Here is a 63,113-nt window from a genome sequence, read left to right as displayed (position 1 = left end):
TGTAATCAATTCTCTCTTCTTCCGTTTCCCCTGTGTTATGATGAATATTCTGGTAGGCATTTGACAGCGTTCATGGAAGTGGTGAATCGTAATAATATATCCACTGAAGTGATTTTTGCAAGTGAAATTCTTCATAAATGCATAATAATAAGCAGAGATGAAGATGAAAGCGACGTTTGCATCCCTTGCAATATAAGAATTGAAAAAGATTGATATTCATGCTGTGTGTTAACATGATGAAGCATCCTATATTGCAGGGCAAAATAAAATTTCTTTTCTTTGCGACGTTCAGGCCCAATAAAAGTGGGCCTGAAAGACGCGGGCCTGAATTACCGGGCCTGAACGTCGTACACCCAATTTTTTATTGTTCAGTTTAGTTCATGAAAATAACGTTTACATATGTTTAATTCTATAGTGCATGATTTATTCTAAAGTTATTGCGTACTATTTTTTCAACGCGCAATAAATTGTATTTAAGTATATGTATTGCATACTGAAATTCATGATAGCATGATAAAATCAAGTTAAGATATGATAAAAACATTTAAACACACAATTAATCGTGTTAGTATGCAGTTTACTGTTTAAACACACAAAAAATTGTATTTAAGTAAGTCTATTGCATACTGCAGTTCATTATAGCATGATAAAATCTTATTAACATATGATTAAAAATGTTAACACCCAATTTATAATCGTGTTAGTAGGCAATTTATTGTAAACTTAGACAATTAATTGCCTCGGATTTTGTGTTGGGAGGGAACACCTCTTTTTGGGTAGTCTTCGTTTGTATGTTCTGAACGGAGACACTTTATGTACCTTTGGTCTTTTTATACTTCGTCAATCGTTCTTCGGCAGTTCCTACCCTAAATTGATGTGTGTTGTAATTTGCTTCTTCACACGTAAAGTACGGCAGTTATTCTCTGCTAAATTACTCTGTTTGCTTCTCGTTAAATTTTCCTTTTGTGTACCATATATTGGTCGCGCTATTTCTTCAGCTTCAGATATTCTTATTCTTTCAGAATTGTTGTCAATATTAGTTTTAGTCAAAGTATTTTACTTTCTTCGCATACTGATCTCCACCTTATTGTTATATGTTTTGGCAATGATTGTAATAAGGGGTTTATCGTTTCTTCTTTAATTTTTTCTTGTTTCAATCCCAGGTTATTCAGACATATCATTGACTAGGGATTTTGTCATGCATATATACCATAACCATACGTTCCTATGGTTTTTCTCTCATTTTTTTTAAACTTTTTTTCCTGTTTTTACATGGTTTCGTTTAGCTCTGCTTTTTTAGTGCCTTCTTAGCTTTATGTTTGAGTTTTTTGCTTGTTCACTTCGCGTTACTAAATTCATGGCTTCCCAATCGATGCTACCATATACTGATCCGTCCGATCCATCATCGTTCTCTCTGACTAAGTCTTCCATCCCTTGATTGTTGTTTCTTTCTTGGTTTTTTCACCATTTTCTTTGTTTAAAATTTTCTTCTTTGACTTGTGTTTTTAGCCGGGTAGGAGTCTGCCGGATTGGTTCTCCTTATGGGAGTCCAATGTTCTTTTTTTGCTTTTTTCGATATTTTCTAGCTTTTTTCCTCCGTACTGTGTGGGACTTGTACGCGTAATGACGGTAATGTACATAAAGTCGTGGCTGCAAGTTTCTACACGTGTAGTTCAGAAACCCGCCTTTTAATGTGTATTGGCGGATGACGTCAACCTATGATAGAGGCTGAGATACCTTATTTGTTAAATTTCTTCTTTTCTTATCCCTAACTAATACACCCCTCTTTACTCAACTAACCCTTAACATCACTTACTATTTTACCGCTGTTTACAGCGATGCGGCTGGCGGTTACGCAACTCTTTCACCTAACGCTAAATGAATAGAAAATAAGGTTGATAGACAAATTGTATTGACCATCAGTATTTTGTCATATCACCGTTTAATTCTAGAACTACCACCAATAGGCCTGATTATTGGCCATTAATTCTCAAATGATATTGACCCAGGCAAACACTTCGCCGTCGTTGTTCGCCTTCATTTGACCCATTTTGCGGACCATGTATCCCCAAAAATTCTCAATCGGATTAAAATCCGGACTATACGCCGACCACAAAGAGTTTTGATCGGATATTGTATGAGAGCTTCTCCTCTTAGCCAGTCTTGAACAATTCCTGCGTTATGACTAGGGCACCTTAATTAACAAAAATTAATGGGTGAATTATCTTGAATTACTAATGGGACTTTAATACCCGCCATGCTGGAAGAAACGGAATTATTGGGTAACTCCATTGGCTACTTCCGGCAGCGGAAAGTTTTCTTCCGCAAACGGCCGCATTTTTGTTCTCAAGATGTCAAGATATTGGTGGATTTTCAGTTTTTCAACAATACTATGCAGAACTCGCGGGCCGTCGTACGTCACGCACTCCCATACGTTCAGTGACGTATGGCACACTAGTTGCGAGCGAGATTGGCGAAATCGTTCCGGGTTCTGTCCGTACGTCTAACGTATCACGGAGGACGCCCAGAAGAGAGGAAGGTTTTTTCATCCGACCTGATTATTTTGTGCCAAAAATCAGGATTGTAGTGAATGTGTTCTCTTGCAAATCTTATTCGATTGGCGCAATGCATTTCTTTTAGAAAATTCTTGACAATCCTCGCTCGTAGACCAGCCTCTAATAAACGGCTTCTCGCCGTTCGCAAGGCAATATTTACCGCCTTTGCTGTTTCCCTGATTTCTTCCGCCAAATCAAATGGACTCAGTATGGCTTGTGCGATAGATTACGTTAGAATGACGACTATTAATAAAATTTTAAAAAAATCATTATTAACAGCTGCAATATTTCTTTGGTCGCAGTCTTCGTCTGTTTCACGTGGCCTACTTCTTCGTCTTCTTACTTTTAAACCTTCATATCCTTCATCTTGGAATCTCTTTGTTTTTAAATCCATTTGTAAACTGTCACTTTTGTTCGACGGAGGATTCGGGAGATTTTGGTTACATTGTAACTACTTAAATGATAACCTAAAAGAATCCCTTTTTAGGATTCAGTCAAACGAGGGGACTGAACGTTAATATCCATATTCAAGCGAGTCCAATGAACCTTAAAACTGATTCTCTATTGTTTTAACAGCCACGCCATTGCTTAGAGGGTAACGTAACCGTCTGCCGCGTCGCGGTAAATGGCGGTAAAATAGTTATTGATGTTAAAGGGTAGAATTAAGTATAAAGAGGCGTGTTTTAGTTAGGGATAAGAAAAGAAGAAATCTAACAAATTAGGTATCTCAGCCTCTATCATAGGTTGACACAATCCGCTAATACACATTAAAAAGGCGGGTTTTAGAGCTACACTGCAGCTGAAACTTGCAGCCACGACTGTATATCAATTTTTTTCTACCAACTAGTTTTGAATTTGCTTTGTTCAATTCTTTACTCGTAGTAAAAAATACACAATGAGATTTGCAATACTTTTATTTAACAAGCAATCCACCACTCAAGTGCACCAAATCCATGGACCCCACTTTTTTTCCCATTCCGCTATGGGACCTAAAAATCTGAAATAATTCAGGCATATCCAGTTTTTTAACATTTCATGCCAGTTTTTGGTGGACTGGCAGTTTGAGTCAGATGGACTGTAGCCTTTCTTGTGCATTTCTGCTGCATTCTGGACGACACGCTCACAGCCATCCTTCTCGTTTTGCTATTTTCTATGCAGCATGAAAGTGAATAGATATCCCAGCAAATGATGCTTGCTCCTGTTACTGATGGGCAAAGAAGCCTTAACATGATGCCACATGCATGGTGCAATAAAAGCGAATCAATTATACCATCAGAATTTAAAGAAATGATGCCGTGATAAATACCTTCAACGTTATTAGTATGTGCCCCGGTGATAGGATCTTTGTAAAATTGGTCGTGATCGACCGTCATGTGGCTGTAGTCATTGTAGTTTCTGGTTAATAAACGTAAGTGGAGAGGAAAATGTACAATTGTAATGTTAGCAAAGTAGGTGATTTGGAGCAATCAAACTTACTGAATGTTGTGGTACGATTTCCAACAATCAGAATAAATAATTGTTCCAGGCAGAATCCACTGCTTTATTAGAGCTAGTAGAGAGGCTCTGATCGATCGGGAACAACGTCAAGAAAACATCTGCCTGTCTCTCTCTCGAAACCTCCGGAAATCCATGATCCGTCAACATATTTGCTTCCACCCCATCCGTTTAGGGAGATATAGTGGCGATTTCCTCCATTCTCTGAAAGCCTTCCGGGCTTTTTTCACCAGCTGCCAGTTGGGCATGATTTGTTCCACAAAGGGCGGGCTGGGTTTTTTGTCCCGTTCGTGTTCTGTTACGGGTTGGTGTGAGTGAGTTGCTTGACTCTCGATGCACTCCGAGAAAGTAGCGATTGCGTCCTCCGGGTCTGGGATGTTTGTAAAGTTGCGTTGGTTTAGGGATTCTTCGATGTTCAGTTGGCTTTTATTGAAAAAAAAGCTGTTCCGTGCATATTAACTGTGAATTGAATAAATTCGAAAATACAAACAAAAAACAAAGTTAATATTCGAAATCTCAAGTTTAAAATGCTTTTTAGTCCTCCTTCTTTATAGCCTTTTCCAAAGGAGTTGACAAATGATTGCCCATTGATTTGTATGGGTCAATATACTGGGCAACCGTTGGGTAGCCATCAATGGTTACGTCTGACCACATTTCAGCCAGAGATTAACCTGCGAATTTAAAATTCTCCCTCTCATGGGCATCATTGACGGTAATACCCTGGTCGTTGAGGTAGGATGCGAATCAGTCGTGTGGGAGAACTAAATCAGAGTTCGTTGCTTAAAGGCGCCATATTTCTATCAACTCTATTAAGAGCGCTCCTCCCTTGTGCATTATTAAAAAGGTGTCAAAGAAGATTATAATTCTAGCTTAAAATACCATTGGTTGAAATAAAAAATGTGCCGAGATCAAGACCCATCGACTGTAAAAATGAAAATGGGTTTCGCTGCGTTATCCACTCCAAACTTCAACATATCCCGGAATTCATCCACCTCAAATAAATGCTCAAAATCCATAGCATGGGCGTAGGCTGTTGATGGCGAATGCTTGCTGAAACGTATTTCTAGGTACGTAGGGCCGGAATAACCACCAGCTTCGGCTCTTCCGATTCCATCCGGTTGAATCAAGACTCCAGCAACAACCGATGGGATCAGCTTTTGACGGGAAGCAACTACCCAGTCATGATTGACAAGGCTTATTTTATACTCTACGTGCAAGAGAAGTGGGGATTGCTTGTTGGCTGCTGCTAAACCGATGGACACACGTACCTTGTTGTTTTGGCTCAATTCACAGGCATATTTTGTGCCAATCAATGAGGCCAGCTCCTCCAAACGATGAATAGTAGCACAACAGAAAGCCGTATCAACGTGCTTGGCATGATGTCATTCTGAGCCCTGATAAGCCTTATCAAAACGGTAACGACGTGTCTCTTCCCTATAAAAATTCTCATTGAAATCAGACGAAAAAATAAAAAAAAAATAGTTTACAAACCTTCTTTGCTGCGGCTTCTCTTTTGAGTTATTCAAAGATATAGAGCCCTTCGTTTTATACTGTATCCTTCTTGATTTAAAGCAGCAGTAAGTTCGTCTAGCATTTTAACACTGCGATACACATCGCTTCTTCTTTTGTCGTGAGCAGCTGACCCATGAATTGCTATTTGGACTATGGTCTCTAGTAACTTGGGCTGTTATTTTTCGATTTTTGGGTTGCCCGGTTAACCACGAATCTTTAATTGCGATTTTAGCGATGGATTTTTTTGTAATTTGGCTTCTAAAGCAATCTGTTTTGCATCTCTTGACTTTTTATGTTTAGCAGAGTCATTCTTCTTCCTTTTCATCGTGTTCTCTTGCTCTTCTTCCTCTTTTTTTTGGTCTTCAACTCCTTCTTTTGGTGGTCAGTCAACATGCCACCATCCCTTATTTATGCAAGGACCCTTGTCAATTGCAACTGTCAACAAATCCTTTCCAGTCTGAAATTTCATACAAAAATTCCAAAGAAGGTTATCTTGATTTTCCTTAATCTACCCATTATGTCATTGAATAATGAAGCAATTAAAATATGAAGTCTCACACGTTTTAAAAAATCTGCCCACTCGAGATCACTTTTAATACATCATTTACTGAATTCCCCTTTGACTTTTTCAAGATGGTGATGACCTGGTGCAGTCCTTAAGTTTTCCTGATAACTGGATTGGCCCGATGACTTTAGCGCCACTGTAACCTAAACCTTTAAAAAATGGCCATTATGACATGACAATGTTTATGTCATCAATATAAACGAAGGTGGCGTGTTAAACCCACACATATCCAGCTGCTGTCAATGCTGCAAACACAATTGCTCTGGAAGTTTTGTAGCTAGTAATGTGAGAAATTTTAGCCCGTACGAGCATATGAGGATACTTTAACAACTTTACCAAATATGATGGTGATACCTACAACAATACGATACTGGTTTCATTTGTTCAGGTGATTTCTCCTAAGGATCCTGATATTGCAATACAGTATAGGCTCAAAACTGACTATAGATCTTGTGCTAGAATTCGATGGTGCCATAAAAACATCACAGATAACCAGACAATACCTGTCCCATAAATTATCAATAATGTTATAAAATTATTAAATACAGGTAGTAAATCGTTTAAATCATCTATTAACGGAAAAATAATTTACCCGATTAGTAGAAGAAGACGCTGAAAATTTAGCAGAATTAAGTAATAATAGAATGAAAGCTAATGTACCATTACAGATTTTTGAGTTACAACTGTAACACTACATTGAAACTTATGTAAATTCCTTCTATTAATGCTACCGACGACTGGACTGAGAACGTGAAATTAATTTTTTTTTTGTAAAATAAAACAAAACACTAAACAATTTCCTTTCTATTTTCCTCTAATAATTAATTGTATGTCGGTAAGATTGTCTTGAATTCACTCAGACCCTTAGTGGCATTCTGCTACCAAAAAAATTGAACTGGGGGGGGGGGGGGGCTTTTTTAACAATTCGGTGGTCACAGAATTTTCCCTGATTCTGTTCTTACGTCGAGATTTCCAAACGACGAAGCTGACACCAAGAATTTCTTCCTTAATTCGTTCAATCCACGTCTTATAAAACTGATGATTCCGATAGTTACATTATTTTAATTATTCTGTTCATTATTTAAGAATCCCAGTTCTTTTCAGATGCGTGGATCCACGCATAATAACATGCTAGACCAAGTAAAGCTACTTTAAGATATTAGAAAAAGTGCCCATTAACAGTTTGTTTTCTTATCATTTGTATTAGACATTCATGAAATGGGATTGTAAATGGCTAGTTGCTAGTGAAATGTGCATGGCATGGCTAGTGAAATGGGAGAAGAGTTGACCTGCATCAATGGTTTAAGTCAAATAAGTCAGCGATTTAGTTACCAATTATATGAACACAGTCTGCCTTACTATTAAAAGTTAGTTTAAATTTATTCACATTAATTATGCCAGGAGAAACAGCTAAATTTTCTTAGAAGAATTTTTAGATGAAATATACACTTTTGGATGTAAAGATGAAGTAACCTTAGGTTATGACTGCGAAGAAGGAAGTGAATGTTAACCTGGCTTTGTCAAATTGCTCGGCAAAGCCACGTTAATATCGACGGAAGATTCGCACTCTGCTGCTTTACTAGAAGACGGACATTGTTTTGTGGGCATATCCCGCGAAATGTACATTCCCTTCAAGCCATTTTTAATGTTCCTACTTCTAAATTGTTGTGTTTATGACAGGATTCTCACGGGCTTATGCGGCTGAAGTTACCTAGCTGCTGGTTGCCTGGTTCATAGAAGTAACCATCATCTATTCTGGATGGCATCTCCATGACACAAATCGTTTCTGGTGCCGACGATCTAGCAGTTGGGTTGCGTTGCTGAAGTGTTCTCCAATCAAGGAGGTAGGAAAGGAAAAGTTACCTAAATATACCTAATAAGATGGTCGCGTTGGGGTAGGGCAAAGGGCGTATTGTCATCGACAATGTTTTGGACATGATCTAATGCCACATTTGCTCGTGCGGAAGACAGTTGCCTCATTGATGTCTTCGATCCGAACAACTGCAATCAACTTGGTACTCAGCAAAAAAAACTTTATCCTTCTTTGGGTTATGAGTGGTTTTGGTTGTGAATGATAATCTCCCCTATCCCTTACAAAAAGTAGAATTACCAAGCAAAGGCGCTCGTTTCCAACCTGAATTTTCCAGGAAAAATCGTTTACTGAGCATTTTAGTGGCCAGCATCACACACTTTCGTTAGATGACATGGTAAAGAGCAACTTAACTGAGTTTTATTTGAACCCTATAACCTTATTTAATTTTTTTTTACACTACAGGTATACACTATTGTCTTGGCAGAAAGGAATACGTGCGATAGGGTAAAGGTGCTGATGTGATCATCACGCCATTCCCTGTTCAGAACATAAATGTGTGAAAGTGACAGCTGGTGAATCTGTGTACTTTGCTTTCATAGCTGAATCTGGTAAGGTAAACTTTTTTAACATTTCTTTCTTGACATTAATGACCCGTGGTCTGAATTTTGGTATTGTGTTTTTGGAAAAGCATTTTCCTGGGGTATGGGCACAAATAGCCAGCTCGGTCTTGGTCTTGAAGATGATGTGTTGGAACCGACAATTATAAATGGGGGGTGGGGGACAAACAATTCAACATGAGTAGCAGTTTGAGTCTCGCGATACGGCGTAGTCCTTACTCCCCTCATCTCTAATTTATTTCGAGTAATGTTACCTTTTTCCAGTTCCCTCTAACAACAATTTTTCAATGGAAATGCTCTCTCAGGGAAATATTTTGGCGAGGGAGTGTAATTTAATTGATTGTTATTTGAATTAAAGTCTATACCAACTAATCTATCCTTTTTTTTATTTAATTAGATTCCCCAGAGAAGATAGCGTCAGTGACTGAATATACCTCTCCGTCATTTGACTCAGCAACTACTGGTGGACTGGAATATCACTTGTATTGGCTACGCAAATTTGGATTTGCTACTCTGCCAGTTGGCTCGGCTACTCTTCCTCTTGGCCGGGCTAGTTTCGCCACTCGGCTCAACTGTCATCTATGTTGCTTTGTCGTGTTGCTGGGGCAAAGTGCCATTCGGATTGGATCGTTGGCTCTGTTATTCTTCCACTTTTCACTCTGCTTCTTGGCCATTTTCTCGGTTACTCCATTATTCGTTTCCAGATTGTGTCCGTCATTCCGCACCGCCACATTGTTCCGCCACTCTTCTTCCCCTCTTATACTCTTTAGCGAAATTTTAAAATTCTTTTTATCTTTTATTGAATTGTATTGTTCTTATTATGGAATATACAATCTTTTATTCAAAAATCAATATTTTTTCCAATTTCCATTGACTTCTTTTACTAAAGAAAGTCGATTGTCCATCTATTTGCATAGACATTGCCCATAAGTTGGCCGCCGGCTGAGGTTATCCCAGATGTCACAAACTGTATCCCATAGTTTATAACCGTTGGAAACTTGCTGGGCGTCTAGCACCATCTCACCATTTCGGCCCAAACGTTTTCAATGGGTTTGAGGTCCGCTCTTTTTGGGGTCCATGAAAGCAATTCAAATTCTTTACTTTTATCTTCAAATCTATCCTGGACCCGATAGCTTTTGTTGATTGAAAACCAATCTTGGAAAAAAGGGATTAGGTTTTCTTCTGTTGCTCCAAATCGTGATTCGATGAAGAAATCCGGTTCCTTTGACAGAAATCCAGTCTCATACAAGGATGGACTTTCAACCACTTTTCTTCATGGGGAAAGTGTGGCCAGGATCGAACCTAGTTCCATTTGTGCAATAAACGAAGGAACGGATACATTATTGAGATCTATAAAAATCGGAAAAGGCTCTATTAAAGCAATTTGCAAAACGTACCCGAAAGATTTTTCGTCGATAAAAATAACGAAGTTCCCCCAGACTTGACTTCGATGGCCATATGCATCCGCGAAAGCTAACCTTGCTTGCTTTTGGACTTTAGCATGATTCCTTCAACGACGGGGACTCTCCTATGTATTCCCCTTTGATGTAATGTTGGGGAAAACCCTGAGCCTGAAATTAACAGTTCACATTTATCTACAATGAAATAACAAAAAATAATTAATTTTAAGTGTGGAATAAAAAAAATTATGTGTTTAAGTTCTTGTAATGTTGTGATGGGTATTGCACAGACTACTTGGAGTGTAACCTATAGCGTCTTGAGCCGCTGTCGTTTTTCAGGGCCTTCTGGATCCTACTTTTCGCCGAACATCATCAAAGTTTTCCCTGTAGTTTCTTGTCCATTTCAACACAATATTTCTGTGGAAACCAATATCAAGTGCAATTTCTCTTGTTTGAACATTTCGCTGATAAGCGCAATGATCAAAGCCTTTTGCCCTAACAAAAATTTGCCATCAGGGGGACGTTGGAACATGATTCCGCTTTCAGCTCCGAAATAATTCTTAAAACATTAATGTTCCCTCTTTTAATAAGGGGTAGCATTATGAAAGTTACATATCCCCACCGTAATAAATGAATTTTTTCTGTTACAAAATACGTTGGCCTTGGTTTTTTTCAGGAATCATAGAAAATGAGACGGGCCTTAGCTATTTTGTCATCTGCACAAAAACCTGTACCTTACCTTTCCCCCGTGTTGACCGTGGAAATTAGTGTGTCCCATTTTCACATTTGATTTTTATTTTATTTTTATGGCGTTGATCCCTGGGGTGGATAGCACTCTTTTAAATAGATTGCCAAAAAATAAAAATAAAATATTTGAACACCCAACCATTAAAAAATTTGCGTTTTTCTCCGTTTTTTTTTGTACTTTTTAACGATAACTCAGGAACCCATTACGTAAATGTAGCGGCGTTTGGCACAAAGAAAGATATATATTTCGGATAACATGCATACAAAATTTTAAAAATATATTGATGTTTCTTCCAGTTTCTTCCTACCTAAAGTCAGTCAATCTCTCAACCGTCTTACCACCTGAAAGGTAAAATTGTAAAAGATTTCTTCTCAAGTCTCTACATATAATACATTTTCCAAGTGACAAACACTATACAAAGTTCCTATTTCTTATTATTATTATCAAAATAAGTAGCCGAGCTAAATTGGTGGATCGCTGTAGCCGGGTAGGGGCGGATCGAAATAAGCTGTCATTGACGCTGTCTTTGTTGGAAAAAACCTGTATGAATTTGAATTATGGGCTAATCAGTTGGTGTCTTCAAATAAAATAAAAGGATATTACAGTAAGTGTCTACAAACTGTCTCTGAAAGACACCGATTGGCAACGATAATTTCGTATGGTCGATTTTCCTAGCAACACGAAACAGATCGTAACACAGATCGCAATGGAGCCGAGTTGTGGAATAACTTAGCTCAGAAGAAGAGTAGCCAAGTTAAGTGGCCGGGTAGTAGCCTGGTAAATTGGAAAAGTAGTCCAGCAAAATAAGCGGAGAATTAGTTGGTATAGACTCTTCTTCATATAAGACTTAATGAAACTATACTCTGTAGCTAAAACATACGCTGTAAGAGCGTTGCCATTGATACATTGTTATTTGAGGAAACCGTGATTCCTTGCTTTACTGGTATCTCATTTCGCTAGCCATGTCATGCCCAGCCTGACAACGGGGGAAAGTATAACAGCAATTTTTGTCGAAAGTGGCTCTCCACACAAAAAGTAATTCAACACCGAACGTCCGCAACACATACACCACAGAAAAACGGGGTTCCTGAACGTGACTAGAGAACGACGTTCGAGGGCGCCCGAACTGAGTTACACGCCAAAAATATACCACTTAATCTGTGGGCGGCAGCAATCAACTACACAGTCTACACCCTCAACCACTACACCACGATACTACTGCAACACCATATTAAATTTGGCATGACAAGAAGCCAGATGTATCTCACTCCGCTTTTTTTGGTACCCGAACATTTGCGCATGTCCCAGACGCCTTGAACCTAAAGCAGTAGAAGGCCCATTTTCATTGGCTATTGTGAACAGATTAAGGCATACGTCATCAATATTCCAAAGGAACAGCGAAACATAATCAGTCGAGACGTATAATTTTTTAGCGAAAGCAGCAATACGGAACCAGAAACCGTAATTGAAGCAAGGAATGATTGCAAGGATATGCAGTCTAACTCTCCCACTCCTACGAATCTAATTCTGGATCCTGCAACTAGACAATCAGCAATCCAATTGTGTACCTCAAATAAGGAGATCAAAAAGAGACATGGTCCCGAAAATGGTACGTGATAGTAGTGGCAAATTGGTTATGGTTGAATGGGAAGATGCTCTTGTTGCTGTTGCCAGAGCACTTCAGTCTGCCAAGGAAATAGAATTGGCTGCCATTGTTGGTGGATTTGCGGATGCCGAAGTAAGTCTCTTGATACAGGCTACTCATATAGTAATCTAAATTAATAATATTTTTTTCACATCCAGGCCCTTGTTGCTCTTAAATACATGCTAAATCAACTTGGTTCCGAATCCCTCTGCACCGAAGAAGTATTTCCAATGGATGGCGCTGGAACTGATCTACGAAACGGAGGTATTTACGATTCAATATTTTCGTGAGCTTGCTTAACAAGCAATCCACCACTCAAGCGCACCAAATCCATGGACCCCCCCCCCCCCTTTTTTTCCCATTCTGCTATGGGAGTTAAAAATCTGGAAAAAAAATTGAAAGCTTCGCTTTCCTGGCCTTCACTTTAGACCGGGGGACATACTGTGATGGGGCCCTTTCATATAGTCTAGTGGCCAGCAATATGAAGCCCGAGGTGCAGAGAACTCGTATGCTTCGGCTGTCATCCGCCAGGAACGCGAGGGAGAGTGATAAAAAATGGCGACTAGGCTGGGTGGGAAACTTGACAAAATTACACTTTACTAGATTGGGAATAACTCAGCCAATCTAATCCAGAATGTAAATTCCTTTTGGATTGGTATTGAGGGATGGCCGAGCAAACTTTTGTAAGAATTTGTTTTTTTTTTAAAGGTAGCATTTACCCAAAAAGCGATGCCAAAGACACCCCAAAATTGTTAAAATTTGAAAAAACTCAAACTTTAACATAAAATATCTCCCGAACGGCAGGGAATATTTAAATTCTGCAAAAACAGGTAAATCCGGAGTAGAAAACTGGATATGCCTGAATTTGTTCCGATTTTTAGGTCCCATAGCGGAATGGGAAAAAAGGTGGGGTCCATGGATTTGGTGCGCTTGAGAAGTGGATTGCTTGTTAATAATTAGTTTTAACAGAATCTGGGAGACTCGATGAAAGTACTCCAGGATTTGGCAGAGGGTCGTCACGCCTTTTCCAAGGTCTTGAATGGTGCTAAACGTCCCATAATCGTAGTCGGTTCGGGAGCTCTGCAGAGAGACGATGGTGCAACTGTTTTACAATTGACTCAAAGAATAGCCCAGAAATATGCCCGTGTGGCCGCTAACGTTGGTCACGACTGGCGCGTGCTTAACGTCCTCCAACGTGTTGTATCCCAAGTTGTCGCTTTAGATTTGGGCTACAAAGCCGGTATCGAAGCTATTCGCGCGAATCCGCCAAAGATTATTTTCCTACTGGGAGCTGATGAAGGCGTCATTAGTCGTGAGGACTTGCCCAAGGATTGCTTTGTTATTTATCAAGGTAAATTTAATTCAAGTTGCTTTATAATGCAGGCCGATAACCCTATTCTTTTATAGGACATCATGGTGATCGTGGGGCTTCAATGGCTGATGCTGTGCTCCCTGGAGCTGCCTATACAGAGAAACAGGCCACTTACATCAACATGGAGGGTAGAGCGCAACAGATGTACACGGCGATAACACCCCCTGGCCTGGCAATAGAAGATTTGAAGATTCTGCGTGCATTAAGCGAGGTAATGGGAAATTAAAATTTTAAAAAGCTTTATTATTACAGTACTTACCCGAAGTTTGGGAACGCGCGCGCGAGAGAGAGAGAACCTTATGGAGTTTTGCTTTTTTTCTCGGTGATCCGAAAAATCCAATTTTTGTCGGATCGCGACGAATTTTTTTTTGGCCGTAGCCATTATGGGTAGCATTAAGCTGATTTTTTTCAGATTTTTCCTATCAAGGGGAGGGTAGGTTTAAAATGGATCCCTAAGTTTGGGAACACTCTATAGTGCTCCATGCAAAGTAGGGTACTTTGAAGGAGGATAACTAGAGAACGAGTTAAGTTAGGAAGACGCGGAAAACTCTGAAATGAAGAGCTTTGCAAGCTAAACAACATTCTTCATTTTTAGATTTTTTGCGTCATACTGAACTTCGCATTTGAGATTGAGAAGCATCATGTTGAGTAGGAAACAATACACGATGTTAAATATATAGACCACTTACGGACGTTGTCAGAGCTATAGAATAATGGTAGCGCCAGTGCGCCACTGCCATGTTAACTCCTCCTATCGGAAAATGTCTCTGGGGCTGAAGCCAAGTTGGCGAATCGATAGTGAAAATCGGAGCTAAGATATCGATCTCGCCCCTTGACACGCCACTTTTCCCTCCATTCCACAGCACCCCTATTCCCTTCTTCCCCACACACCCACCTTGGCGCTTATAGCTAAAAGGCAGGGTAAAAGGCCCTCCTTGAAAAGGCAGGGAAGCAAGCAGGCTTCAATTCCAGAGAAAAAAGGAATGGAAGGGCTCGCCATATGAGTGGCGCTACCAGTATTCTATAGCTCTGCCTAATTAGCCAAAAAAAAGTCTTGGTTATTGCGCACCACCGCACGTGCAGGTATGTACAATTACGCAATTTGTTCTACGTCATTTCGACTTAAGACCAACTAGATTTTTCTAAATGGAAATGGGGCGGAGGAATCAGAATTTTTCGTGAAATATTTCACCAGCAACTTTCATCCGTTGCACAAAGATCGTATATGGAAATAAAATAACCATCATCTATCTACTAGGTCTATATTTGATTTATTGGATCACGGGCAGCATTTTTCCCCATCAGTATTTGGCGGGAAAACTCAAAAACCCAAACTGGAATCAATCCCAAATATTCCGGTCACGGAATTGGCACCGCATTCACGCACCGGCATTCGAGCTAATCGAACCGTTTGATATCGCGCGATTTGAATAATAACAGAAAATCAGAGAAAATCACATTGTTTGCTATTGTGTCGTTTAGGGATTATAGAAAGCGTCAAAAATTTTCGAGAACAGAAAATATCAGCTGTTTAGAATATTCGTAGGCATATCTGGAATAACAAGCGCGCTTCCACGTATTTAAAAGGCAACAACTCAAAAGAATTCCACACTGGTGAATGCCTCGTAAATCAGCGATGATGTAATGATTTCTCATTATATTTTCTATTCAGACGCATAACCTGTAGCCTACATGTTGTATACCAAGGTGTTTTCGAGTGCTAAATAATAATAGCGTCACATATTTGAATACATTTCTGATGGGAGCTGATAGACGAAAGAGAAAGAAACACACCCGAGATGGCGCAGTGTCAAGAAAATTCTGTTTTTTTTTTCTTCTTAAAAAAAATATCCAGCACGAATAAAACTATTTCTAAATAAATACATGCGTGTTGCAGCTGATTCGCTTGTCATTTCAAATCTACAAGGACTTAACAAAGAGAAAGACGAAGAAAAAGGCCAGGTCTATGATTAGGAACGCACTTTGTACGCACTCGTAGCTCACAGCACCATCAACAAAAAGGAAGATTTCAACTTTTGTTTTTTTGTTTATAGACTCGTCGTTTCATAAAAATTCAATTTCCCACGGGGAGAGAGAGAGATGGTACCACACGTACAGTTTACTGGCACATCCTCCCGTCGATCTTTCATCGTTACTCACGTTTCATTATTCGTCGTTTGTGCTAGTGCTACGGTGTGCTGAGAGAGGCGCTCGGCGTGCTGAACGAGTGAAGACGCTGTACGGTCGGCGGCCGGTCCCACGCTGGCAACACACACGCGCAGCAGAAAAGAAGAGCCAAAAACACAACCGGATGATTAGTCGACAAACTAAGGTGCAGCTCATAAAATTCCGGCGCATTTGTATATGTTAGGTATGCACCTGTCAGTAAATATGCAGCACGCATGGAACATGGCGCGTACTTTTTTCTTCAAAAAAGTTCACCAGCGCAGTCTCTCTCACTCATCATTAACAGATAAAAAAGGAAGAAAAAAAATGTTCTCCTCTATTTTTATCTTTTGCCGTTTGATTTTTTATTCAACCCGGCACATTTCAAAGTAAGTCCCGGACTCCTCCCAAAAGTGATTAATAATCCATTGATAGAGAGAATGTGTGGACTGGTGGAGGCGATTAAGTTGATGACGCTCGATTGAATTGCTAATGATTCGAAGCCAGCACATCACATCAATACATAATTATAGATTTTCTCGCTGGGTTATTCCGCAGCAGCAGTCGTGTCTTTTTTTTCTTGAAAACAAAAAATGAATATTGCATAATATGGCGATGACCATTTGCTCGAGGGAAAAGCTTTCACGTTCGATGGCTCGGAGTAATTATAAGTCTTGTGCTGGATGGCTTGAGCGTCATTTCTTTTTATGCCTCCGCCTGTTCATAAAAATCAGCATTAGGCATATAGACAGTGTCTTTTAAGATTATTCAACGGCGTTCATGTCCGTCCATCCGTTCAGCCCATCCATCCTCTCAACGACTCCGCTCAATTCCATCCACTCACGCGAGTGCCATTCGACTATTCAACAACTCGAATAGTCTCCTGATGGCTATAGCTGCTGCAGCAGCAGCAGAGAGCGGGGGGAAATAACATTCAACGGCTTTCTAAATGTTGAATCTGTGATTGATGTCGACTTTAACCAAGTACGAAAGTAGCCAATAAAGTTGTGCTGCCAAGGTGGCCGGTATATACTACCAGCCCACCAAGCCCCTTCTTGGCTCCCATAAAAACGAATCAAAGAAAAGCGGAAAGAATTCGTTTTTTTGTTGTTTTTTTTTTTTTCAAAACGTTTAAACATGAACTCAACTCTTTTTTATTTATTTATTAAAGAAAAAGTCGACTGTTATATACTGGACTGGGTAGTTGATATCTTCCCAAGGTTGGTTGATTTAATTACATGCTAGGAAACGGTCGTAATTCATGTAAAGAATGACTTGCGAGAAGTAAACAATCGCCCAAAAAAGGGACCATCACCAGTCCAAACATTTTTTTATACTTGGTTGAATTATTTTCTCTGGGTTTGTTATACATTACTACACGCAGCGCAAGGTGATTTCTGATCTTCTTTAATTATTATTAGAGTCGTGATGGAACTTTTATTTAGGAGGCCAACATTTTCGATTTGAAAGGGAAATATATTAGTTGACTGTAATATCTTCAATAATTCGTTATTAGATGGCGCCGAGAAAAGAGTTAGCAGCTCAACTCTCTCTCTCCGATTTCATTCCCCGTTTGTTTGTATTTGGTCTGCCGTCGTCACGGTCACGCGTGTACCGAAAAAAAACGAACCAACGAACGAACGAAATTCTTCTTCGGGTTCAATTCCGCACGGGTTATTATATAGCCAGGCCATCAGCGGCCAGCCAGCAACAGCAGCAGCAGTCGGCCGTAAATCTTTATTTGTGTCCCGTTTGGTTCTATCGTGACACAGAGTCTATACGTCCGTTCGTTTACGGTTTTCAGTCAACAATTTTTTTTTCTTTCTTTCTTTCGTCGAGCTCTCGTTTGTTGCCGATGATCACGATGGGGCCGATTTATATACACACGAACTGCGGGACTATTAACTGCCCTTTTTCCTTGGCTTATTACTGCGCATCTGTCCGTGAAGGATAAAATGCTTCACTAGAATTATAAATTTTTTCAAAATATACTTTCGAAATATCGCATTGTGCCCAGACGGCGTAATGCAGCCAAATAGCTGCGGGTTAAATCAAATTTGGACTTTTTTATGGCCGTCTTCGGAGAAGGAGGATATGAGATGCGGGTCAGAACTCAATACATATATATAACCAGAGCTCCTAATTAGAACAAGCTAAAGCAATTTAAAAATGGCTGGAAAATCATTTGAAATTTGAAAAACAAAATAAAATAAAAATCTTCCTCCATTAATTTATATTTTCCCTAAGAAGTGGAACAGGGATGAAGGGCGACAGCTGCAGCGAGTGAAACCTGTCAGGCCAATTTGGTAAAGACTCGTCGCCCGGCCCTGGTGTTGATTTACTGATGTTCCATTTTTTTTTTCCCGTCTCGTCATTTTCTCTTTTTTTTCCAGTTTTATTTTTTTCCAGCGCGGATTTAAATATAGTATGTATAACTAAACGCGCTTAAAATTCCTTTTATTTTTCTCGCCGTGTGGTTTTTCTTGTTTGTTTTAAAATATATATATAAGCCGGAGAAAGAAGGAGAAAAAAAAAGAAATCCGGCAGTTTATATGGACGGACTGCGTCGAGTGTTTTACGAGCCACTCGACTCTCCGCCGACGTACAAGTTTCCTCTTCATCAAAAAACAAACTCACAGCCGGAAATTTGGCTTTTTTAAAAATAACAATTTTCACACACACAGTCCGTGTGCTGCGAGATGCGCTGCTACCGCATTTTCGAACGATACAAAAAGTCTCTTGTTTGCGTGCTGTGCTGTTCTTTGTATTTCGAAATGTTTTTTCAAAGAGGGGGGGGGGGGAGGAGATGATGAAATGACACATTTTCCAAAGAAATAATAATCAAAAAGGGTTTTTTTTGTTTGTTAGCCGAATAAGGAAGGAGCTACAAGGGAAACAAGTGATTTTTCCATTTTTCTTTACGTTGTGTTGGGTTGTTTGCCTAATAGTTTTGTCAATAAAATTAAAAGAACAAGATTTCCAAAAAAATTGAAAACAATCAAATTAATCACAATCCGTCGTTGCCGAGGACAATTCTATGTTATGTAACAAAAGAGGGGGAGAGACAGAAGAGAGGCGAAGAAAAAAGGAAGTGCAATTGAATTGCTACAAAAGCTGAAGAATAAAATTTTTGAGAGAAGAATTTTTTTTTTTCAATTTTTTTTCCAATTAATTCAAATTTGGCAGCGTCTAGAGGGTTGGGAAACAAAAAAAAATGGAGGGGGAATTCTTCTCTCAACAAATTTTTTTATTTCGAAAAGAATTCGAAAAACAAGGGGAAAAAGTTGAAAATTTGTTTTAATTGTTTTTATGTGCGCGAATTTTTGCGGACGGACTTTGCGGCTTCCTCTGCGGCCGTTGCGGCGGCCTGCTCTCGCCGCAGTTTGACCCAGTCTTTGAACATGTTGATGCCGCCTTGATTGCACTCGTTGTAGTAGGGCAATTCCGTCTTGAGCTTGGTGACCCAGCGGAAGATGTTCTCGTACGATTTGTAGGACCACTCGACACCTTCCAGGTGAGTGACGGTGGCCAGGAGGGCCAGATCGGCGATCGTCAGATTATCACCGGCCACGTACTCCTCGATCTCCAGGTACTGGTCCAGGTAATCCAGGCTGGATTTCAGCTGATTGGCTTTCTGCGGGTCGCCCGACGAGCCCATGTAGAGGATCGGTTGCTAATAGAATGATTTCGCAAACAAACAAATCAACCGTGAGATTTAAAACAAAACAAAAAAAAACGAGAAATTCGAGATTTATCGATCAAGATGCTATTTCGCAGAGGACAACACATACGCGGAAATGGGTTTTTCAATCTACATATGGGAGAGACGCCCTGTAGCGGTGGCTAAAAGGAGAGTTGACCATATAAAGTCAGAGTTGACGATGACCCAAACATCGCCGGTTATAGCTCCCCCCCTCACAGCAGGAGGAAAAATCTACAAAATAAATCCAAAACTATGTTCCCGCCCGATTGGAATCTATACGCCGGCCTGTCCGCAACAACCAAAAGCCCGCGCGAAAAGAAGTGCCAATTTCCGTCACGGTGTACTACATCCGAGGTGATAAATAAATAAGAAAGAAGAAAAGGAAAAAAAGAAGAACTGGCCAGAAAGAAAATAACAACCAACTACTTTGCTACTAGATGATTTACGCGGTAATCTGGCCAGATCAGATTATGCAAAACGAGTTCTTGCGGATTATATATCGCTGGGCGGCAACGCCAGCCAACGATGGACCAACCGCGAGCTATAAAAGCACAGGAAAATCGGGACAGCTGGATCTACACGAAAAGATAGTATGTTGTACACCGTCTAAATAGATTGCCAATAATGTTGTACATATCCCACCCAGGGAAAAAAAAAATAATTGCGTTTCATTCTTGGGGGGGGGATTGATCGAAGTGAAACATTTTTATTCGCCGGTGGCTATAGACAAATAAATAATTTTTATTTTTTTTTATTTTTTAAATAAACGGCTGATGTGTGGGGGAAATGAGGTATAACCTTTTGGTAGTTCAGGGCGTAGTTAAGTGATGGATGACGATGAATTGGTCATCGCATCGACTTCCATTTACGGCATAGAAATAACTTTTTTTTCTTTTTTTCCATCAGCTCATCAAACATCTGGGAATGACGACAGCCACAACTATAAAACGCTCCCAGATATGATGTTGTATAGCCTCCGTCTATTTGCTATTTGAAATTCCCTCCACCCATCACCCCTCCATATAAAAAAAGGTAACACGAGCACATTTTTGGGTTGGTTTCGGGACTCCCGCCGGCTGGTAGTTTTGTGGCCCACCCTGTGTCGATCCCCTCCCAAAAACAGAGAAATGAAACAGCTCCAAATATTATGCCGATTTGTTTCGTTTTTTTTATTTTTTATTTTTTTGTTTTTTCGTTCATTCATTTTCGTAATTCCCGCCCTCAGCGCGTGGAACATCCATTAAGGCGGACGTCAAAACACACTCCCGCAAGGATATCAACGTATAGCCGCCGGGCTCGGATTGACCGATTGACGTGTCTTTCCTTTATAGAGTTTGTTTTTGTTGTTTAATTGTAAAAATCTGGTTATTTATTTAAAATAGATGTATAACTTGGGTGGCGCCCACTGAACGACTCTGCAACGGGCGACGGACACAAGAGAGAAGATATATATTTAAATATGCAATAGACCCGTTATTGTATTTGATCGAATAAAATAATGTACTCACAAAATAGTCGACCATGGACTTGTAGAGAGTTCCGATATCAAAGTAGAGCATTCGGTCAACGAGGGCCCTCTTCTGCGGTTCCGTCGGGTACAGCTGGTCGTCCTTGCCGTATTTGTTCACCAGGTAACCCAAAATGGCGCGACTAAAGAATTTTTTTTAAATATCCAAACCAACAAAAAATAAGAAAACAATCAGTTCCCTTGTTCTAGAAATAATTGAATATAATTCGTCGAGTCTTATTTCTCGTTTTTGTCTTTAACGTGTAACAATGCCATAAAAGAATTGAGCTGTGTGCGCATACCTGTAATCAAACGGTTAGACAGTATACTTTAAACAAAAATGCGCTGGGAGAATATTTGGTTTGTTTGACGGACTGACGAGAGCTATAGCTGCTATATAGGCTGATAATAACGATGCACACACGCCATACACACATACACATATCTGTCTAAGTATAGAGTAGTAGCTGCTACCATGTAATTTCAAATGTTTATTTCCTAAAACCTCAAAAATGAAAATGAAAAAAAAAAAATGTTTTTGCTTCTTCTTCTTTTGCCCTATACAAATAAGAACGAGTTGAGAAGTCTGCCCTCCGGCTCTACAAGAGAAAATCTGGAAGCTGTGCTGCTGTTGTATATATATATAAAAGATCCTCTATCTCTCTCTTTTTTTTTCTTCTTCTTGTCTTCCCCAGGTATGTAATAATAATAATAATCTCCATTTGAAATGACTCCAGGTTGAATTTTTTTTTCTTTTCTTTTCTTCACGAAAAATTATGCACCTGCCATAAATTCTCACGTTGGATTTTTTCGAGGTTACATATATTTACGAAAGCAAAAAGGGGATCGGCCCGAATGTGTGTACCGTTTTCATATTCACCTGATTCGGGTGGAATATATCAACAACTTCCTGGACTTGTACATATATACATACATGTCTGTACATATCGTTGCTCTGTTGCCTTCTGTGTGCACATGCGTACGTCGTAGAAAACAATAAAAAACAAAAAGGGAAAATCTAATCCAAGAAAAGTCTCGTGCCATGAGAGACGAGATGATGCTGAAATTTTCAACCAGAGATAGGTAGAAATAATCAAAAAGAAGAGCGATCGATCCTCCCACCGGAATGAATAAGTAGTCGCATAATTTCAAATGACGTTTTTCTTTCTTTTGTGATGGGATGATGATGATGATGGGGAGCGGGGGGGGGGGGGGGGGAGAAACAGAAAATTCCTCCTTCAACTGCGGCAAGACGAATTGAAAACACAATTTCTCTCGTGCACGTTGGGGAGGGGTTTGACGCCAAATAAAACACACAAATAGACGTCACACACACACGTTATTTTCTTGATCGTACGTGCCGAATGAAAAACAATGGCCGCCTTGTGTGTTTCTTCGGATATTTTCCTCGTCAGAGTTTTCTTCAGACGTGCAAAGGAGGGACCCCCCTTGGAATAATTTTTCTTCTTCTTTTTTCTTTCTTTTTACACGTCACGATCTTTATGTAAATTAACCTCTCGGGAATCATCATCCATTCCAAAGAGCCGGGAAGATAACGTTGCTGTAGGTAAAAATTCACGATTGTCTTTTGTTTTTATGTAATACACACACACACACATACACCAGACCAGATGGTCCTCCACTGTTACGCCAATGAAAATTCTTTTCTAGACATTTCTGTTTCTTTTTTTTTTTGTCCTGGTCACACGGAATTATGAAAATTTGTTTTGTTTTTTTCGGGAGTCCCGAAAATGAGCCTGAAGCTATTCTGTACAATACACGTCATCGTGAGTAATTTTCAGCGAATTTTTCACCGTTAAAAAATAATTTACTGTTAAAATATAAAAAGAAAGAAAAGAAAAAAAGGACAGCATCGCCTTGATAGTTTTTATGTTTTCATAACACAAGTCATAACGGCGTGCGGATACTGTCCCAACAAACATCAGCGACTAAAGTGTCGGCAATTGTTGGCCTGCGTGTGTGTTGTGCGTGTGTCACACAACATCGGAGTAAATATAAACTTTTTTTTTTATCTGATGATGTTTTTTTATTCTCCACGTAATATTTTCCGCCGGCACGCGGTATACATATAGTAATATAATATATATATATACTAAATCTATACGCGCGTGTTTAACGAGTGAGAGTTTCGAATGGCTTTTTGAGTCGACGTGTAATCTGGCGGTTGATTTAAAAAGAAACGGAATTTCCGTCGAGGGAATTTTATTTTAAAAAGGGGGGGATTTAAAAAAAATGATTTTAATGCTATCAAATAAAAAAAGAGCTAATGCCTTGCGGCTGTTGTAACTCGAGAACTGCTGTTGCTGGAACGGCGGAAAGAAAAAAAAAAGAATTTAACTTTTTTTTTATTGGCTGGATTTGTGTGTAAGTTTTTTGAAAAATATAGGCACAACCTTTTTTTCTTTTTTTTAAAGCTCAGACGGTACATAATAGCTCCTTAGAAAACTATACATGGACTTGGCCATGTTTCGCCAAAAGAAAGGGAAAAAAAATAAATTCTCAAATATCAGAAATTCTACAGTGGGCCCCGGCCAAATGTGGGAGTATAATATCCATACAATATATCGAGAGGCAGAAACACATAAAAGGAGCTGTGGTGCGCGTTGGTGGCTATACGTAATACAATGTCATCATTTTTGTTTTTTATCAAAAAAAAAAAAAAAGAAAGAAAGAAAATCTCGACTGGTTTTTTTTTCTATTTTTTCACCTCCCTCCCTCCATTGAACCGACTGTTATACGATTACACTCACGAACGGCTCATTGTCGTACCTCCTCCCGGACTAGGTTGCTGGAAATATAAAACATCTTTTTTTTTTGTTCGGGGCCACCCTAATAGAGACACGCCTATATGGAGAGGGAGGAAAAAAACATGGGCTCTGGTGAGCTGAGAGATTGTAGCTAATCATTTCTATTAAATGAAAAAGTAGAAAACCAGCAATGCGATAAGAGGATTGAGTATATTGCACACGAGCAAGTTCCGCAAACGCCCATAACAGGATAGAGCAGAGACCTGGCAGTTCCCGAAGAAGAAGAAAAAAAAAGATTTTCTCGACGCGATAAGGCGCCGAAAAAGAGAAGAAAAAAAACAAGAAGAGGATTTCATATTTTTATAGAGAGATGAGGATGGCGATGACGCCATGTTGAAGACATTAACAAGAGAGTCTTGAAAGGCTCTTCTCTACAGAGTCGAACTAAAAGAAAAGGAACTTTTTTCCGAACTAAAAATGACGTCAGATTCTTCTTCTCCAGGACAGCGCACAACATTCCGAGAAACAACCCAACAAAATCGTACACGCAGTTTTTGTCGTTTTTGTTCCAAGTGTTTTCTTGTTCTTTTCTTCGACAGATTTGAATGCGCCCCCTCGAGGGCCCAGACATTTTCCCGTCCGCAGTAACAGCGGCGGCCAAATTGTGTGTGTGTTATGCACAACAACAAGACTCTTTTTTTTTTTCGACGTCATAATAATACAATAAAAACTTGCACGAAATTCTTTTGGGGTTTTTTTGTTTCTCTTACCTTTCCCAGAGGATGAATCCGTCATCGTTGATGGTCGGCACCGTGTGTTGCGGGTTCAACTGCAGAAAGAAAAAAAGAAAAAAAAAGGCAGAAATTTATGAATGGCCAAATTCCGATTTTGGAATTTTGGAATTTTTTTGGGAAGCAAGAAAACCGCAGGGCAACTTTTTCCGATCATCTTTTTTTTCTTTTGTTTTTTCGTCCTGGTATTTTTATCGATCGGCAACATCCACATGCACAAATCGGGGGTGTAGTATGCCATACCGTACATGGGAGGGCTATCTCTATTATTTATAGATATTCCCGAGCGAAATGGTCTCAAACCGCAATAGGTAGCGGGCGGCCAATAATCTAATCAAAGGGGGGGAAAATAGCTGCGGCGAAATTGGTTGCGGGCACTCACTTTGACGAACCACGGCTGAGTGTGTTCGGCTTTCTTGTACATGTCGATGTGGCGCATGTCGACGTCGATGCCGAGCTCTTTGATGCACATCCAAACGGCCCGACACGGCGGCGAGGCCGCCATGTAAATGAACTCGACGCTGCACGAAGAGAAGCTCATCTTCTTCCTCGAGTCCATGATGGCGATTTTTTTAAGAAAATTTTCCTTTTTCTTTTCTGATCCTGTTGATTCAAATCAAAGGTGACGTCATTTATTATTTCATACAATACATAGGGGAACACATGTATGTAGGCTTTCGGGACACGTTAGTACACGTCACTCTATATATAGTGTATAATATTCATGGGCGCAAAAAAGAAATCAAGTTGCGTGATTGCGTTATTTCTTATTTTTTTTTTAAATCTGCTGATTTATTGCGTCTTTTTCCCTTTTTCGTCCGGGTGACTTCTCAAGGCTTCTGTAACGCAGCACCGCCCAATATGTGTGTTTGCTAGCTGCGTGCATATGTATACTGTAGAAACTGCCATGCACGAAAATATATAATATAAATATAGTGCGCATATTAGCCCTCGGGCGGCGAGTTCTGAGCCCATATTTTATCTAATGAACCCGAGTCTTAAGTAGTGAAATAAACTAGAGACGTGAATACACATTTTTTTTCTTCTTCTTCTTCTTTTCGAGTTGTGTGTTATTTTTTTGGCAGAAAATATATGAAAATATATAAGAAGCACAGCCAGAGCAGCCCCTGAGGTACTTTCTCGAGCTGCAGCAAACAAGAGTATCTTTAGTTTAGAAGACGAGAGAGTCGCGCTCTCTGGCTGCACACCATTTTCTACACCTAACAGTTAGACATGCACACACACACTGCGTGGCCATATAAGGCGCTGGGGACCTCTCTCTCCCTTTAATAAAAGAATCGACCAAAAGAAAAAAAAGAAAAAAAAGAAATTTTGTTTTTATATTCACAGATATAAAAAGCTCTACCTTTATATATATATATATATCTATATAGTATTTTCTTTCTTCTTTAATTCCAAGCAGCAGGTTAGACTCTCTTTGTGGTCTCTATATATACTTCAAACATTTAGTACTGCTGCCCTGCCCTTATTTCTTTCCTCCCTTCAAAATAAAATTTTTTGGTGGAAAATTCTTTTTTTGTAATTCCCGCCGATTGAATGGTATCCCGACATTTCGATCGGATCGTGATGACGGCATTTTCTTTCTTTTTTCTCCTTCCAGATTTTTTGGTTTTCTTGGTTTGTTATCGCTTGTCTGTCGCGCCCGGTTTATTTTTTTTTATCTTTTCACTTGTAAATGGACCTTTTTACGCCACGTTAAGGAAAGAAGAAACACCACAGCAGACAGAGCCAGCAGGTCATATAATAATAGAGTGTGTCTGCAAATGAATTCGAAAAGAGATTAGCCGTGCTTCTCTCTCTCTCTCTCTTTAAAAAAGACCCGGAGGAATATAATATCATCTAGACTAGAAGAAGAAGAAGAAAGTTGTATTCTATAGTTGTTATTTTTGTCGATGTTATCCGATGGAAATCGACCACAAGACGAGCCATCGAACAAGCTCCGGAATCTTTTTCGATTCTTTTTGTGGCATATCAAACGGTCGAGACAACTTTTTTCTTTTCCGTTCGAGATTGTTATAGTTATTACAGTTGAGGAGCAGCAGCAGCTAGCGCAGCTGTTTTGGTTCGGCTGCTGCCAGCAGCCAACTCGATCGCCATCATCTCTCAGAGAGTCAAAACATGGCGAGAGAGTCTGACTGGTTGTGTCTATACACGTACAACGTTTTTGACGACGAGCTGGGCGTGACACGGTCGTCAAAATCTCCTTTTTCTACTGGCCGTCTGACTTCTTTTTCTATCTTCTTCTTCTTCTTCTATTTTCTCTCTATAAGGCCAAGACCTCCTTTATTATTATTTGGAGATGCTCTTCCACGTACCTCGTCCGTCGAAGAGCAACAATAACAACAACAACAACAACAACCGCTGGATATAGAATAACACGCCCGATGGAGAGACGAAGAACCCCGACAAAACCAACAAACAGAACAATCTGCAATAAAAATTCGTTATCATAAAAAAAGGAGAAGCTAGCTTGTCTGCTGCTGCTGCAATGGCATTGGTCGATCGAAATGAGTTCGCCATCTTATTCCTAACACATACTTGACATCTACCGGTTTAAATGTATGCGAGGGACCTGCTGCTGGAAGAAGAAGCAATATAGTCACCTGTCAATTGATAATTCTCAACTTGCCAGTCAAGTTTTTTACTTATTCCGTCTCACCTTCTCTCCCGGCCACTCGAAAGAGACGAGAGAAAGAGAGAGAAAAAAACCACTTTAGAAATCTCAATGTGTGATGGCCAAGTGGCATTCACATGCCTGTACGATTTCCTTATACATCCCAATTTTTTGTTGTTGTCCATTTGAATAATTCATGTGTACACTATTCTTTTCTTTAACCTCAAAACGGTTATTTTGCATTCTCCGAGCTGTCGGTTTTAAATCCAAAGAGATTTTTGGCTGATTTATCAACTTTTTTTTTTATTGATTCGTTTCTTTATTCTTATATTTGATCAACGGATGACGCAGCTAAAAAAATAAAATAAGTTCCCCAGCTCTTTTTGTTTGTTCGCAAATATATCCAGTCGAGTGGCTCCAGCAGCACCTTTCGACACACGTTGAAAATTAATTTAAGAATTTTTTTTTTTGTTTCTCACCGACAGTGTGTGGAAATTTCTTTCTGTTTTTTTGCACTTGGGCGTTGTTGACAACACGTACGCCGATTGGTGAAAAAAAAAAGAAGAAAAGAAAAACTCGATAGACGAAATGACGCATACGTTAACGGGTTACCTTTAAGTTATTCCCAAGTATAGAGAACGAACGAACCAACAGGTGCGTGAAATCCTGCTTCAACCCTCCCGAATTTTGTAACGCTGTGCTAACTAGTTTTTTTTTCTTCTTTCCTTCTCTCTCTCTCTCTCTATTTCCCCTATTTGTACACACACGCAACTAACTCGTCGCTTTTTTCTACCAAAGGTCGCATCCCAAAAAACAAAAAACAAAAAAATTATCGGAGTCGAACTTTTTTCGGCCATGAATAAAAAGTAGGCGGATGTACTGTGTGTGTGTGTGTGTGTGTGTATGTATACCCACACGATTATAATTCGGGACTATGCGCAAAAAGCTCAAACTCTCTGACCCATACCATATTAATGAGCGAATCCGCTTCGCCGTCTCACTCTCACGATGATGCAACAGCACCGACAATAGCACACACACGGCGTACACGGTCAGATTTCTAGTCTCAAACATTTTTTTTTTTTGTCTGGGGGGTCGTTGATATTATTTGAAAAAAAAAACCGCACGCAAATATGTCCGGTGCATGTGTGAGCGCAGTTCTAACATATTATGCAAGATATAATAAGATTTGAATATTATAAATATGGCGCTCAAAAGGGGATTGTTACACAAATGCCAAAAAAAGAAATTCAGATATTCCAAAAGGGAAAAAGAAGAAAAAGAAAAAATGTGGATCAACAATGGAAGAAGAGTGGAGAAGAGAGAAAAACAACAACTCTTTGGGATGGGCGTCGACCGCTCTAGAGATTTCGACGGGATAAAAAGGGAAAAATAGAAACCACTCAGCATCGACGAACATCTATCTGATAATATGTTGGAAAAGGCAAAGCAGACGCCTGTTTTTATATAGATTTATATACATATCTGAGGAGGAGAGGAGAGAAGAAGAATAGAAGAAGAAAAAATGGCAATTAAACTGCTGCCTGGTCTCTATTGAGATGGAGAAAAGAGCAACCAAACTCCGAAATTGGACGAGAAAATCTTTTTCTCTCTGCTCAGCTGATGGCTTGTGGTTTCTCGTTCGTTCCACACACACACGGGGCTGTTGTTGTTGTTGCGTAAAACTGACAGGTCTCGTGTCATAAATTTACGCCCGCCCTTTTTTTTCGAATGACCGAAACGAAACCGAAGAGGAGAGAGGAAAAGATTTCCATACATTTTCTTTTTTTTTCTTAAGGGGAAACAAATAATAAAGAAAAAAAGGGCCGAATTTTTTTTATGTCGTTGATAATTCGCATCAATGGCGATCTAAATATATCCGGCGCCGTGGATTATGGTCGAATTTTATTTCTTTTATTTTTTTCTACGCCGGCCATTTATTACGTATCCGTTTGATTTACGAACGGACCCTGAAACGGGTTACGATCGAATCACTGAACTTGTATCTGATTAAACAAAAAAGTGGGAATATTATATCTATAGCTTCTATATTATATCACGAAATGAAATGGGGGGCGAGAAAAAGGCAACTGCTGCTGCTGCCGGGAAACGTTTAATATTTAGGAATATTTACATTTACAAGAGATGCAACGTCACGCGCGTCTGCTCAGAGCCAGCCCTGCCCGCCTCTTTAGATTTTTCTCTTCCACGGACTCTCGTTATTATATTATATTGCTGGCCCGGCTTATTTATTTCACTTGAAATTTTCGGAAGAAATCGAGCCGAGGGATTGGATCAACTGCACTCGATGACTTATCGCTTTCTCTGTTGACTGCGCTCGTTTCAAAAAGAAAAGAAAAAGAAGAAAAAGGAAATTGGCTAATAGTCGATAAGGCGACAGAGAGAGAGACATTTGTCGTCCAAATTAGATAGTTCTTCTTCTTCTTCTTCTCCACGCCGAAAATGAAGCAATTATACCGAAGTTTTACGGGGCCTTTTTTACAGGTTCTCCGCTCTGCGTGATACTCTCGACAGGACAAATACGGTCGACTCGTATTGAAACAAATTCCAAAGATCTATGCGGTTGAAAAAGGAGGACGGACGGTCAAAGGTGAAAGTTCTCTCTCTCTCTTTCTCACTCTCTCCAACAAATTTTCAAATTGTTTTTGGTTGTTACAAAACAGCCGAGCCGGATCTCTCTCTCTCTCTCATTTGCCATATGGAAAAGACATTCGTATGGAAAACTGGGGAAAAAGAAAGAAAAAAAAAAGGGGAGCCCCTCTACATGTTACAAAGCTGGGCAGCAAGAGACGGCCAGCTCCGAAAGTCGTGTGTTCCATACGATGTATAGGCCTCCCTCCATACACTCACGCCGTTTGTGTGTGTGTGTGTGTTCTCTATTTCATTTCGCCTCGCATTTTTCGAGATTATCGTCCACGGGCACACACCATAAAAGGCTGAAAAGAACCGATGTGTGTGTCTGTGTACAACAACAACAACAACAACAACAAGAAAAAAGAAAAGAACGAGAGAGAGAGAGAAGAGAGAAGAAAAACATGGAAATATTTGAGAGAGAGACTTACAGGTGGTTGAGCTGGTCGTCGACGGCGTTGCTATGAATACCTTTCAGAAATGTTTTCCCAATGGGAACCTGCTGGTTATATTTCGTTGTTGTTGTTAGAGGGAGGGCAGCGGTGGCCAAAAGAAAAGAAACAGGAAATCAAAAATATATAAACTTCGGTCGAAAAAATTTCAAAATGTGCACAGAAACGTTTTTTCTTTCTTCTCGGTGATTTTTTTCCTGGTCGTAGAAAACCACAAATTTTATTCAAACTGCAAATAAAATTTGTCTCAACGATTTACTATTTTTCGGATTTAGATTCCCAACTATACGGAATCGAATTCAAAGTTTGAATTTTTGACGGGAAAAAAAAAATGTTTTGTTCGTTCTGTCCGGGATCGAACCGTTGGCTACGAAGTGATCCGACCGACTGGTGCGGTCTCGGCTGGCGTTCGGTCCTTTTTGTTACGACGAGATTTCGTGTCTGTGTGTGGGGGGTGGGGGGGGGGGTGGGGGGGGGTGGGTGGGGTGGGTGGGAGTTAGGGAGGGGATAAGGAGGGGAGGGGGAAAAAGGCCAAGAAGAAGAAGAAGAAGAAGTAGAAGGAGGAACTCAAAATAACAAGAAATAGAAAAAGAAAAAAAAAAACTTTTGAGCTGCCAGCTGATCTCGAAAAATGATACAACCAGAAAAACTGAAAAACTGAAAAAGAGAAAGAAGAAATGAAAAATATTTTGGTTGTATTTCTGTGACGTCGGCTCCTTCACTTCACAATGACACACTCTTCGATTTAAAAAAAATCGACCCTCTTGTGTACGTATTCCGGATAGAGCTGGGCATATAGACACACGACAACAGTGTGTGTGTGTTGCCCGCGCTATTATCATTCAAATGTCACGCGTCTAACGCGAAAGTTCTTTTTTACGACGCTTATAAAAATGACACGCGTCTCTCTTATGTTCCATTTTGTAGACGTACTCCTTCACTTGTGTGCGGAACACGGACAAAGATAAATCATTTCCACGTACTCTTTCCTTCAGCAATATTTAAATCTCGCGCCTTCAAAATGTGAACAACTTCCATCAGTTGTTGCAGTGTCTACCGAGAAATCGCCATTTTCTACGATGACTTTGAGGAAATGAAATAATCCAAAAAATAAATAAAATAAAAAAGAAGAAGGTGGGCGGGAATCCAATTTTGAAGATACGAAACGTGTCCTTATAACCTCCCGACACACACAACAGCCGGGGATGATATCTACGATATACAGCTGTGTGTAATAGTGAATGTGTCTGTGTGTGTGTGTGTAATGGCGGCGGCACGCGGCCGCGGTCGTGAAATCGTGCCCAGGTGGTGAACGTGTCACACACCCGTCCATCACCGCACGAAACGGCCGACACACAACGCAGCAGCACACTGCCGTCGCGTGCTGCCCATAACGCCACGTCCCGGAACTATATCGCCCTATCTCTTTTTCCCTCACGGCCTTTTTACCTTTTTACTTTCTTTAAAAAATTGGGAAATTTGTTGAATTTTGTTCCAAATAGAATTTCTTAGATAAAGGAAAGATGTCCAAAGGTTCCATTTATCTTCGCTCGACACCGACCTTTTAATGATGCCATCCAGAAAAGCATTCGAATGTTACGTGAATAGTAAATTGAGATAAAACAGAAAACAAAAAAGAAATTTGTTACACAATTTTGGAAGGTCTATCAGAAAAAAATGTTTCAGTTTCCTTTTTCTTTTTTTTCTTTTCATTTATTTTAAAAAGGAATTTTTATCTCGGTCTGGAAAACGTCACGAAACTCACCGCCCCGTGATGAATCATCCGGACGTATGGTGGCGGGCTATCATTTCGATATCTTCATAATACGCAAGAGCATTTCGAGCTGCTGCTGCTGCTGATGTCGAGCTCGTCAAGCGGAACAATTAAGCGATGACTTGATTGCCCTGTGCTCTCTCATACATGTACGCGTCGACAGACGGCAGACTCTGTACCTCAACCGATGATGTCATGTGACGTGTGGAATGATCTATCGTCAAACACCCGTCCTACTACTCCTTTTTTGTGATGTGATTTCCCCACGTCACATTCCGCTTGTTTTTCTCGATTTCATGCTCGGCCAGCGTTCACATTTCCAGAAACGACTTCTGGATATTACTCTATATATATAGTATACCACTTGCCCGTGTGTTGCATTTTATTTGGCGCTTGTTTGAGGATTTTGAAAATTGTGGGTTTCCTCTTGGAAGATTTTCGAGTCGACTGGATTTTAGGGACATCATATCAACGGACGGCGAGAAAAAATGATTCGAAACTGATGAGGAAAAATTGTCCTGAAATAGAAAGATCGCGCTCGGACGATGGCCGCCCGCCCGCAAACTGTCACGCTTATAAACGAACGCATATCCCGAGAGTCAGACTAATATGCGGCGGCTCGTTTATTTCTTTGCTGGGCACCTTTTTTTCTCTTTTTTTTTTATTTTTTCTTTTTTTTTTGGCGAGAGACTCACGCGGTCGGAGCGCTAAACGCGTGGGAAAAATACACACGGCCATCCTTTTATGGACTAATCTCAGCGCAGCCACGGCTGGAGGCTTTTTTCTTTTCTCTATTGAGCTCTTCGTGGAAAGGCTCGTTCACGGTTAGGCCATCAATACTTATATACCTTCGGCGCGGGCAAATGATGCAAAACGGGGTGGAATTTTTCCGGTGCTCGTTTCCCAACAGCTTCTTCTTCTCCTTCCTTCCCACATTCCCCAAAGCCAACCGAACACGACGAATCACAGGAACATCTTTCAACACAAATTCAAGACATCGTTCAAGAGGGCCGTTCGTGAGTAGTCAAATTGTCACGATTTTTTTATTTTTCTCTTTTTTTCTGATGGGCTCAATTCTTTATTTTATTTTTTTCCTGCTTCTGGTTGCGTTTGTTCTGCTGTAACCATCGGTGTTGTATGCGGTTGTATGCCGCCGCTCGAAAAAAATACAAGATTATCCAAACAGCCCAGAACAAAGAGCGACTTATTCACACTCGATGGAGAAGCTGTGCTGTGAGTTAGTATTTATGTAAAAGGGTTAATTCGTACGAGAGCTGAACAGCGCTCCCGGCCGTTCGTTGTTGTTGTTGTTGTGCAACGGGAGAACGTTACAAAGACATTCATCAAACGAGAATGAAGAAGGTGACGTGGAAACGAAAGAGAAAAAGGCTGTCGTGTTTTTCTTTTTACGAGGCCGGAGGGAGTATGTAGTTCGTTATATTTTTCATGAATCCAATATTTGGTCTTTGGTGTGTGTGTTTTTCGATTAATATTTGAGACGTATTTGTATACGTAAATTGCATTAACAGACATTACCATAAATGGTGGCCCCTTTCGGGAATGACAGTATAGACTTAGGGTATAGACCCTACTTTTAAAATTAGAAGTTGCATATTACTTACAATACTTTTAAAGATGGAAGATGCATTATACATTATTAATTATTACTTAAGTAAAAGCTCCATTCGAATACTGTGGCGGTCACCTACGTCACTTACACGCATATTTTCACCTCAGCGTCCATGCAAATGAATTGGCATAAATTGAATAAGGTATACATTTGATTATAACTAACTTATTGACGCTATTGATTTAAATAAAACATATATTTCGTAAACGCATTTTATATTTTATTTTATTTTTTGAAAATTTCTGGTTTTGAATTTTGTTGCTTTCTTTCACCGCTAGGTGTCCGGATCCGATTCTGTAAATTGTACCGCGCGCCTGGCGTCGCCATGATGGCACGCCAAAAGGGTCAAAAAAAAAAATGTAAAAAAAATAAAGCTTTGCCGCAACGCCATCTAGCGGTCAAATATAGTCGGTCAAATATATTTGGCAGTGTTCTTTTCCCTACTTTGACAACATAAATTCTATAGCTAATCATACGATATTTATTTCTATTGATTTCCAATTTCATCTCCTTTAAAAATTACGATTCAACCACCTACCGACGAATAAGCGAAGAAAATTTCCGCGTACTGCGGCAAGAAAAGGGAATTTTTAAATGTAGTTCTATATTTGACCGCTAGATGGCGTTGTGGCGAATTTTTTTTCCCCTTGGCTCCGCTGAGAGTAGGTCGCAGGTTTTCGCTCTCTCGCCCACTCTTGTCAGAAGTCGCTTGCCATTGCGGCATGTAGACATTGGGACTAATAACCACAAGGACTAATCGAATGCGTCACTAGAACGCGACACTAGAACGCCCTTCCACCACTAGAACGTCCATATTTTAGCCACGACATTAGAACGGAAAAACCTCTAAATTCCGCTGCGACACTATAACGTCCACATTTAAGTAACGACAATAGGACGGAAAACCTCTAAATTTCTCTGCGACAGTAGAACGTTTTTTGCGACATTAGAACTTTCATATTTCACCAACGACTCTAGGACGGGAAAACATGTATTCTTATTGCGACACTAGAACGGCTACAAAAGAATCTTCCGCAGGGAATGATTCTTTACCGCTAGATGGATTTGGAATGCGTCACTAGAACGCCTGCCCTACACTAGAACGTCCATATTTAAGCGATGCAACTAGAACGGGAAAAACTATAACGACACTAGAACGGCTAATAATAAAATCTGCGGTGGGCTTTCATTCTTCACCGCTAGATGTAGGAGATGTATAAAGATTCCGTTTAGGTTGCGCGAATTTTAAAATGAATTGAATGCTACATCTGCATACAACAAGGGTATAATTATGAGAGTTGCAGCCATTACTTGAGACCACCTATCAAATGCGGGAGGCCCGTCAAAGAAGACCACGTCTTCAGTTCGCAGATAACATGTTAACTAGTTGGAACGGTGAGTCCTCTTTTTTTTGGCTTTCGCATCTGATGATGCCCATTGACAGTTATTTGCATTTTCATTTATAGTCGAAATGTCGAAATGCCCAGCTCGCCCAGCTCCGAATTGAGAGATTACCCGGGAGGAATTACAAAATCTTTTAGGTAAATAAATAATGTAGGCTCCTAGGTAGTGTTTAGTGTCACCTTACCAATCCTATTACGAAGTTAAGAAGAATAAACCTACAACAGGCATTAGCCAATAGTTACGTGGCGCTAAATTGATAGACGACTAATTAAGTAGTAAGCGTTGGATGGTTCCAATAAATTTGTTGTTGCGGATGTTGAAAGTCAGCTCCATTCGTAACAAAATAAGCCCCGTAAAGTTCACGACGCTGGAAAGATTGCGATTCCGAAAGATTAGCCTGTGCCAATTAATGACGATAGTTCAGTATGGCTAGACTAGAAGACAGCTTGTCTGAGTCAGATAGCGCTTAATAATTTAAACTTGAGAGAATAACGTGATATGCATCCTCACATTTCTTGGTGCCCATCATCATGCGTCGGTAAACTAAGCTACTCTGTTATTTACTTGGTCTAAAAAGTAGAAAATTGATCGTTCCAATAGACTGGAGTAGCATTTTTTGCATTTTTTGTGTAAGTTCTGGCTGTCACGAACGTAGAAAGCAAATAAGGGTGACATCTAAATAACGTTTATGAGTTCAAAAGTTTAGATTGTAAAGTTAATCACAAACACAAGTCGTGTTTTAAGTAAATAACGACACGCGCGATTGCACTTGATAAAAGACTTCTGTTAATTCTGTTCATATTACAGAACTGATCTGGCAAGGGACGAATGGCCATCGTAATATATCTGGCTATCAGGGCTCAGATTCAATAACGAAGCGTGAGGTTGAGCAATCGATGAAGACCTCCTTGTTCCCGTTCCAGACGGCCCAGTCACCTGAATACCAGGATTTAATTTCTTCATTCTCGATTCGTATCTAGATTGTTTTTCAAGGAGCTGGATTAAAAGAAATTTCAAAAGTGTAACTTTTTAATACATTTATTCAACTGTTCTTGTTGAACACTCAAAATGCCTAGCTAACCTAGCAGTGCAATATCCTTAATCTGACATCCAAACAAATGTGAAATATACTTTTTCGTAATGAATTGATTTCGCAAACATTATTTATTTACCTAAAAGATTTTGTAATTCCTCCCGGGTAATCTGCATAACCATTTTACTTCACTTATATAGCTGAAAACAGGGCTGGATCACCGCGGTGAACTTTCTACCACGGTACTACCGTGCGGTAGTACCGCACGACTTTACTCTACCACACTACCGCGTTAGTTTCCAAATTACCGTGCGGTAGCGGTAGTTTTCCACGCCATCTAGCGCTGATTTTGTAAAACACAATAGAAAAACAATGATGGCGCTCTAATTTTACTTGAGCAATTCATCAGGCCTCTGTTGGATCACCAATCTTTCACGTTTTTAGTCCAAACAATAATAGTTATCCATTCTTAAACTTTCTAATTGACATTTGCGAATGAAATTTCATAACATTGTAGGTGAACTTGAATTAAATATGAGCGGCGTATAAGCGCCTAGCGCCTTGAGTGAGAAGAACGCTTGTTTTCAAGAAGCACGCGCACGCGTTCACGGCTTCTGAAATAAAACGTCGCACTTCCGTACTCCGCATGGTTGGAACGTTTGTTCTGCCTTACTGGAAATATCTATTGTACCAGTGAGCAGTTTCCTGAATGATTTTTTATTTTAAACCGTTTCGTTAAATAAAATCAAAAATTAACTCTACTTTATTTAATTACAAGAATTAAATCATGCAAGGATGTTTCATTTAATTCGTGATTTAAACGGTTTAAAACACAGTGAATCACGGATAAACAATAAAATTGTAACAAGACGAGAAAATCACACAAATGAGAATCTTTTTGCCAAGATAAATTAAAAAAATATTAATTTTAAAATAAAAAAAATATTTGATTGAATTTTTTGATTGATAGTTTGATACAATACTTCAAAACAATTATTTCTGATTGTTATTCATAAATCAAAATAAATCTTGATTATCACTAAGAAATGGGTTTTTAGATCCAAATTAAAAAGAAAATTTTTAATGAAAGTATATCAACTCTTCTATATTCCGCTTGAAATGAATTTGAAACATTTCAACATTTTCATTTGCAAAAGATTTAATACTACCGCAGTACGACTACCGCTACCGCGGTAGAACCATACCGCGATAAACTTTTCTTTTTTAGTTACCGCTACCGCGGAAGCGGTAGTTTTTTTAGACTACCGGGCCCTGCCCTGGCTGAAAAAGACAATTTGTACGACAAGCAAGACACGTATGAAATGTGAAACAATCACCAATAAAGGTGTTACAGATTACTCAGATAGTGATTACAAAGAGTGAATTGTGTGAAGAGCGCTAAATTTGCACGTAGTTGTTTTATTGGCCGCTAGATGGCGCTAGTTGATTTTTTTTTTTTTTTACATTTTTGTTTTGTGTCGGTTTCGGCTTGCCATACCATGGCACGCCAAAAGGGTCACAAAAAACATGTAAAAAAAAAAGTTTCGCCGCAACGCCATCTAGCGGTCAAATATAGTCGGTCAAATATATTTGGCAGTGTTCTTTTCCCTGCTTTGACAAGCAAAATTCTATAGCTAATCATACGATATTTATTTCTATTGATTTCCAATTTCATCTCCTTTAAAAATTACGATTCAACCACCTACCGACGAATAAGCGAAGAAAATTTCCGCGTACTGCGGCAAGAAAAGGGAATTTTTAAATGTAGTTCTATATTTGACCGCTAGATGGCGTTGTGGCGAATTTTTTTTCCCCTTGGCTCCGCCGAGAGTAGGTCGCAGCTCCGCTCTCTCGCCTTGTCAGAAGTCGCCTGCCCGCATCACGGCAGGTTGCACTGCTCTCTCTCTCAGTTTCTCTCTCCCTCTTAATGATTTACTCCTGTTACTACTTTTTCAAACTGTATTCTCTCTTCAATACAAGATAGAAACAGAGTCGTTATTTCTCGACATTTTGGTTAAAAAATATGCGTCCATATTTAGAGGCGAATTTCAGCATGTAGTAAACGGTCACTTTTTCATCATAGGCTTTCAAAAACACAAATTTTCCGTTAACGTTCTCTGTTGTCTTCGACAATAGAATAATAAAAATAAGAAAACTTCGACAAAAGAAAACTTAAGTAAAACCAAAGTTCTACTTTAGAATTAGATTACAGCGGAATTTTAAAAGCTTTACTTACCGCTGTCGCTGTCGTTCTAATATTCTTTTTGTTGCGACATTACGTTTGACTAACTCATTATATTTTGTGTTAAATTCTGCAGCAGGAATTCTATTTTCGACATATAGAGTTTGAGCAAACTCTACGAATGCCAAATTTCTTGCTTCCTTTTTCGTTTCTGCCAGTTTGTCGACGCATGTCTTATCTGAAATATTAAAAGAAAATTAAATTTTTTTTTTATATTTAAACATTTTCTTACTTTGCCCATATATTGGGTACTGCAGTGTGCAGCGGTATCGTCTAGGTGTACCAGTTTGCAGGAATACAAAATTTCCGACGCCGAGATGGTGTTCGACACTATTACGTGCGTTATGGACATTGTAATGTCCCCATCTCCCTGTTGATTTTTTTTTTCGATTTCGACCGATTAACATCACGGGAATCAACGTAATGCTCCGGATAGGACAGTACAATGAAAAACTTCCTCTCTTCGAAGTTTTTGAGTAGCCCGCATTGTAACATTTAGGGCAAATTTTTTTTGAACCAAAAAGAATACTGGTTCCTAAGCCACATTCCTTGTTCTGGCAGTTTATGCCTTTTGGCTGGATAAAAAAATCCTTTCTGATAAACCCGTCATTAAATTGAGCAACATGAAAGCCTGAAGGGATGTCGATTACGACATGGTCGACTGTATTCTTAAATACATGTCTTTTTCTCATCACTCCGGAAAAAGTTGATTGCTTTTCACGACGCAAAATGTTTTGCATTTTTTTTTGAATTTGTTCAATCTTCAACGGACATCCTTAGGACATCTAAAGTACCATACAAAAATATAATTGAACGAAACATTTTGTTTTTTTTTGTCGGTTTCGGCGTGCCATACGCCGAGAGTAGGTACTCTTTTTTAATTATGTGATTAAATAGAATGCGTCTGCTCCAATGTCGGAGATTACCGGTATTAAATCCACGCCATCCTGGAAAACGAGAAGTTGTTAATTTTAATACAACAAGAAATTATTTAAACAGACAACAATAGACTTACTGGCGCTGGCTCTCTGATCCGTCAATTTTGGCCTTTTTGGCCAAGGGCTCCAGCTCTGTTGGAAATGGTTGTTGTCTTCGTTCTTCAAACAGGGCAGCAATCCTTGGATCATTCCCCAGAACACGAGATTCTGTACTTTCGAGGCTGTAAACAATAGAATAATAAAAATTATATTACTTCGACAAAAGTTCTACATTGAAAAAAGTTCTATATTTACCAAAGTTCTACTTTTACCAAAGTTCTACTTCGATAAAAGTTCTACTTCAATAAAAGTTCTACATTGATAAAAGTTCTACTTTTACCAAAATTCTACTTTAGAATTATATTAAAAAAGCTTTACTTACTCCTCTCTTCGTCGTTCCAATTTTTTTTGTGTTGCCCCATCAAGTCTGATCAACTCATGATATTCGTCCGTTAGTCTGTGTAACTCGTCTTCTAGTTTTTTTTCTTCCATTTTTAACGATTTTTAATGGATGGTAATCAACAGAAGAAAGGTGCAATGATAGAGCCGGGAGAGGGGAAACGCCAAACGGACACAACAATCGACAAGAAAATTGGAACTTGGATTTACGAAAAACAATTACGGTCATGCAACCTGTAGACTTGACTATGCTGTTTGCTGAACCAGATCTACGTCGTCTGCACCGTCTGCACTTACCGATGCAAGATTACCGACAGCATGAAATTTCTCGACTCACGGCTGACAATTTGGATCTCCAGGAAAATAATGATTTGCTATCCGAACAACTCAAAAAGTACAGATCGCAGATGAAATTGGCGAAAAAGGTGAAGCAGGAGGGTGTACTTGCCGAAAATCAGGAAGCCAGCCCTGAAGTGCATGAAACAGTTCATTCGAGTCGTAGGAACGAAAGAAGCGAATCACCACTGCCGGTTGTTCGTAAAAAGGAAACGATTACCTTGGGATGTTTGATTTTAACATGGACGACGAAGAGCAGATCGCCAGGAATCTCGTCTATGGTGAATTCTGATGGTGTTGTGACGAACAAAGTAACTTGATAACAATTTCTTTGGTGTGAATTTCTAGAATTCAAACCAAGCGTTGCGTCAACTCTGTTACCCGGTCTTCCGGCATACATCATTTTTATGTGTGTCCCACACGCAGATTACATCAACAGCGACGAGAAAATCCGAGATTTCTTAACTCTGATTATTAACGCTATTTATCGACTCATTAAGAAACGCCATGAGGATCTGGACATTTGTTGTTTGGTTGTTGTTGTTTGATTAGTCAACACGTGCAGATTTTTAGACAATCTAAAGCAGTATAGTGGAGAAAAGGTAAATTACGATATGCGCTTATCGTGGAAGAATCCCACCGTCTGTACTACTGGATTCAAACTGGCTATAAAGGGGGTGGAAATGTGGCATTAATTAATTATTTTGACTGTGGCTGCCGTTTTTATATTGAACTTTTTTGGGATTATATGTTGAACTTTCTGGGGGTTTTATATTGACTTTTTTTTTTTTCTATATTAACTTTATGTTTTTTATCTTATACTCTTTGTGGTTTTTATATAATACTTTTTACCAGTTTTTTTATTCTTTTCTGTTTTATATATTGATATTTTGGAAAAAAATGTATATTGAAAAAGTGGCGGTTTCGGGCTCTCATAAGGTATCATCGTTGTCGGGGGAAAAAAAAGAGCGAAGGTGTCCGAGCCACGTTTGGGGGGGGGGGGGTACCTAGTAGTAGGCCTCCATCGACATCTCCAAGCGGAGTCAAAAAAATTTCCAAAGTGGTGCTCTGTTCGATGGACGTATTTTCCAAAGTGTTGTTCTGTCTAGACTTGCTGGATACGTGATTCATGCGCCCGTTGTTCAATGCGTCGTTTTCAAGTTCAATGGTTTCGACGATTTTGTTACGATAAATTTGTAGGAGTGTTTCCAGCTCCTCAACTTCACCTTCAACCGTGTAGAACATTTGCCTATTCTCAGGCCTCGTCTCCATCGAAGTTTCAGGATTCCTGGGAAGTCAAAACAAATTATAATCACGCATTTCCAAGATAAAATAACATTTAAAAAACTCACTTGAGATTTGAGATTCTCAGTTGCACAACAGTTCCTACAGCCTCAAAGCTACGAATCGCATCTTTGAAATTGTTGCATAGCCGTGAGCTACTCTAAATTTATCGTGGGTTTCAGATAACAACCTAAACGAATAATAAATAATTAAAGGAAAGTTTGGCAAAATTGTTTTTGTTTTTCATTATAAACCTGCTATCTAATGGTAGCCAAGCTTCTTGCATTTTTACATTTAAGAATTACAGACAAAATTAGTAAATTCAAATTTCTAATCTTTTCGAAATAACAACATGTGGATATGTTTCACACTAATTTTCCTTTTCCCGTCATACCATCTTTTTTTCTTTCCATTCGTTCGACCCGAGTCTAACACTTCTCGACACTTGCTGCCAAAATCCGTTAATTATCATTTTCCTATTAAATTCTGCCATTTTAAATTGCTCGCATTGTAGAAGATCTTCTACTAAACTAAACTGCTCTCACGGCAGTAATTCGTTTTGTTGATTAGATATCGTATTTCATTTGTGTTTCTCTCATAGCAACAGTTTGGTCACTTTTACAATCTCCATATTGCTCCTCCTTAACAGTTTTCGTTCCACAATGGCAAAGTTTGATAAAACAATGCAAATGAACGCAGAAAATTTACGCAGGAATGTTTAATTCTCCCAACTTCAAACAAAAATTGATGTCGGCTGCATACGGTATATCAAAAAGGTTAATGTTGAATTCATGTATTAATGTTGTTTTTTTGTAACTGAGGCTTATTTGAAATTGACACGTCTAAAAGAATTGCCAGGCGCTATGAATTCTGGTGCTGCAACTAAAAATTCGAAATCCTTATTTCTACAAACTCCGATGCAAAACTTACCAGTGGGCCAGTGTTTTCAAACATGTCACGAAGGAGAAGGTAAATGATTTGAATGCATGGTAGATTGAACTCTTTAACAGTTATTGAATTATAGGTAGACTATTTGAGGGTTTTGTAAACGGGAAAGCAATGTAATTCCTGCAAAGTTAAGACATTGAGTTTAGGTGATGGTGATGCATTCGCGATTAAGTTTATTTTACCACCACTAACCTCTTTGCCCGTCAATTTGATTTTCCTGTTGATGCCTAAAAGTCAAGTGGTGGAAAAATTGATATATATAATCTTTGCATTCAGTACTCTTTCGTTAGAAATTGGTGGTGATCATAAAATTTTAATAATTAAACAAACTTATGGTTGATAACGCTTCATCTTCAATTTCAAACTAGTGGTATTCCAAATCGTTCTACACATGTGCAGTGGATAGTTGACATTTTTGCGTCACACGCTAGTGGGTTGGCGTCGTAGTTCAGATATGGATTGGAGTTTGTCAAAATTTACCGACAGCAAATCTAATAAAGAAATGTTTTGAACCCATAAGCCATTTGCGTCCTCAAATACGTGCAACAATGAGGACAAACTTTGACTGTGTAACGATTGCTGGACCTACCATGGCAAACTTCACTGTTTAGACCAGCAATTTGGTAATTCTAAAACAATTGCGTACGTTAAAACGAAATTAATTTGGTTGATTCTTCCCTAGGAACATTTTCTTTTTTATGAAAGCCAGTTTGGAATACCACAGAAAGACATTTTTTTCGTCATGTATGAGACCAAAACTGCCCAGAAGTCCGAAACAGTTTCTCCCATTTGTAAATCAAGAACCGAGATATTGACAGACATGAAAGAGCTGAAATGTATTCATGTTGGAGATGTTGGAAATTTCAAAGCAAAATGGTTGAGAGATCTATACTTTAATTGTTTCTCAAGAGTTTTCGTTGGTGGACTAGATCCTTGACGCACACGTGACGGTGCATGGAAGACCTTTACAAACAAAAATGTTGTTGAAGCTCGCCAACGAGATGACATACAGCAGCTTTTCTTTCTGTATTCACGTTTTCTAGTTGACGTTGGATTAAATAAAAAAAATTTAATTCAGTCAGTTGTTGTAATGTCTGTTGTATTAAACAAAGTGTTTCAAATAAATAAAATTAAATTTTCTAATCTTGGAAATATTTAACCACCTAGGATAAGTGACTTTGAATTGGTCCACATCCACTGTCATGAAAATCAATTTATTCAGTACACAAGAATTCCAAAATACTTCTGTGGATAAAAATAAATATATTTTTATCTTGCAATTCATTTTTTAATTTGACTATACTTACTCAACATCCCTTTCTGTTAGTTTACCGTGTACACGTTCCACGATGACTGCTTTTTCGACACCAATGTGTTTCGTTTCTGCCTTTACATTAAGAGAAAATATTTTGTATTTTTGAATATGTTAAGAAATAAATATTAGTAGTGACAAATGGTGTTTCTGATTTGTGGTATGCTAAAACTTACTTTTACAATTGTGTAAATCAAATTTTGTGATGGTGATAGTGTGATATTGATCGAGTCAGAAATCGGGCTAGTACTAGATAATGTTTTTTTCAACTGACGTAATTTCATTCGTATCTATTGTTTCTCTAGCAAGTGTCATAATTTCATTGGCACTCAAAATCTTTGAAATGTCAAGTGCAATCACATGGGTAGATGGTAAAAAAAAACACTTTCCCAAGAAGCCAGTACCAAGAAGCCACTGTTAGACATCCAAGTAGCCACTGGCTTCCTGGCACTGGCTTCTTGACTAGTGTAATCATTAGTGGTGGCTTCTTTGTCATCCTATTCTGGCTTCTCGGTCAGAAAGCACCCAAGAAGCCACACTAAATTCTCATTTTACGTTTAGGAATTGATTAACAGTCTACCAGCTAGACTTTAGAGAATAGCCTTTGAGAGCAAAGTCTACCGGCGCCTTCATATATGAAAGGGGCTATTATTATAAAACGATGGGATCACTGTTCTGACTGGTGGATTTCAGTCAAACTGGTATTTTCATACTTAATTAGAGCTAACGTTACAAAAAGTTTATTTCTATTTCACATAAAACTTGTATGTGTTGTAAGGTAAATGGGTATATAAAAGCCAATGCCCTCCCTTCATCATTAGCAGAAAAACTTCTGTCATCTAGTTTCCCCAACTTAAAACTAGAATGTAAACACGGTGTAAGTTCGATATTGAAATAAGAGTTTTTAACACACTTTGGTTTACAGGTTGTTGTATAATATCAGCTTAGTTTCTTGCGATACCTTTTGGTTGAATACTTTGATATAGGATAAACATCATACTTTAAGAAACCTCAAAGCGACAGATTTGACCAGGTTATTGAATTGACATTTTTCTGAATGTGCTGGCAAATGAAGACTTGGAAAAATGGTAATAACATTAAATAATAGTTGTTAGTACTTTCTGGGTTGACATGGCAATTACCTCAAATGGAGAAGATTTTAATCCTTGTGACAACATCATTTGGAAGACAGAATCACATGCAAGTACAATTTTTACACAGACTTCGAAGGAATACACATCAATCTGTTCCATATTATTTTTTAAATATTTGCTGCATCTTTATCTAAAGAGTATTCAGTGGAGTCATATAATGCTTTTCTGCACATGTTGCAGTCAAAGTGACATTCCATTTTCACAACACAATACCCAGCAATGTACTGCAAGACTTTGGTTTAAAAAAGCATTATCAATATTTGAAGCATTGAACTCTTGAAAAAGAAGTTGTCACTACCCACCACTTTTTATGACGAGAAGCTTTCTCATAATATACTTCACTTGGATTGTAGTGGGATTATTATTTAACCCACCCATCAATCGAATAATACTAAATAAATGCTTGCTTGGATCTTGCTGAGTAAGTCTTGTGCATAGACAATCTAAGGAGTTGGATTAAGTTAACACGTACCATGCAAGTGCTATAGTAGATGTGATTGTGGCTATAAAGCCAACTGCAACTGCCTTTCGCCTACTAGCACTAAAAAGTGTACCCGTAGTGAGTTTCAATGACGTAAGAAATCTTTGGAATCCTAATAATTCTTTTTCTGGTAGGTTTGAAATTGTCAGTGGAGCTTTATCGTTCATTTGTTTCGGATTTCACGAGTTCAGCATGTCGAATAACTTGTTGAACTTACGGCAGTACTCCTCTGTGGTCTCACTTCTGACAAACTAGAGGAAAAAATAAATTTTAAGGGTAAAATAAGTTAAACTAGTTTTCGCAACGCAACTAAACCAACAACGTTCACTTGCTTGAGGTAGTCTATTTCACAATTGTAGGCTACTTCACATCTAGTTCAAGAATTTCTCTCTTTAGACTGTCTATGTGTTCTTCGTATTTCTGCCTAAAACGATTGTTTTCTTCTGTAAGTCTGCTGATGTCGTCAATACAACTATTTCTGTTCCACGAAAAGTCATCTTTGTTATGTAGTGAAGCTTTTTCTGTTGAGTTAATGAAACTCGCAAAGTCCACAGCTTCATCGAATTCATTATCTTCATTATCTGGTACACTTCCTAAGAGGTGTTTCGGTTGTTTCACAATTTTTATCTAAACTTGTTCTTTTAATTGGACTCGCAGATTCAGTGATGGGTTGCCTCCGAACATTGTGAGAAGAAACCGAGAGGGATGTATTTAAAAAAAAAATTGTTTTTACAGAAAATTTGAAGCCAAGTATGTTGACTAAATTCAGGATTATCTATTTAACCACATTAAGAAACCCGTAGATCTGGAGTACACATTGCTATTGCACGTAATGAATTGCTCAGTTCACGAATGCATTTTCTTCCCATTCCAATGAGTTTTTTGGGTGGGAATGGCGTTTGAAATCTGTTGACAAACGCGTTTAGTAAAATTTTGTAACGAATTGTAACGTTTGTAAGCGGCACAATTTTTTCAAGGTTATTTGTTCGTTTGGAATGTTTAGATCTATAAATACGAAATGGTGCGCACATTTCTCATCAGTGTCTTTTCAGACTTGCATCAGAATACTGGTTTAAAATGTAGCAACCCCCAAACTTTGATTTGTGTTTTGTTTGCAAAGGAATCTTTGGTTAGAAGGAAAATGTCAAGTGTATTTTTGTGGTGTATGGCGTCATCGAAAATGCGGTTCTGGTAAAAAAATTTCGTATTTCATTTTTTTTCATTGTGTCTTGAATGTTTAAATTTTAAAATATTTTTTTCTTTGTGCTGGTCTTGGCTTAAAAAGTTATTTACATTTTTGGAATTTTCTTCATGTATGTTATGATTTTTTTTTCAAGAATATCGCAATTGACCTATAGATTTGAAATGAAGGAAGACAAGAGAGTTAACTTTATCTGTTCTACATGCAGACATGAGAAAACTAGTGTGTCAGTAGATGCTGGTACGCAATTCGACTCTATTAAATTAGAGGACGCCATGGATTAGGTTAATTTATTCCTCCAAATTGTTCAACACTGAAAATTCCTACCGATGTCGTGGTACAAGTCACGTAAGCTTCTACTGTCATCGTTAGTCAGTGTAACTGCAAGCGAAATGTAAAACTTTTAAATTTGGTCTTAAATAACATGATTTTTTATGATGAAGATGTTTTACTCTTCACAATAACTTTTTGCCGGGGTCGAACTTCTTGGTTTCCAGATCCAGATAAAAATTCCACGGGTGGAAGCTACGATTGGAGTGATAAAGAAAGGAACAAGTGAAAGTTAAGCAGTAAAAAAATATGGTTCACATCAGTTGAGCAGAGAAATTTACTTGAAAACCAGGCAATTGTGGCGAGCTTAAATACACGAGATTACTTAAAATTACAAACCAAATTTTAGTTTCTTACGGGCACAGGTCAATTCTAAGTTTGCATCGAATAACGACCAACAACATTTGATAGATAAATATAGTGCACATGCTATGGTATATAACTAGCTATTGGCTATTCAAAAAAGTTTACTTTTCATACTAACTATACTTTATACTTTAATATTCTTACCAAAATGACAAGATCTTCGCCCATCAAGATCAACCCCATACTTCAGTTTCCAAGGGTTCATCCGAGTCTTAATTTCACAGAATCAGCGAAGCTGCAAAAACTGTTGATTTACAGAGAGGTGAATGGCATCGAGAAGTGGCAAAGCAATTCACGCTAACAGATCCCACTGGTCCTGGGCGAATTGTTCAGCCTTATACAAAGCCCATCGCCCGCAAGAGACAGTATCAAGAGCTTGATGACATTTCATCTTCAACTGAGTCATCACAAAAACCACAGACAGAAGCTAATAGTGTTACATCTGCATTTCATGAAACATTTGAAGAAGAATGTGGCGTATTTGTCCCCAGTGCATCACTTCTAGAATCCGATAGTGAAAGTGACGGTGGTACTGATAAAACCAACTCTTACGTTAGTGATGGAATTAGAAGTGTTGTTCAGTCTGATCCTGTTGAAAACAACAATGTGATACCGGAAATTTCTGAAACAGTTCTTACTGAACCAGTGTAGCTCGTTATAAATACAAAAACAATCCGAGTCCGGTCGTCTCACTCTCAGGCTGGAGCCGCTAAACAATTTCGCTTAAGGTAGAACTACTTTTTTCAAAGATAGATTAAAATGTTTTGCAAATCCTTATTAATATTAGAACTTTTTAGTGATGGTTCGAAAAATTCATTTGAATTTATTTGAAGTTTCCAATTGCCAAATCAAAACAAACACAAATTTAGCTTTTCATTTTGCTTTCTCGAGTTCCATATCTCAATAATTCTCTTTATTATTGGTTGGATTTTGTTTATCCCTTTTGTTGTAGTCTTAATTGTCTAGTCTAGACTGCTTGTATTGACCATCCTCCCTCACTCGTATCCCTTTAGGGGCGGGGCCAAGAGGTAACTTCAAGGAGACTCACGCCACATCGACATGAACCACAGAACAAGACGAAATACGACACAGGCAACCAAAATAAAACACTACGGAGCTACCGGACGCGAATACTGCCAGAACAAGTAAACAAGGGAGCCGGCTGGACGCTGCTTGCCAGTAAGGCACCAAGCACACCGGGTCACGACGGGAAGAGGGACAAACTGGAGTAGCCGGCCGAATCAGCGAATCAGCCGTGACTTGCGAAGGGCCACAAAGGTCACAAAAGTCTGACAAAGGAGGAACCGGAGTAGCGGGCGGTGGTGCTGGAAGAAGCTGGACCGGCCCGGAATGAGTTGGACCAACAGGCAAATCGTTCCGATTTGGAAGAACACCCACCGACAAAAAGGGAAATTGCAGACCTGGACTTGGTGCTGACAGCGACGACGACAGAGTGAGGTTCCACAGAAACAGCTTCTACTACATCGGGCAACCACCTGGAACCAATACGAGCCCTGACCACCAAAGCCGAAGAGTGCACATCAACTCTGCGCGTTTGTTGAGAAGGGGCTTCAGCCTGCCGACGCTGTAACTGCCGCTGGACAAACGTCGACGGGACCAGCCTCAGAGTGAGAGCCGCCGGCAAGAACGGCAACGAGCCCCGAAGATGACGGCCCTGCAAAAGCATGGATGGAGACGGCAACTGATCCGACACTGGAGTGGACCGAATCGTGGCCAACACCTCCCACAGCGTTTTTCCGTCCTACAACATTTTCAACGTCGTCATTTTCACAGTTGTGATGTGTTTTTCTGCGAGACCATTTGACTGTGGAAACTCCGGACTAGACGTCACATGTTGAACCTGGCGGTTGTCACAAAAACGATTCAGCTCGACACAATCAAACTGTCTTCCAGTATCGGAGAGAAGCACTTCCGGGGTCCCAAAGTCGGGGAAAAACCATCGAGGGCCTCAATGGTAGAAGCCGCCGTGAGGTACTTCAACTTTGCCACACACGGCCACTTGCTGTATTCGTCGACTGGAAGCAAATAACTAACCCCAGCAAACTGGAAGATATCCGCGGAGACCATCTGAAACGGATGAAATTGGAAGACGAACTGGAAATAAGGGTAAGGCCGGATTTTTGTGGCGGTTTTTCTGGCAGGTAGCAAAACTGGCCACCATGTTGCGGATGTGGTCATCACAGTCAGGCCAGAAAACAGACGATTTGGTCCGTCTCACATTCTTCACTTTACCAAAATGGCCGAATTGAATCCCTTCCATTGCTTCCCTTCGCAAGGACACTGGAACCACTAAAAGTTTTACAAAGAGAATAAGACCGTCCACCTCACTAAGCGAATGACGGACATTCCAGAACGGACGAGCAGGGATAGGACAATGACTCTTTTTCTCGGGCCAGCCAGACAGGAGCAACTCTTTCACCAACTGCAGCGACGGATCATCCGCAGTGGCCTTAGCATAGCGGGACCGAGTATCACGCAGAGGAATAATGTGATCCAGGACTGTATGTACTTGCTCCTGGCATCCCTCCGTGACGTTATCAGAAAACAGGGCTGGCAGATTAGCTCTACTCAGAGTATCTGCAATAAATAGCTCCTTCCCAGGTTTGTGGACCAACCTGAAATCAAAACGTTGGAGCTGGAGTCGCATACGTTGGATCCGAGGAGAACAATCAGCCACTGGCTTATCCAAAAGCCCCACCAACGGCTTGTGATCAGACTCCACCATCGCCTGCCGACCATACACATATTGCCGGAACCGTAGCAGACCGAACTTTACTGCCAATAGCTCCTTCTCGATTTAGCAGTAGCGTTGTTGAGTCGGGGTAAGCGACGTTGACGAATAAGCCACCGGCTGGCCGCCTTGAAGGAGTGCCTCACCAATTCCTGTTGGTAAAGCGTCCACCGACAACACCACTGGAACTTCAAAGTCAAGCCTGTGCAGGGTGGGAAACGAAGACAAATTTTCTTTCAATTTAGCCAACGCAGCCCTTTGCGGCTCCTCCCAGACCCATGCAGACGACTCTTTCAGTAAATCTCGCAGGGTACGAGTAACGCCGGCCAGGTTGTTGCAAAATTTGTCCAAATACGTACGTGGCCATTCCCAGAAGACGGGCCAAGTCAGCTTTGCCACTAGGCTCCGTCATATTGACGATTGCCTCCACCTTGGATGGGTCAACTTTAACCAGGCCCTCGCCGATGATGTGGCCAAGCCACAGCACCTCCTTTAAGAAAAATTTACACTTTTTAAGCTTGAGCTTGTGGTTGTGTTGGCGACAACAAACAAGCACTTGACGTAAATTGAAATGAAGCTCTTCCATAGTTTCGCCAGGGACCAAAAAGTCGTCAAAGTAAATCACAACTCCCGAAAGGTCACCAAACAACTCCGACATAGTTTGTAGATACACTTCCGGTGCCGACTTTATCCCAAACGGCATCCGAATAAAACGAAAGCATCCTTAAGCGTCGCCATAGTGCACAAGTATGAAGACTCCTCTGAAAGCGGAATTTGATAAAATCCCGACGCCGTGTCAAGACTACCAAAGAACTTCGCCTAGCCAATTTTAGCAAACAGTTCTTCGACCGTTGGGACCCCAAATGTTTTCGGAGGATTGCTTTATTGAGATTGGCAGGATCCAGAACGAGTCTGACGTCACCATCCGGCTTGCTCACCACCAACATAAGGCTCACCCAGCCCGTAGGCTCTGTGACTGGAACAATAATACCGTCAGCCACCATTTGAACCAGTTTGGTGTACACTAGCTCCTTAAGGCTGAATGGAAGTCTTCCAGCTGCCGAATCTACGGGATGCACAGCATTATCACCCATGGCCAACCGTATGTAATATTCAACCGGCAGTTTACCCAGGCCCGTCAACACGTCCAAAAACTCCGTTACAACGGCTGGCATCGGCGGAAGCGGATCAACTTCCATGGAATGAACACGCCGTATCAGGTTGAGTCTCTGGCAAGACGGAAGTCCCAGGATGGAAGACTGACCTGGCTCATCAACCACCGCAAAAAATCCACTATATGCACCACACCACAAATCACCACTTTCGCTGTGTGGAGGCCGAGAACTGTTAAATATCCATGTTTGGCCCTATGCCGGTGCAGACGTGGTCCAGGACGGAGACGTTGTCGCCGTGTTGGCAACTGATGAAACACTTCGCTGGGAAGAACGTTGCGAGAAGCCACCGAGCCCAGCTTAAACTTGACGCTGACGTCGTCCACCTTCAATGTCTCACTCCACTCATTCTTCTCTAACGACGAGTGTTGTTCATGTCGGAGCCCGTGAAAAACATATTCTTTGACTGACCGCTCTTCTCCTTCACCGCCCGACTCTCCTTTCAACGAATGATGCTGCATTTTTGTACCTTTTTGAGCAGGCCTCAGACCAACACGAGATGACTCCGACGTTGTTGACCCTCGAGGAAAATTCTGCTGCCGACCCGGCTGAGTATTGGGGAAGCGCCGAGAATAGTGACCAGTTACTACACACGAAAAACAAGTGATGTGATTGGCCAAACACCGGCCTTTAGGATGACGGCGTCCACACCCCGAACAATCAATCATCTGCTGGCCACACCACTACTGCCGACCCCCTGCGGAGCTCCACCACCACTTTTTCGGCCATGCTTGTCGACTAGCAGATTCTCAGCCTAATCCTCCTGTCAGAAAACAGTAAGATCAGAACTCATCTGTGTGGGCTGGGAAGCTTCACATGACCAGACGATACCACACGGTTTGGCAAGGTCTAGCGTTTTTTCAAAGCGAAGCTTTTCCCGCAATTTGCGAGTCTGCTACTCCCAACACCACTTGATCACGTAGCACTGACTCAACTGATGTGCCATAGTTACAGCCCTTTGCCATGCCTCTTAGGCACACTATCCAAGAGTAAAACGATTCGCCTGGCAGCTGATGACGACGTAAGAACTTGAATCTCTCGAAGACCTCGCTTTTAAGGGGCTCGAAATGGACACCAAAAATGTCCAGCACTGGCTTTATCTTCTTTTCATCGCCTGTCGTGGCAAACACAAACGTGTCAAAAATTTTCAGGGCCTCAGCCCCAAGAAGCGTTATTAAAACACCCACCAGAATTTTCTCGTCCTTCTCATCCTTGCGAGTGACCAGAATATAATACTCAAACTGGCGTCTCCACAACTTCCACTCGACGGCAAGATTAGCCGAAGAGAACGAAAACGGCTCAGGGGCCCTCAAAGAGGCTGCCATAGTGAACAAAAGTACGAAACGCCAAACTGAAGACGAAAAACACACTTGCAACCACGTTAGCAAATGCTCGTGCTGCTTGTGTTTTCATGTTAGGAAGCTCATTCTAGCGGTATTTTTTGGTTAATTCATTTCGTTCCGTCCCTTCGTTCCCTTTGTTTTCTGAAAGCAATACATGTTAATTTACTGTTGGGGTTACTCCTTAGTGTAAGGTGTTTTCACTGGTAGTGAAGTGAATTAATGTTTCAAATTTATTCATAATGAACTTGATTACCGCTCGAATGTGAATATTAAAAGCGAATTGGCCAAAGCTATTAAAACTCTTGGAGCAATCAAAAGATGAACGATGTGGTGTGTAACGAAAAAGGACAGGAATTATCAAATCACTCGAGTGTGCATTTAGATGTAGGCTACATATTTTCAAAATTCTTTGGTTGACACAGAGGAATCTAATCTATGGAAATATCTATATAACAATATAGAAAATGATGTAATATGAATATTTATTTTAGAACGGAGTCGTGCTTGATCACTATATTTGCTGTCGTGAGAAATGTGCAATGTAAAGCAGCCTTGTCCCTCCTGCATAAAAGATAACATTAGTTTAGGAAATAAACCCAGGTAAAGCAAAAAAATATAATACTAGGACTACTATAAATGTCCTGTGGTTTTTCACTCGATTAATTATACGAATTCCCAGTTGACAAATTATGAAAAGAGCATTGCATGAATATGTCCCCGGCAACACTAAGAGATATTCTGTAGCTAGAACTAAAAATTGCAATTCTTTAAAAAGACATGTACAGAGCTGTGTTGAAGGAAGCAAAGAGTTTTAATTCGTTAAGTTGATAATAACAATGTTGACAACTGGAAAATCACAATTCAATATAATCACAATGGATGATTCAAAAAGTTGGTCCACAATTACCAGAATATATGATGCTAACACATGAAATGAAGGGAATTTTACCGATCAAATGGCACACCAATTACCTTGCCAGGTACTATTTTTTTTATATATATGTGACGAACTTTGTCTGAAATTTACATTATAACAGGTTCTTTGGAATCCCCGATGGACAAAAGGACTTGGATTAACTGGGGGAGAGGAGCATGAACAAGTATTCTCAAAGTTGTATCGTTATGCCTATGTTCTCAAGCATATGTCAAAAATTAGTAAGATAGCTTAAACGAAATTATATATGATACTTCTAATTTGGGTAACTGTACATTATTTAGACAGATCCGGTTTCCTAACATTAGCCATTCTCTATTGGAACTGGAATAAAATTCAGACAATGCCATTCCTCTTACGCAAAAAATTGGAGAGGGTGAGTAAATATTTAATGTAATTATCAATATTTACAGATACATTTATGTATATAGGCTAGAAAGGAAATAAGAGAAAGCAATGTAAAACTTGATGAACTGTTGCAATAAAAAAACATAAAATATTCTTATCTCCCATTGATTTATAATGAGCTTGAGAGAAAAGCTAAAGAAACTATTAACCAACGAAGAACTAGGAATACTCCTGTTGACAAATTAAGATGCTGGAAGGTTTTTATGTTCAACTGAAAACAGTTGCCATAAAAATACCTAAAGAAGCAGGTAATTTATTCTCAAGTATGCCGGAATTTCTTGTCTTTAAACAAAACTTTTACATATTCAGAAAACTTGAAGAATCGGACTAAGATGAGGCGGATTTTAACTGAAACTAAGAAAAAAGCTCTAGAAACGATAGAACTTCTAAATTCAAAGAATGAAGACCTGGAAATCTATAACGAGAATTTCAATGAAGGGGTTTTTCCTTTGGAAGCAGCTATAAATGAAAACGATACTCAGTTTCCAACACGTAAACGTATGATAAGCATAATTTATTTGTACAATAATTAAATTAATTATTTTTACAGTTTCCTATGCCGATAAATATCACGTTGTTGATTGTTGGATGCTCTTGCAAAGAGCGAACGAGGAAGTTATTCTGACCAAGAACGAAATGATCAACTACGTTCGATTTCTAACTGAGAAACGTTCATCATTGAAACAACCAGCACATTCCAAAGAAGAGGAAAAAGCATTTGGAAAAGGAAAAAAAAAGCCATGGCACATTCAGAAATTGAACGGATTAATTCACAAATTCAACTGTCTCTCGAAATATTTAATTTTAATTGTAACGACGCTTTTTCTAATTTCACACGTGTTACTGATTCAAACTATGACACAGAATTGGAATTTGAAACTTCTGAGGAAGAAACTGAAAATTCTACCACTGAACTTTATATTCATCTAGTGAAGAACAAGAAAATCTGTCTAATGACTGATGATCATTAAAATATACTTTTCTGAGGATAAACTTGATTTCAAATCTAAAAACGAAATAAGTTTATGTAACAAATAAATTAATATTTACTGTATTAGAATAAAATTAAGTATGGGAGAGATAAGGAGATGGCTTACCCTTTGTTAAGTAAAGCAGTCGACATTTTTTCCCCTCCCCCTCCCTAGAAGACGAATTCGACTGCGCTGCTCCTTTCGACGAGCTCCGGTAGCATTTCCCAGTAGTTTTCCCCCATTCACGTTTTGAACCATACTGCCGATACCGCCAAGTAAAGCAATGCTTCAGTAACATCTTTGAAATCATGACATTAATTATTTTGACTCCAAGCTCAGTGCAATCATTCGTCACCTCTAGAGATTTGACGAAATTTACAACTGGAGATGAGGAACAACTTCAATATGCACTTTTAAGTTATAGAACACCATCGACGATTAGTTCCATCCCTCTACAAAGAAAATTTGAATAATCAACTATTTCCGTAAATTCAGAGATAAGGAGATGGGCCACTCTGTGTAAAGTCCAGCAGTCGACTTTTTCCCCCCTCCTTTTCGACTGTCCTGCTCCTTTCGGCGAGCTCCGGAAGCTTTACCTTACTTGGCGGTAGGGGCGGTCCTGAAGGGGGAGAACTACTGGGAAACGCTTCCGGAGCTCGCCGAAAGGAGCAGGGTAGTCGAAAAGGAGGAGGAGGGGGGAAAAATCTACTTCTTCTATATCTTACTTTTCCGTTTTACAATTAAGCCACATTTCTTTACGTGTCATTGATTCCAAATTTAATTTAAAGAGCGCCATCGTAGCTACGGGAGAAATTTTTATTATACCCCACCACGATCTACTTCTTCCGGCGGAGCCCATAGAAATTAAAATAGTGAAATTTTACGATTGCGGAGAAACCATTCTTGCGTGTGACAGTAGAGAGCATGCGGCCTCTAATCTAAGGTATAATATATTCAAAATAAAATCGTAAAAATTACATGTTAACGAAGTGTTAATTAGGGAAGACGATGCTTTTCACCCAGAAGGTGCTAAGAAAAATTACACTAGGATTCTATTCTATTCTATTATTAGGATTAGAGGTGAAAAAGAAAAAGATTCGCAATTGGATGGAATTATAGATCCTGATGGAGGAAAAGATTTGGAAGATCTTTTAGCGGATAAAACCGATAAATAATTTCTCTTTACTGCTCGGATTAAGTCTATCAAAACAATGGATAATGTTTTTTACTGCTCGTTATCTGGTGCAACCTGACGACCGATAATTTTTACAAAGAATAAACAAAGAATAAAGTATGTTGTGTGATATCAAATGATACAAGTTTGTGCAGTGCCATATCCTATTTCTGACATTTAAAAAAACGTCAAATATAGGGGAGAACGGGGTCATGATGGACACGGGTCATATTGGACAAATGTAATTATTCCCTCAGTTCAAAAGATAAAATTTAATTTTTTTATTTTTTATGTAGAATTTAGTGTTTTACATCACGGATAAACTTTTTATTGAGATCGCGTGATTATTTTGGATGTTATACCCAAATTAGATATAATAGGGGCGTTTGATGTAATTGTTTTCCATTTCAATAGCAAAAAAATAGCATAAAAACGTGATACCTTAATAAACAAATTATAGATAATACTATGGCATTCATTCTTTTATGTTTACCGTAAAAATTACATTTTAATGTGAAGTAAATTAAAAGATATAAGCAAAATGCAAAAAAAGTGTAGGGTTGGATCAGATTGGACAGCAGTTTTAGGGGTGTATTTGGACAATGCTAACTATAGCAGTGGGAGGAGCTTAGTAGCCTTAGGGCCCAAATTTCCGTAAAATGTCCAATCTATCCCCTTCTTTACAGAAACACTCATAACTTTTAAGTTTTTTCCACAACTTTATCCATTTTAGCGTGGATGACTAAAGAATGGACGGAGAATTCGAAAATATTTTTTTAAAATTTTTGTCATTGATCATTGTACCTTTAACTAGCACTGTCCAATCCCATACATAGCCTTTCCAGTTTGACCCCACGTTTTTTCGCGAAGGTACAAAATTTGACTTTGTAAAAACCGTTACAACTCCTTTATTTTCAAACGGAAAAATAAATAAAAAATAGGGTAGGTAGACAAGAGGATACTTTACAATGCATATAAAAGATATTTCATAAAAAGTAAATACAAAAAGAAATAATTGAAAAATAAAAATTTTGTCCAAGATGAACCCGTTCTCCCCTATGGATTCTTTTTCGTAATGAAAAGATTTTGCAACATTATTTACCAACCTACAAGATGTTGTAACTCAGCCCGGATAATCTGCTTAACCATTTCACTTCATTTATATAAGGATTTTGTACGAGAAACGTCAAGGAAATGTGAAATAACCAGCAGAGTGAATTGTGAGTAGTGTTCTTGTGAGAAAAAAACATTTAAAGGTAGTTTCCTAATTTGACCGCTAGATGGCGGTGGCATTTTTTTTGTGGCACTTTCGGCGTGCCATTGTGTTCTTTTCCCTGCTTTGACAACCAAAATTCCATAGCTAATCATACGATATTTATTTCTATTGATTTCCAATTTCATCTCCTTTAAAAATTACGATTAAACCACCTACCGAAGAATAAGCGAAGAAAATTTCCGCGTTTTGGAGCAAGAAAAGTGAATTTTTGCATGTAGTTCTATATTTGACCGCTAGATGCGTTGTACGAAAAAAAAATTCCCTTGGCTCCGCTGAGAGTAGGTCGCATGTTTTTGCTCTCTCGCCCTCTCTTGTCAGAAGTCGCTTGCCCGCATCACGGCAGGTTGCACTGCTCTCTCTCTAAGTTTCTCTCTCCCTCTTAATGATCTGCTCCTGTTACTACTTTTTCAAACTGTATTCAGCAATCTCATACGGCACAGTCACGCACACGAATAACTGCTTCCAATCTTGACCAATGAAACACCCTCGACCTGCCTATTACATGTGATTCAAGAATCAACCAATTAAAAAAAACACGTTAGTCATCATGCCCACACACACACACACACGTTTGTTTTTGTCGTTCCTTCAAGAGATATCCATCAAATCTATTAAAACGATTAACATGATTAGAATCTACACAAATTAACTTACACTTTATAATTACCCTGTGCAGCGCAATGACGAGACACACATTCTTGGAGATGAAGAGAAAGCCTATCTTCGTCGTACCGAATTCCCTTCCGACCGCTAACTCGTGCACAGTAACAAGACAATGGGAAAACGGTGCGTGATACCGGGTGAAGATATGGGCTGATTGACTTAACCCCGTCGGTGACTCTTTTCACATTTCGCTCAAAGACAGCGAGAACAGTTTTACCATCATTTGCGTTCATGTCAAGATCTGTATTTACGTCCACCAGAGTCTTGAACATGGACATGTCAAGTTCGTCAAGGTCTGATCTCTGGTCGATTGCGTTAGGGTCGGTTCCGAGTTCTAGGATAAGCTTGACTGTCTCATTGTTAAAGGGATCCTGTACTGCCACATGTAGCACGCTTGTTGTTCGGGTTGGAAACCACAAGCGGATGAATTCCGAGTAGATACTCTTCAAAGTGTGGCTGTGTTGGATGGGCAGCATAGGGGGTATTGTTTTCAAAACAACAAGGAAATGCATCACAAGCTCTGCAACATTTGAACATCTTTCTAGATCCAATAGTTCTTCATTGTCATGGTCGTTCTGAAGTGATGGAAATTAAAAATCAGACATTTCCTGTGCATTTGGGAAAAATTTGGGGAAAAAACCCATAACTTGGGTTGCCATGGGGAAGAAGTTTAAATATACAACTGGGAAATTTTCACCTTCTGCTAAATCAAAACATGACTTGCAAAAAAAGACGCAATGTTCACAAATGTTGCAGTCAGAATTTCCAACAGTTCTTCTTAAAACGTTTGGTAACCCATACCCTCCTCAACAATAACCCAACACAAATCAATTAACTGTTGATTATCTTGGATGGGTGATGGTTTCCATAAATCTACAGCTACATCAAATAAACCTCCAATGTACATCCCTTTGTTGGCAGCATTACACATTCTACGTATGACGAAAAGCGATTGAAGTTTTAAGGTGTTTTCAAACTGCAATCTCCAAATCGTGAACGTCACCATCTACGCAGCGCCGTTGGTACTCTTCTAGAAAAGTTTTAAACTCTGCTCCACCCGCTAGCTCTTGCATTGAGCCAAAAACTTTACTGGAAGCGGAAGATTGGTCGTAGACGTGAGGCGTCTTTGGCAGCAGTGGTTCACCCAACAGAAAAAAACATGTATTCGAAATCAGGAATTCGCAGTAAAAAAAAGCAACTTACCCGAAAAACGAAGATCCATGGCCTGTTTCCAGCGCTGCAAGCCAAGTGTTTACGTTGGGATGCGATTGTCATGGCTGGAATTTTCCAACATAAGCGATTCGATGATTATTTCTTCTACACCCTTCAATTCTAGTTCCAAATCTTGTCCAGTCGATCAGACGTAGTTGGCTCGGATTCCATGTTTGGTACCTGAAAATATAAAATCCTGATCATCATTTCCACGTTCTTTGAAACGTGAAATACCAACTCAGAGTAACATTGTCGACATGCCTGGTTCACCGTACAATCTACATACCTGTCGCCTTGACCATTGCATCTGAATCATCTGTCGGCTTCAACTATTACCGTCCGTCTCTCGGCTGCATTACCAACGTGCAAAAATCAACGCTTCCACATACAATCCACCACGCAGCGTGAAAATTAATCAACAATCAAAAATTAATAATGTATATTAGTATTCTTGAAAATTTTACAATTTTGTCAGCTGCGCAGGTTGAAAAACTGTTTCGACTCTTAACGTAAAAAATTTTTTTGCAAAGTAAACATAAAAAATCTTCCGAAAAAACCGACATAGAAAGAGTTAAAAAATGACTCTCGTAAAATAATTATAAAAAACTACTGCTGCACCCGTCGTTTCTTGGGGCGATTCGCAATAACACTGGTGCTTACAAAATCGTCATAAGAGCAATCTTCATCGACGTCCATCGGTTCGCAATCGGATGAATAATATGGTGGCGATAGCGACGCACCGGCTGCAGTGTCACAAGATCTTGGGAACAAGACCTAAAAAATGAAACAAACATTGATCAATACAAGAAAAATTAAAATGAAATACACCCAATTTCATAAACAAACCTTGGCGTCGATTAATTTCCAATCCGGTTGTAAAGAGACGCTTTCAGAGCCCTGTGACCCAAACACAAGTTCATCAGTCAAATAATTGCACAGAATCATGAATCGCACAAAGCATCCAACTTCGGGTTGCGACCATTTCTCCAGTAAACCATTGACGTGACAGGAAGACAAACCTAAAAAAAAAATTACACTGTCTTCAGTTACAAAAAAACAACGTTATAATTTACCATTCTTTACCACTATCCCTGTTTGCTTGGGCTTTGCTACCTCTCAAAACGTCTACAAGCAAACTGATGATGACTCCTTTCAACTGCATAATCTGTTTGCCTAGTTAATCAACTACAGCCCGACAAATAGTGGTAACGTCATCGTGAACCACACGGTGCTACAAAAAAAAAATTGGAAAAAACCCACGCATTCAGCATCATAAGTGTTCAGACGAAAACGGAAAAAAAAACAACTTACGCTTCGGCGGCAATTGTCACACACAGCTCTTCGATCGCAAGCATATTCATGGAAACTCTCTCCAAAATATTGCAATATTAAATACATTCCGCAAGACGACGTCTTTTAGCAATACATCATCATTTCTTTCAAACTTTCAGTTTCAGAACATGTTCCAATTTCATTACGTTCACCTTCTAAACAACCGTTAAGACAACCATAATTTGTAAATTAGAACATTGATAAAACATTGCCAATTAACGATTCATACTTTCAACCATGTTTCGAATGTGATAACTATCGTAATATCTGTAGTACAAGATGCAATGGGACACATTGCCGTCACGTCCAGCCCGACCGCACTCTTGATAATATCCTTCAATCGACTTTGGCATCGTTAGATGCATCACGAATCGGACGTCTGTGACCAATGAAACGCAACAGAAACGTCAACGATCAAGAGCCACAACATTTCAACACAACTACATCATACCTTTCTTGTCGATGCCCATACCAAAAGATAAAGTAGCGCACATGACCTGGAAAAAAAAAACATTAAGACACTGACGACGCTGTTTCAACAACCAACGATTGCGATACAAACCAAAGTTACTCCAGACATCCAGTTGGAGTACGCTCTGAGTTTTTCTGCATACGTCAATTCGGAATGATAGTGCTCGGCAAAGATGCCCTAATTACCAAGTCTCTTTGTGAGCAGCTCACAATCGCTCTTGGAAAAACAGTAAACAATACCAGATTGCTGGGCAAATTCTTTTTTTAAACGTCTGGCGATATCTGCTATTGCACCGTCCTTAGTAGTCTTGCGGACGACTGTAAACTTTAAATTGCCACGCTTACAGGGGCAACAACTCGGTGGCACACCCAAAAACCAGTTATTGAAAACGAATAACGTACGGAAAAAACTTAAACTACGAACACTGCCAACAAAGAACCAAAGAACACTTACAAGTAAAACCCGGAGAAAAGAATACCAATGGCAAACATGCGGTACCGCAAGTATAACCAAATGCAGTACCGGCAAAAAAACCAAGAACGACATGCGGGGAAATGGCACTTGCCAAACAATTTCAAGTTGACATGGGTTGAAGCACTACTTTAAAAACTATCAATGAAATCCAACAAAAAAGAAGTAAATCACAATCGCAACTATCACTCGTTGCCGAATAGGCATTACAAGCCCTCGATTCATGCCACAAAAAAAAGTTCCGTCTAAGCAACGGAGGAAATTCTTTTTCTAATCAAAACGTTGGTAAATCTCTAAAAAAAATTGCTCACCATGAAAAAAAGTACAACTTACTCGCACGGCTCATGTAGCTTGAGCAGAGATTTAATCTCCTCTCTTGTAGCCAAAGTCGCGGTGGCAGTCAAAGAAACTATGCATACTGTAGGAAATAGCGTCCTCAAAAGACCCAACTTGAGGTAATGGGCTCTATTTTAGATGCAAACCAATAAAAAGACCTAATTAATTCCACGCAAATCAACCAACAGGAAAATACTACCGAAATTCGTGTCCCCATTGAGGAACGCAGTGAGCTTCGTCAACCACAAACCGTGCCAATAAATTCCTCTTGTGCAGCGACACCAACATTTTTCTCATTTTATTGACGCCAGTGTTGTCCTCCAATGCATTGACAAGCCGTTCCGGGGTGACATACAGCAGTTTTATGTCTAAAAAAAATCCTCAGTTAGCAACAAAGAAATACCAACCGTGACAACCAGAATTGACACACAAAACAACGTTACCTGGCCTGTGTTTTCCTAGATTGGAAAAAATCGCATAGTTGCGGAAAAGGGAAAGCGATGTGGTAGGAAAAGATCAATAGTTGGGAAAATACATTACACCTCTCATCGTATAATGTTAAGTCTAAGTACTATAATTGTATTGGTGAGTGTGAAACTGAGGTTTCGGCACTTTTCTAAGAGCGATATTTTTGTTTTCTGATAACTTTAAGGCATAAGTTTAGGCTCTCTGGCGTAAGTAGGGCAGGAGAATAAAGTTATGCAAAACTTATGCCATAATCACATGTATTAATCAAACTTATACGTCCCAAAGTTTTCGGTAGTCGAGAAAATGTTAAATTTTTTTTCGTTAAGTTTAAGTTAACAAAAAAAAACATAAAAATGTTTTTTTCTCTTGTTACTAATAGGTGCATGTCTATTCTTAATAAACAAACTTATGCATGAATTAAGACTTAATTGTTTATAGTTTTAGCAAAATTGAATTTTTAAATAGCAACAAAAACAAGTATTTTTTCAAATCTGGAAACAGAGCAGCAGACTACTTTCTTCTTTCTTCAAATTTTGCAGGTTATTTTTTTTTAATTCGTCATAAAATTGCGTTTTACCGCAGCTCCCTGTCGTTGTCTTGAATTCCAGCCTGACGACAATTCCTGTCACCTGGTGAGTGTGTAACAACACTGTCACTTCAGGGAGCTGCGGTAAAAAGCACATTTTGGTAAAAATAAAAAAAATATTTATGTTTCCGTTGCTTATTGCCCAAAGTTGCACGATGAACTTGAAAATTAGGACGATTACGCAACATCAATTAAACAGTTTCCGAATTTTGCTGTATGCACTTTTGAAATTGATGCCAATTTCAGAATGTTTGTATTCGCGTCGTGGACAACCTCC

The 63,113-nt window shown here is 39.4% G+C and overlaps 2 protein-coding genes and 1 pseudogene across 2 annotated transcripts; 1 reads left to right on the top strand and 2 right to left on the bottom strand.

The window, feature by feature from the left end:
* Positions 1-18,626: 18,626 nt before the first annotated feature.
* Positions 18,627-30,797, bottom strand: LOC124321112 (glutathione S-transferase 1-1-like). The gene is made up of 5 exons (XM_046784020.1): positions 30,375-30,797; positions 25,039-25,259; positions 24,636-24,694; positions 21,099-21,240; positions 18,627-19,560 (listed from the first exon to the last, which is right to left on the bottom strand). Exons 2-5 carry the CDS (start codon positions 25,213-25,215, stop codon positions 19,195-19,197), a joined length of 744 nt encoding a protein of 247 aa, XP_046639976.1. The 5' UTR covers positions 25,216-25,259; positions 30,375-30,797; the 3' UTR covers positions 18,627-19,194.
* A 9,024-nt stretch (positions 30,798-39,821) lies between these two features.
* Positions 39,822-40,911, top strand: LOC124321068. The gene is made up of 2 exons (XM_046783974.1): positions 39,822-40,471; positions 40,539-40,911. Exons 1-2 carry the CDS (start codon positions 40,082-40,084, stop codon positions 40,653-40,655), a joined length of 507 nt encoding a protein of 168 aa, XP_046639930.1. The 5' UTR covers positions 39,822-40,081; the 3' UTR covers positions 40,656-40,911.
* A 19,718-nt stretch (positions 40,912-60,629) lies between these two features.
* LOC124341954 lies at positions 60,630-62,933 on the bottom strand (annotated as a pseudogene).
* Between the last annotated feature and the right edge of the window lie 180 nt (positions 62,934-63,113).

This window comes from Daphnia pulicaria, chromosome 1, assembly GCF_021234035.1.
Source record: "Daphnia pulicaria isolate SC F1-1A chromosome 1, SC_F0-13Bv2, whole genome shotgun sequence".
NCBI lineage: Eukaryota > Metazoa > Arthropoda > Branchiopoda > Diplostraca > Daphniidae > Daphnia > Daphnia pulicaria.
Note: the sequence above shows the minus strand (reverse complement) of the source record. Positions and strands in the feature narration are given on the sequence as shown.

Coding starts and splice junctions, on each gene's coding strand:
- LOC124321112 (XM_046784020.1), bottom strand. CDS start 25,215: ATGGACTCGAGGAAGAAGATGAGCTTCTCTTCGTGCAGCGTCGAGTTC. Junction 21,241..24,635: donor GGATTCATCCTCTGGGAAAG/GTAAGAGAAACA, acceptor AAAATTCTTTAG/TCGCGCCATTTTGGGTTACC. Junction 19,561..21,098: donor AGTCCATGGTCGACTATTTT/GTGAGTACATTA, acceptor TCATTCTATTAG/CAACCGATCCTCTACATGGG.
- LOC124321068 (XM_046783974.1), top strand. CDS start 40,082: ATGCAACCTGTAGACTTGACTATGCTGTTTGCTGAACCAGATCTACGT. Junction 40,472..40,538: donor CGCCAGGAATCTCGTCTATG/GTGAATTCTGAT, acceptor GTGAATTTCTAG/AATTCAAACCAAGCGTTGCG.